Raw genomic sequence first — 72,089 nt, forward strand, 5'->3', positions numbered from 1 at the left:
GAGAGATTTGCAAGACTCTTCCGTGAGACCACAGCCAGATAGTCTGTAAAAGAGTAAATACAGTAAATAATGTAGTTCAATCAGAGGATGATGAATTAAAAGATCTGAACTGCTAATAACAATGTAAAGAAGAGCTAGAAAGGTCTGGAACACACTGATGGTTTTTCAGCCTTTTAATTTTACAAACACAGCAGCATTTCAACACTACTGTGTCTTCATCAAAGACAAAATGGACAAAGACATGACAAATAACATTCATTAGCAACCTAAGACAGGTGACCAAATAATGGATGGTTGGTTCATAAGTCAGTGAATGGCAGTTACCATAATCAGAGTCCAAATATCAAAATATACCACCCCTAACACCATAACAGGAAACAGAACAACATAGATATCATTCAATGTTTCACAAATACAAACACACTAATATACAAACAGAAAATATTGTTGGAAGACATGCAGAGTAGTGTTTATGGAGGAATAAACACTGCGGTATTGATTATGGAGGAATAAACACTGCAGTAGTGATTATGGAGGAATAAACACTGCAGTATTGATTATGTTGGAATGAACAATGCAGTAGTGATTATGGAGGGATAAACACCACTGTATTGATTATTTTAGAATAATCACTGTAGTATTTATTATGGAGAAATAAAGACTGCAGTAGTGACTATGGAATAATGAACACTGCAGTAGTGAATATTAGTGTATGAACACTGCAGTAGTAATGATGGTGGGATGAACACTGCAGTAGTGATTATGGAGGAATGGACAGAATGCAGAGAGCAGAATCTTTTACTAGTGTTTACATTCCTGTGCTCACACTATGAGTCACTGATCATGAAACATTCTCCTCTGCCTTTGCTTTTCCCAGTGAGGTCCTGAGTTCTGTCTGTGTGGTGCACCGAGAATCCTGGAGGCTTAATAGCTGAAGTCAAGGAGCCCATCAATCAGTCAGGTGTGTGTGAGGCAGACCCCATCAGTCAGTCAGGTGTGTATGAGGCAGACCCCATCAGTCAGTCAGGTGTGTGTGAGGCAGACCCCATCAGTCAGTCAGGTGTGTGTTAGGTAGACCCCATCAGTCAGTCAGGTGTGTGTGAGGCAGACCCCATCAGTCAGTCAGGTGTGTGTGAGGCAGACCCCATCAGTCAGTTAAGTGTGTGTGAGGCAACTATCTCATGTCTGCTGTTGACATGAAATGTGTCCCTGGCGTTTGTCCTTCATGGACTGTATGTGTGCAGTAAAATACTGGGGAGAAGAGGACAGTTCACATGTTTCAGTTGGATCAGAACTGACTCACTTCTCCTGCACTGCTTGTGTGAGGACTCAAGCACATCTGACTTTTTGTACAAAAGAACTGATACGGTCAGTTTCACAACTGTGCTTATATGCATTTGAGTAGAGCCAAATACTAACACTTTCTGAAATTCAAGAAAAAACTTTCAACTGTTCACTCAAATTATGCTGATGATATGATTTGTAAAGAAAAGCATTGTATTAAACTTGAGAGAAATGCAAAACAATCATTTTCACTAGTGGTCTGAGATATTGGTCCCACTGTATGTGAGCAACAGCAGTAACCTGCTACAGTTTTAGGTGAGTGACAGTAGTAACAGCATTAGCTTCTGGGAGACTCACTGCATGTTACACTGATCACACAGAGCTGTGAATGTCACTGCATGCTACACTCATCATTTTACATTTATGGCATTTAGCTGACGCTTTTATCCAAAGCATCTTACAATTATGACAACTTGAGCAATTGAGGGTTAAGGGTCTTGCTCAGGGGCCCAACAGTGGCAACTCGGCAGTGGTGGGGCTTGAACCAGCAACCTTCTAATTAAATGTCAAGTACCTCAATCACACAGAGCTGAAGGTATAGTACTGGAATCAGTTGCTGTTAATGATGTTAGTTTATTTTGACTTAAATCTATTTACAACTAGATTATGACAAATTGCCTTGGTAAAATATTTAAACAATGAAAATGTTTCAGATGAAGTCATATTAACACCTATACCTTTATAATGTGCCCAATAACCATCATCGGCTCTAAAGAAAACCTGTGATAAAATTTGAAAACTGCCATCAGTGTGAAATATATATGTGTGTGTGTGTGTGTGCGCGCGCATGTGTATACATTGGTCATGCTCATCCTTGTGCACTTTTCTCTGTATTGGTCAGTAGTGGTTGAACTGTAATGTTAATCAGAAAGCTGAACTGATAGTTCATATTTGAACCGTTTTGTATGTTACACTGGGTGGTGTGGTGTGGTTGGTGTGTGTGTGTGTGTGTGTGTGTGTGTGTGTGTGTGTGTGTGTGTGCGTGCGCGTGTACACACTGATAGTTCGTACTTGAACACTTCTGTATGTTACACTGCAGCACATTTTCTGTCTGTTTCACTAAGAGTGTGAACTATAAACACTGTTGGCCACTGTTTTAAATGTAGGACCATTCTCAACACACAGACACACAACTACCCATGACATCAAATATCATTTAACCATCATTAATACATTTAAACTAATTAATCACTGGACAGTGTTACTACATTCCAATGTTCCACAACTTTATGGTTTAACTTAAGCACCTGGTGTTGGAGCCTTCAATCACCTACATGTGCTTTAATATAGGATCTCTCTATCCTTCTCTGTCTAATGTTCTCTCTCTCCTTTTCATTTTTCATAGAAGACCTTCTGAGTCAAGAACATCCACTGCCTGCTACACCCACTGTTCATCTCTAAATGAAAATACTCACATGGCTTTTCTGGATACTTTGACCACTGGCAGCATTCTCAGCAGACATTCCTCTGATGGGTCATATTTCCTCAGGTCAAACTCATCCAGCTCCTCTTCTGAGTTCAGCAACACAAACACCAGAGCTGACCACTGAGCAGGAGACAGTCTGGCTCCATGGAGACCACTGATACTTCCTCTGCTCAGGTATGTTTGGACTTCCTGCACTAGAGAATGATCATTCAGTTCATTCAGACAGTGGAACAGATTGATGGATTTCTCTGTAGAGGAACTGTCACTGATCTTCTCCTTGATGTACTTGACTGTTTCCTCTTTGCTGGGAGAGCTGCTTCCTGTCTGTGTCAGTAGGTCTCGTAAGAGAGTCTGATTGGACTCCAGTGAGAGACCCAGAAGGAAGCGAAGGAAAAGGTCCAGGTGTCCATTTTGACTCTGTAAGGCCTTGTCCACTGCACTGTTGAGGAAGACAGACATTGGGGTTTTGACCATTTCAGGGTGTTGCTGTTGCAGCACATTGGTGTTGGTGGAGATTAAGGAAATAAACACATATACAGCAGCCAGAAACTCCTGAACACTCAGATGTACAAAGCTAAACACCTTCCCCAGCTGTAGCTCAAACTCCTCTCTGAAGATCTGAGTGCACCTTCCTGAATACACTGATATTTCTCTGACACCAATGCCACAGTTTCTCAGGTCTTCCTCATAGAAGATCAGGTTGCCTTTTTCTAGCTGTTGGAAAGCCAGTTTTCCCAGTGCCAAAACATTTTTTCTCATGTGATGTGGGTGAGTCCTTTTTTGTCCTTTCATACTTCGTCCATACTTTTGGTCTTTGTGTCTGAGTTGAAAGATCAGGAAGTGTGTGAACACCTGAGTCAGAGTCTTGGGGATCTCACCACTCTCTGCTTCACCCAACATTCTCTCTAAAACAGTGGCTGCAATCCAACAGAAGACTGGAATGTGGCACATGATGTAGAGGCTTTTTGACGACTTCATGTGTGTGATGATTCTATTGGCCAGGCTCTGATCACTGATTCTCTTCCTGAAATACTCCTCTTTCTGTGGTTCACTGAACCCTCTTACCTCTGTTACCTGGTCAACACACTCAGGAGGGATCTGATTGGCTGCTGCTGGTCGAGAGGTTATCCAGAGGAGAGCAGAGGGAAGCAGATTCCCCTTGATGAGGTTTGTCAGCAGCACATCCACTGAGGATGACTCTGTTACATCCCTCAATCTCTCATTGTTCTGGAAATCTAGAGGAAGCCTACATTCATCCAGACCATCAAAGATGAACAGAATTTTGTTGTTTGTATAATGTTTAGGTTTTAATTCACATATTTCTGGGAAAAAGCAATGAAGAAGCTCCACCAGACTGAACTTTTTTTCCTTCAGCAAATTCAGCTCCCTAAAAGGAAGTGGGAATATTAAGAGAACATCCTGAATTATGTTTCCTTCAGACCAGTCTAGTATGAACTTCTGCACAGAGACTGTTTTGCCAATTCCAGCCACTCCTTTAGTCAGCACAGTTCTGATGGCTTTGTCTTGTCCTGGTAAGGGTCTAAAGATGTCACTGCATTTGATGGGTGTCTCCTGTGTTGCTGTTCTCCTGGATGCTGCCTCAATCTGTCTCACCTCATGCTCATTATTGACCTCTCCACTCCCTCCCTCTGTGATGTAGAGCTCTGTGTAGATCTCATTCAGAAGTGCTGTGGTTCCCTGCTGTGAGATTCCTTCATGAATCTTCTGACATCTGTCCCTCAGTTTGGATTTGAGCTTTCTGTGGCAAGCAGGGGCCAGTTCTGATAAAAGAGGAAGACAACAGAACACATGCTAATCTCTTTTAGATTCAGATTCATTCATAAAAGACTCATTACAGGAGTTACAGGAAAAGAGATAAACAGATTGTTATAAATAGATTGTTTATTCCTGCTAGATTGGGCATGAAACTTCCAGTGGTAAATCTTAGTCAATTCAAGGACTGACAGCCTTAGATTTCAAGATTAACAGACATTGTATTATACATTATTTTATTGATAATATTTATTGGTCATCAATAACACCAAATGGTCAGTAGTTTAAAACCAGTTGAGGTTCCACCACACACACTGGTAACCATCACCTGACTGAGGAGATCTACAACCCAGACTGGACAAGGGGGGGGGGGGGACAACCTGTGATCTGTGAGATAGGACCTGTGTTCTAATGTGATCTGTGAGATAGGACCTGTGTTCTAATGTGATCTGTGAGATAGGACCTGTGTTCTAATGTGATCTGTGAGGTAGGACCTGTGTTCTAATGTGATCTGTGAGATAGGACCTGTGTTCTAATGTGATCTGTGAGACAGGACCTGTGTTCTAATGTGATCTGTGAGATAGGACCTGTGTTCTAATGTGATCTGTGAGATAGGAACTGTGTTCTAATGTGATCTGTGAAATAGGACCTGTGTTCTAATGTGATCTGTGATCTGTGTTCTAATGTGATCTGTGAGATAGGACCTGTGTTCTAATGTGATCTGTGAGATAGGACCTGTGTTCTAATGTGATCTGTGAGGTAGGACCCGTGTTCTAATGTGATCTGTGATCTGTGTTCTAATGTGATCTGTGAGATAGGACCTGTGTTCTAATGTGATCTGTGAGGTAGGACCTGTTTTCTAATGTGATCTGTGAGATAGGACCTGTGTTCTAATATGATCTGTGAGGTAGGACCTGTGTTCTAATGTGATCTGTGAGGTAGGACCTGTGTTCTAATGTGATCTGTGAGGTAGGACCTGTGTTCTAATGTGATCTGTGAGATAGGACCTGTGTTCTAATGTGATCTGTGAGATAGGACCTGTGTTCTAATCTGATCTGTGAGATAGGACCTGTGTTCTAATCTGATCTGTGAGATAGGACCTGTGTACTAATGTGATCTGTGAGATAGGACCTGTGTTCTAATGTGATCTGTGAGATAGGAACTGTGTTCTAATGTGATCTGTGAAATAGGACCTGTGTTCTAATGTGATCTGCGATCTGTGTTCTAATGTGATCTGTGAGATAGGACCTGTGTTCTAATGTGATCTGTGAGATAGGACCTGTGTTCTAATGTGATCTGTGAGGTAGAACCTGTGTTCTAATGTGATCTGTGAGATAGGACCTGTGTTCTAATGTGATCTGTGAGGTAGGACCTGTGTTCTAATGTGATCTGTGAGGTAGGACCTGTGTTCTAATGTGATCTGTGATCTGTGTTCTAATGTGATCTGTGAGATAGGACCTGTGTTCTAAGGTGATCTGTGAGGTAGAACCTGTGTTCTAATGTGATCTGTGAGATAGGACCTGTGTTCTAATGTGATCTGTGAGATAGGAACTGTGTTCTAATGTGATCTGTGAAATAGGACCTGTGTTCTAATGTGATCTGTGATCTGTGTTCTAATGTGATCTGTGAGATAGGACCTGTGTTCTAATGTGATCTGTGAGATAGGACCTGTGTTCTAATGTGATCTGTGAGGTAGAACCTGTGTTCTAATGTGATCTGTGAGATAGGACCTGTGTTCTAATGTGATCTGTGAGGTAGGACCTGTGTTCTAATGTGATCTGTGAGATAGGACCTGTGTTCCAATGTGATCTGTGAGATAGGACCTGTGTTCCAATGTGATCTGTGAGATAGGACCTGTGTTCTAATGTAATCTGTGAGGTAGGACCTGTGTTCTAATGTGATCTGTGAGATAGGACCTGTGTTCTAATGTGATCTGTGAGGTAGGACCTGTGTTCCATTGTGATCTGTGAGGTAGGACCTTTGTTGTAATGTGATCTGTGAGGTAGGACCTGTGTTCTAATGTGATCTGTGAGGTAGGACCTGTGTTCTAATGTGATCTGTGAGGTAGGACCTGTGTTCTAATGTGATCTGTGAGATAGGACCTGTGTTCTAATATGATCTGTGAGATAGGACCTGTGTTCTAATGTGATCTGTGAGGTAGGACCTGTGTTCTAATGTGATCTGTGAGGTAGGACCTGTGTTCTAATGTGATCTGTGAGGTAGGACCTGTGTTCTAATGTGATCTGTGAGGTAGGACCTGTGTTCTAATCTCAGTTCCAAAGAATAAAGTGACACTTTCTTTTAAGTGATGCTTTTAACATTAAATAAACGCTCACAAGACCCTCAGTAATACATCAGTGATGTAACAGAAGTGAAGCATCTGAAGACATTCAGTAGATTAATTAATTCAGTAGTGTTTTAATTAACTCTTTAAATAAAATCTGTTTATAATCTGATGAATTCAGCATCTTTTCACTTTATTTGGAGTATCAAAGCTCATATCTGCAGGTGTGAACTTGAGAACATATAGCAAGAATAATACATCCTCAACAAGATGTCATAGACATGAAGTTGACAGCTGGATTTTAACTGGATTTTGGATAGGGTTTGAGTCAGGATTAGGGTCAGGGTGAGAGTTAGGATTAGGTTTTGGTTTGAGTTTATGGTTAGATGGGCTGGTTTGAGGTCTGATCACTGGTGTATGACCACTTGAACTATTCCACTTGTGAGTAAACTTGATGGTGATTACTCTGATACTCTGATACTCGGGGGGGGGGGGGGGGGGTGTATGTGGACATAGAAAGAAAGACTATCAACATCTACCAGTGATTTGTGCTCAAATCTCATTGGTCAAACTAAATCTCAGCCCTAAAGAATAACAATGTATCCTCAAAACAGCATTCTGCAAACACATGACACATAGTCCAGCAGTTAATGTGCTGTACTAACAATCAGAAGGTTGTCAGTTCAAGCCCCACCACTACAAAGTTGCCACTGTTGCCACTGCCTTAACCCTCAAATGCTTGAATTGTACTCACAATTTTTTTTTCTTCAATAAAAGCACCTGCTAAATGTAATAATGTCATGACCCAGAGCTCTTACTGGTCAGTAGTGTGTTTAGTGTGTTAGCGAGGTCTGTCTGGTTCATCTTCCTCAGGACGTGCAGTGTGATCTCCAGCGCCCCCTCTCTGACACTGCTCTGATCCTCCTCATCCTCCACCTGTCTCTCAGTGCATGCTGGGTAATCTGAGCTCAGTAGATTCTTAAATCTCTTCAGCTCATTCTTCACCAGAGAGATGATTTTGTCCTCCAGCTCCTGAATAAACAGCATCAGTAAAACTAGTGTCATATACAGATGATTTTAACACAGGATGATCCATTAAACATGAGAGGGCTGAACTGGGGATTGGATGGTCATGTGCACAATATGGTTTATAAAAGAACATAAGCATCACATTAACTGGGCTGTATCTTAAAGTTTAAATATTAGTTAATTTTATAAAGTTATAATAGTTTGTGAAGTTTGAGTTTTGTTCATTATCAGTTAAATTACAAAAAGCCATTAAAGTAAAGCATGAACCAGTAAACCACAGAGTCTCATCATGATCTGTGATCTAAACACACTCCAACGATAAAGACCCTTCCCCCTCACACACACACACACACACACACACACACACACACACACACACACACACACACACACACACACACACATATACACACACATATACACACACACACACACACACACACACACACACACACACTTACACACCTTGAACACTGACTCCAGCTTTTCTTTAGAAATGTTTACAGGCTTCTTCTGGTCACTGTGGACAAACAAAACAAAGACTTTAATGGATAATCTACAGTTTATAAACATTAATCCAAGTTAAATTCATGGTTGTGTACATGATGCTGATGATGATGTGATACATGGCTTCAACCCAAACACTGTACTGACAGTAGAGCAGAATAACCAGAGAAGCTGCCCCTGGCCCTCACTCTGGTGATGAAGAATAATGTTTATGTGAATGGTGCTTCACCAGATACTGGGAAATGAACACAAGAAAATGAACACTGGAACATAAACAATTATATGCACCCCATCCACACAGAGGGCAACAGAACAGAGAGAGAGAGAGAGAGAGGTGTAACAGAGCGGCTGTGGGGCAGCAGGCAGGATAATCAGGGGTGAAGCCTGACAGGCTGTGGACACTATCAGATACAGATACTGGGAAATGAACACAAGAAAATGAACACTGGAACATAAACAATTATATGCACCCCATCCACACAGAGGGCAACAGAACAGAGAGAGAGAGAGAGAGAGAGGTGTAACAGAGCGGCTGTGGGGCAGCAGGCAGGATAATCAGGGGTGAAGCCTGACAGGCTGTGGACACTATCAGATACTGACCAAGAACCAGGGTGAGGGTTAATAAAGAAAGCTGTCTAACAGTTGTGTGTGTGTGTGACATTATTCTACTTTCCAAAGATTGGGTGTATTGTATTTATATTCTGTGTCCCAAACCTGTTATGTAATACTCAGTGTTCATGCTGGAATCCTTCTCTCTGTAATAGATGAGTAAAGTGTTTTCTCTCGTCTAGATGGTGGTGTGATTCTGGAGAGTTTGTCCATCCTGTGACTGAGGGAGATCCTCTGACTCTACACTGTTTACTTCACCCCACTATCACATCACACCTCAGATCTGATTTATATAAAGATGGATCACTCATCCAGACCCAGACTGCAGGAGAAATGACCATCCGTACTGTCTCAAAGTCAGATGAGGGTGTCTACTACTGTAAACACCCAGAGAGAGGAGAGTCACCACACAGCTGGGTCTCAGAGGTCAAAAAACAGTGAATTTAAATGTTTCTTAACAACCAATTTAAAAGAGGGAATGGATCAAACATGTAACAAATAATTTTGTGATTTATGTGCTTTGTTCAGTTCCCATGAGTTCAGATGGTAATTCCTCCTCTCTTGGCCTGGTTGGTTTGGCTGTGGGACTGAGTTTGGTCCTGTTCCTCATCTTACTGAACCTGCTGTGGTGCTACAAAACCAACACAGTTCTGAGATCAGCTGCGGATCATTTATGAATACTTTAAATGTTATGTGTTTGTATGATACACATCATGAAACCTGTTTACAGTATTAAAACACGTTTAGTTTATTTACATGTTGCTCTGGTGCAGAATCTATGTGCCGCTGTATTGGGAATCAGTCACACATCAGCCAGACATCAGATCAGACCCAGAGAGAGTCAGGAGGTGAGGGGTGTCAGTCACACCACTGCACACTGCTCAGACCATGAACCACTAACAACTTTCCTTACTAACAATTAAAGCTTTAACATTTCTAAGCCAATTTAACTCCTCTTTCATCACTTGTTCCATACTGTGTCCAAAAATCTTTCACTTTGGCATTTACAAAATTAGCTTTTCTTATAAAGCTGAAAACTGCCCACTTATACAACACATCTGTTTGATTTGATCTTTAGAAACCATTTCTCTAAAAACATTTTTTGACTTATTCTTTTGTGATGGTTTTAAGCAGTAGGAGATGGGAAATGATTCTTGCAGATTGTGTCAGGGAGGACTGCACCATCTTTGTGGTTAGAAAGATGAAGGAATGTTCCTTCCCTCTGACATTGTGTGGTATGGCTGGGGGTCTCCAGTACCACAGACTCCACAATAAAAGTGGATGGAGTTAACTGATATGGTAGATGGTACTAGCTAAACTTCCCCTTTCTATAATGTATTTATTACACCAGTCTGTCTGTGACCTGTGTGGTTCTTTATTACCCCAGTCTGTCTGTGTCCTGTGTGGTTCTCTATTACCCCAGTCTGCCTGTGTCCTGTGTGGTTCTTCCTGTTATGACAGTGATTCCTGTGGCCTAATAAATGTCCTCAGCAATTGTATCCTGACGTCTCATCCACCTGCATGTAACAGTTTCTAAAACTAATAACACCAGAACCACCATTATTGCTTTACTATAGTGTCAGTATCACAGAACTGGACTGTTACACCATTACTAATGAGACCAGAACCACCACTATTGCTTTACTATAGTGTCAGTATCACAGAACTGGACTGTCCCACCTGTTCAGGTAAGCAGGACCTCCTAGATGGACCCAAACACATATGAGGTGAAACAGGGAAGGGGACAAAAGAGGTAAAACACAACTGAACAGGAAACCAGCAACTGAGAGGGTTTGACCTGAAGGAGTGGGTGAGCAAGACCACACTGTTCTACCCCCTACACTACTGGGAAGAAGGAGTGAGGAGTGATGGAGTGATGGGAGTGATGGGGAATGAAGGAGTGAAGGAGTGATGGGAGTGATGGGGAGTGATGGGGAGTGAAGGGGAGTGGTGAGAGTGAAGGAGTGAAGGGGAGTGCTTGGTGGAGACATAACAGGTGTTTTTACTGTTTAATAGTACGAGCAAACAAAAGAGTTCAACAGTGAAGGGATGTTTAAGGGCCAGAAAACCCTCAGCCACTTCTGACAACAAACAATTTGCTGCTCTCTCACTCCCCCTCCTGATGTTGAATAGTGAAAATAAATCACATTAGAGAACAACCAATTACACCCACAACATTCTTACCCAATCAACTCCACCTGGTACCTGCACTCACTGGACACTTGATTAGAATCACCTGTCCTCCAGTAACTACACATACACACACACACACACACACACACACACACACCTGTCCTTCAGCAAGTACACAAACATACCACACACACACCCCCACACACACACCACACCTGTCCTTCAGCAACTACACAAACATTACATCTGTCCATCAATAACACACAAACAACAACTGTTCTTCAGCAACTACACAAACATACCACACACACACACACACAACCATACCCACACACACACACACACACACACACACACACACACACACATCACATCACACCTGTCCTTCAGCAACTACACAAACATACCACACAAACACACACACACACACACCTGTCCTTCAGCAACTACACAAACATACCACACACACACACACACACACACACACACACACCTGTCCTTCAGCAAGTACACAAACATACCACACACACACCCCCACACACACCACACCTGTCCTTCAGCAACTACACAAACATTACATCTGTCCATCAATAACACACAAACAACAACTGTTCTTCAGCAACTACACAAACATACCACACACACACACACACACACACACACACACATCACATCACACCTGTCCTTCAGCAACTACACAAACATACCACACAAACACACACACACACACACACACACACACACACACACACACACCTGTCCTTCAGCAACTACACAAACATACCACACACACACACACACACACACACACACACACACACACACACACACACATCACACCTGTCCTTCAGCAACTACACAAACACACACACCTGTCCTTCAGCAACTACACAAACATACCACACACACACACACACACACACATTACACCTGTCCTTCAGCAACTACACACATACCACACACACACACACATCACACCTGTCCTTCAGCAACACAAACATCACACCTGTCCTTCAGCAAGACAAACATACCACATGCGCGCACACACACACACACACACACACACACACACACACACACCTGTCCTTTAGCAAGACAAACGAACAACACACACCCCCACACACACACCACACCTGTCCTTCAGCAACTACACAAACATTACATCTGTCCATCAATAACACACAAACAACAACTGTTCTTCAGCAACTACACAAACATACCACACACACACACACACACACACCTGTCCTTCAGCAACTACACACACACACACATACACACATCACACCTGTCCTTCAGCAAGTACACAAGCATACTACACACACACACACACACACACACACACACACGCACATCACACCTGTCCTTCAGCAACTACACAACCATACCACACACATCACACCTGTCCTTCAGCAAGACAAACGAACCACATACACATATCACACCTGTCCTTCAGCAACACAAACATACCACACACATCACACCTGTCCTTCAGCAAGACAAATGAACAACACACACCCACACAACATCTGTCCTTCAGCAACTACACAAACATTACATCTGTCCTTCAATAACACACAAACAACACCTGTTCTTCAGCAATACAAATATACCACACACACACATCACACCTGTCCTTCAGCAACTAAAAAAACATACCACACACACACACACACACACACACACACACACACACACACACACAACCTGTCCTTCAGCAAAACAAACATACCGCACACACACACACACACACACACACATCACACCTATCCTTCAGCAACAACACACACACACACACACACACACACACACACACACACACACACCACACCTGTCCTTCAGCAACACAAACATACCACACACACACACACACTTCTGTCCGTCGGGAACACAACTATACCACACACATTACAGCTGTCCTTCAATAACACACAAACATACCACACACAAACACACACGCAAACAGAAGCTAGAACAGCACTGATAGTAGAACTTGGTTTAAATATGTAGAGGAAGTGGCAACAGATGAAGGGGAGAATAACTAGAACTTCTAACTAATAAGTGGGAGATGGAGAGCAGGGGAATGACTGAGGATGAGTGACAGGGATTAGTGTGTGTGTGTGTGTGTGTGTGTGTGTGTGTGTGTGTGTGTGTGTGTGTGTGTGTGTGTGTGTGTTTGGCTGGGTAGCTCTCTCACTCCACCTCCTGATGATATTGAATAGTGAAAATAAATCAGCTGGGTGCTGGAGGCTCTGCTCTCTTTACCCTGATGAAGATGAGGAAAGTGTTGAGTAATTACATCCTTCACTACATCTCATTTATCCTGAATATTCCCTCTTCCTGTTTCCTCAGATTAAGTGCTGATGGAAAGCTCCTCACTGTGGGTCAGAGGTTCTTGCTCCACTGCTGGAGTTATGAGGCTCCATCATGGAGTTGTTCCTCTTCACACACACACAGCTGGACACTGGAGATGCTGCTCTCTGCTCCCTGTCAACAGTTCATACACACAGAGTGAATCACACTGAATCAATGCCTGATAAAACTCACATTAACATATTAAAAAATAAAACACATGATATCAAACATGAAGCAAAAAATAATATAAAAATACAGATATATAATATATAGATATATCGATATACAGATATATAAAAATACAGATATATAAAATAAAATAAAGATGTAAGCAACACAACGTGCAATATATGTGTATGAGAACAAGTTATGTTGTATGCTATATATATATATATATATATATATATATATATATATATATATATATATATATATATATATATATATATATAAAATGTGTGTGTGTGTGTTTACATATACTGTAACAGCCCATATATGTGCACTCTGTCTTAAAGCACAGGCAACTTGACCATCAACGGCTAAAGCATCAAATAACCCCACATATCCAGCACAGCCAACTAGTATTTAACACACCCAGTGACAAAGAAATTCAAGTGTAAATTCATCATCATATTGAGAGACCTGTGAGGTATTTATACTAGTGCGTTCATCCATGCAGTCATCTCCAGAACTGTAGGTGGCAGTGCAGAGCCAACCCTAACCCCTGAAAAAGCAGAGAATTACATTCTGACACCCATCACATATGACTGTCCACTAAATTCGAGAGGTGCAAATCGACACGGTCCAACGTGCACAACAGGAAGAGGAGCAACCGCGTCATTTCTAGCACACACACACACACACACACACACACACACACACACACACACTCTCTCTCTCTCTCACACTAGAGACAATGATATAAACCCAGGCTGTGTCTGTAATGGTCCACTCACTCACTCACATTCCCCCACACAGACGGGTCTATATAGAACACTACGTAGGGTACGTTAGTAAGACAACAGACAGAATGTATCAACACTAGTATGTGATGGAAATATAAAACTGTGACATCACAGAAACTATCTGGAACATAAAGTGGTGCAATCACAACACATTGAAGTAAGACACTTTAGTGAGGAAACAGTGGTAGAAGTCCTGTCAACATGTCTGTTATATGCCCGTAATCAGTATACATCAGTTGTTCACTACATTTACAGTACACTATAGGTGGTGGTATCTTTGTCCTTAATCAGTGTACATCAGTAGTTCACTACATTTACAGTACACTATAGGTGTGGTATCTTTGTCCTAAATCAGTGTTCATCAGTAGTTCACTACATTTACAGTACACTATAGGTGGTGGTATCTTTGTCCTTAATCAGTGTACATTAGTAGTTCACTACATTTACAGTACACTATAGGTGGTGGTATCTTTGTCCTTAATCAGTGTACATCAACTGTTCACTACATTTTGTAACATTGAGTTGTAAGGAGGCGGACGCATGTGCGGAGAAGAGCAAGATTTATTAGGGGCAAATCCAAAATCATAGTCGTTAGTGTAGTCCAGGGTCATATTACCAACATGATCAATCAAAACACACAAAAGCAAACAGGGGAAACTCATGGCTAAGAAACACGAAGGCTAGGACACGTGGAGTACAAACTTACGGGGATACAGAGATGGGCTCTCAAAAACATTCAGACATTAAACCAATCAAACACACTGAACCTAACACACGCATTCAAATAAACACAACCATTAAAATAAACAATATATAACCAAGACCAAGGCAACAAGACAGGGTTTAAATGCATGAACTAAACGAGGGACAGGTGTGGAAAATCAAACAAGGGGCCGAGAAAACGAAACTACAGAATAGAACTAAAATACACAAGACGGAAAACACGGAACAGGGAAGCTGGGAGGGACTAATCATGACACATTTACAGTACACTATGGGTGGTGGAGGGAAAGTGAGGCTTTGTGAAAAATTGAGATGTTTGAAGCAGTTGTGTCGAAAATAGTTTCAAGGTTTCAAAAGTGTAGTAAAGACTACTGTAGGGAACTGGGATGACTGGCACAGGTTGGCTTTATACTGTGTTCAACCTGGTGTGTTGGCCAGACCACTTAAAGCCATACTGAGATCAAAGGTGTAATAACAGGCATGAACTTTGATGTTACACAACTGTGAAGTAGAGAATAGGTTACCCAATATTATATGTTGTGAGATCAAATATGTGTCATCATTCTTTGGTCTAAGACACAAATACAGATATTACTTTAAATATCAATGTTGTTTGTAAATCACAACATGCACAATACACAAAAAAGGCTTTTACTGTCGATTGAAATATCTATACTACGATCAATATAACTGGTACTTGGGCCCCATCTAGCGGCAAATCTCTGGAACTGACTCATTGACTTGATAAAGAAATGCAGTGGCCATGACAAACATTGAAATGACTGATTTAACCTCCCAAACTCAAGGACTAATAGACAAAGGAAGTACAGCTGGTATGAAACACAGCATTACCAGAGGATAAATACACTAAAACATGAAAGTGAAACTAAACCTATACAGAAAGGCACAGGGAGTAACTTGCCTGCTTGTTAGTAACTGTCAACTAACATTGTTTTTTCATCACAGAATATCAATATAAAAAGAAGATGCCTGACTTACATTTTATCAGTAACACAGAGTCTCTGGGTTTAACACAGAGTTTTACTGTGTGGGAAACACTCAGCACCGTGATATCTTTAGCCAATGACACAAAGTTTAACTGGATAATCAACCAGTATTTTTAACCAATGGCATAACATTTAACTGGATAAGTATATTATAAGGAACAACAAAAGTAAATAATATTCATGCAAAATTCTTCCAACACTTATGGGCCTTTTGAATAGAAACATTCTGACATGATCTCCACAGTGACCACTTTTGCTAACATCTTGATAATTCTATTCTGTGAAACAACAATGTCTAAACTACTTTGCCTAGATATTATTCTGGTGGGTTATACCAGGTTATTGATACATATGATCAATAAATATTTTAAAGGAACTACTGTTTCTGTTGTGTTCTGTGAGGCATTTCAAATTCTTGGCATTTCAGTTTCATGTGTAAGACATGACATTTAGAAAGATAATCTATTAACAAAATGCCGGTATGTTTACCTGGATAAATAACTACATGGGTTCTGTGGGTTTACATGAACTCTGTAGAATTCTGTGGCTTTGCATGAACTTTGTTGGGTTCTGTGGGTTCACATGAACTCTGTATTCTATAAAGTGCAGACCGATTTAATGAATTGTCTGTATGGAACAGATTTCATAGTAAAATAAAGGAACAATGTCTCAAAATGATATATTTATTGTTATATTTATATTATAACATTTTTGATGTTCTGCTATTTGGGGGGCTTCTTCTCTTCCCAAATTACCTCCTCAGTCTTGGAAAAGATTCATTCACATAGAACACATGTTGCTGGCATGCACAGGTGTTTTTACCATTATATAAATGTGTGGATATACAGCACATCACTCCTGTCAGTAAACCAGAGGATCTCTCTCTACATACACTTTCTATATATTAATGTCACTATATATATCCTACCTACTGCTCACTGGATGTCTCTCACTAGCCTATCAGTCAATATGTCCTATCAATAACCTTCTATCTAGACAACACTGAATCTCTCCGTCTCTCAAATTCTCTATTCTCACAAAATCCTGAAAGTTTTGGTGTGTTTTCTTGACTTATAAGCATTCATAGAGTTTGTGACTGAGACAGATGTGTGATCAGGTTTGTTTCAGACACTGTCAGTCAAAGACAGGAGCGGCAGGTTCTGTATCACACCTCTAAAAACACAAGCTTCGTTTAGCCGTGGTCACGTGATATGGCCGTTTTGCCTTTGTACAAGTGTTTCAAAATTCGAAACATGCGTAGAAACGTCAGTGTCGACCGTCCGATCCCTACCTATAATTAATAATACAGATAATTAACTATACAGGGAATCTGAACTGTCCACTGAGGATTTGGACAACACTGAAAAATGGCTGAAACTGAACAGGAAACTAACTGTACAAAGACGTTACAGCAGCAACCTTACTAACTACGATTTAGAATCGAGATTTACAATACCTGACAACGTATATCTGAGCCAGTTTAATAGTTTTAAAAATATAACTGCGATCGTACTGGGCCATTTTAGTGTCCGTCATTTTAGATGCGTACCGTTAACTTCACCAGGACTTTAATCTTTACATTTAATCCACTTTTGGGTGAACCGACGATTTAAACACAGAACTATGTACGTACAAAACACGCTGTTTAAACTGCACCGACATCGCATTTTAACAAATAGGATGAATTTACCGTGAAATATTTTAAACACGCGTATTTCCAATCCGCCCAACTTTCAATAACGGCAACAGTTCAGAAAATACTTTCGTTTTCTTGCGAAGGGAGGGACTACAGGAACACTAGTGAGCGTAAGTAGAGCGCATGTCAATCATTTTCGTATGAAGCCAATTACACAACCGATTTCTTATTCCAGTCATTTTTGTTAAGACAATCATCAGCCAAAGTTAGCTGGCCATCATTTTGCTGCAGCCAATCATAGACTATACAGTCTATACAGCCAATGGATTCACAGTCCCGCCTACACGGACTTGTTTTGCGGCTGTGTGTGTGTGTGTGTGTGTGTGCGTGTGTGTGTGTGTGTGTGTGTGTGTGTGTGTGTGTGTGTGTGTGTGTGTGTGTGTGTGTGTGTGTGAGTGTGTGTGTGTGTTTATTCAAATATTGTGGAAAAATAATTTGTTAGTTTACCTGTATTTGGTATATCAGAAAACTGCATGATGTACTTAATACTACTACTACTACTACTACTACTACTACTACTACTACTACTACTAATAATAATAATAATAATAACAATAATGATAACAACAACAACAACAACAACAATAATAATAATAATAACAACACATTTAGATTCATGCAAATTATAAAAATGATAAAATTAATCAGATTAGATTAGATTCCCTATAACATTATTACATAATATTCTGCATTGTAAGACAAATTTAGGAGTCCTAAATAAGCAGATTATTTTGTATAATAAACACAGAATACAGAACACAGAACACACAGAACACACAGAACACATAGAACACACAGAACACATAGAACACAGAACATAAAGAACACACAGAACACAGAGAACACCTAGAACATAGAACATGGAACACATAGAACACAGAACACAGAGCACACAGAACACAGTCTAACAATAAAAGAATAGCAGTAAATGTGTATTAGCATTGCTGGTTACCTAAAAGTTGATAATTTACATTTTATATTAAATAAATGCCATGCAGAGGAGATAAAGATACAAGACAACAGTAAGAATAAATAACAGCTGGATCACTGGCAGTGCTCTTCTGTTAGAAGAAGGAACCAAACATGTTCCTCATCATATGTAAACTGTATTCAACTATTAAGTGAGCTATCTATGAGTGAGCTATCTAGGTGTCCTTTATAGCAGTACACAACCAGATTCCATTGAGAACTTCCAGCCTCACTACAGAGTGTAATTAATGACTAGTCAGATGTCATAAATGTGCATATGACATAATTATTAATTACTCAATGTTACCTTTTAGCACACAGATCTCTATATAACAATAGAAAAGAGAAGAGAAAAATGGACATAACAAACCTATTCTGATCTTATTCCTTTCATAAACCTAAAATTCCCCACCCAACAAAATCCCACAGAATCATACTAATTACACCAGAACACAAAAATAAAATACATGGCAGGCCTGATTCAAACACAATGGCCACTTTACTCTAATGAGCACAAAAATGACAAAAAATACCCTCCCATGGTCAGACCTCTTGGTACAAATGTGAATCTCTCCTCAATCTGAGATGGTGTCGTTTCTGTAACACGCTATCCCTCGATGGGCTAGTAACACTCACTCTGAGCCCCTGAGAGACCCAGGACCCAGAGACCCTTAAATGTCTAGTGACACACACACTCACACTCTCTCTCTCTCTCTCTCTCTCTCTCTCTCTCTCTGGATGGATGATATAGTAAATGATAAAGTAACAGTCTTGACAACTGCAGAATAAGCAGGTTATCTTCTTCCATTTGGGATGTTATAACTCGTAGCCTACTAGTCTAATACGCTACTTCAGTACACTAAGTGAAAAGAAAATAAAACTTCACTCAGTGTCACGATTGGCCACCCTCCTTGTGTCCCCGTTTCCATGGTTTCCCTGTCGCCTCTTTGTTTTCCTTTACTTCCTTGTTATTATTCCATTCCTTAGTTTCGTTTTTTCCGCCCCTCATGATTTACACCTGTGTCTGGTTTAGCGTCCATTAGATCATGTATTTAAGCCCTGTGTTTTGTTTCCCACATTGTTGGTTATTTTGGTTCATCTAGTTGGTTGTAGGTTTGGTGAACCATGTCTGTTTGGTGTGTCCTTCGATTCGGTCAATATGTGAGGTTCTTGCTGTTTTGTGCCCTAACCTTCATTATCTTTATTATCCTGGTTCAACTATGTTTATTTATGTTTGTTTGTTAATAAACTCTCTCTGCACTTACATCCGTCCCCTCGCCTCGCCTCGATTTCTGCTTACCCGCTAATGTTATGCTTAGACACTTCTCACAACACACTAATAAGCGATTGTTGGCCACAAAAGAGAGTTATGCAAGGATTCTTGATCTGAATACCCAAATCACAACTGTACTCTAGTAAATGTAGTAGTAAGTGGCAACTTGGCAGTGGTGGGGCCACAGTGGTTGAACGAGCAAACTTCCGATTACAAATACAAGTCAAGTACCTTAACCACTGAGCTACCACTGCCACAGATCTCCAGGAGCAGGGGGTGGGGCTAAACTGCTGGGAGACAGATCTCCAGGAGCAGGGGGTGGGACTAAACTGCTGGGAGACAGATCTCCAGGAGCAGGGGGTGGGGCTAAACTGCTGGGAGACAGATCTCCAGGAGCAAGGGGTGGGGCTAAACTGCTGGGAGACAGATCTCCAGGAGCAGGGTTGATGTGCACTGGTCTACACAGGTCCATTTCAGAGTCTTTGTCCTGCTCCTCTGTTCAGTCCCTGTGTGTCCCTCACTCAGTGCTGACCTGCTGTCTGTCCCTCCCTCTCTGCTTCTTGCTCTGTGGCTGTTGAGCTTTGGCCTTTTTAACAGGAGGCGGAGTCTGTGTTTCCTCTCCTCCTCTTTTCTTTTCCTCCTTCTTCTTCCCCCCTTCCACCCCTCCCCTTGCAATTGCTGGGGTGACTGTAGTGTTTTTGTCCTCCAGTATGGTGAGCTTCTTGCGTTTTTTGCGTTTCTTGCTCTCAGGAAGGAACCCTTTCTTCTTCAGCATTGGAGCCTCCTGCTCCATCTGCTCTGCTGCTGCTTTCTTCACATTCTCCACTTGGGGCTTCCTGAGGAGACCACGAGACAAAGATCAGACACAACAAACCTGTGGAGATCAGGAGATAATGATCAGACACAGCAAACCTGAGGAGACAAGGAGACAAAGATCATTTACATTTATGGCATTTAGCAGATGCTCTTATCCAGATTGACTTACAAAATGCTTTGTCATTTACTCATAAAATACATCCCAGCCAGTAGAGTAGGTTAGAATCCAATATACCAATGAGCTAGAACACTGTAGAAATACAGGGATCCCTGCTGATGCCTAGACGTACAAGATACATAAAGTCTATCTTAAACAATGACAAGTGTAATAAACAATAAGTACTAGTTTGTTAGACAACATCAGTGTTATAAACAATACCTTACAATAAGTACTAGTTTAGTTAGTCAATATAGGAGCGGGGTCAGTGGTCATTTAAATATTCCACAAATAGTTGGGTCTTGAAGACTGCAAGGGACTCTGCTGTCCGAACAGCAAGTGAAAGTTCATTCCACCATCTGGGAGGCAGGACAGAGAATAGTCTCGATGCTTGTCTTCCATGAGACTTGAAGCATGGTATTTCAAGCTTTGACCACTGACCTCATGTATGGAGTATGAACTTCAGAAGATTGAAGACCAGTCGTACTGCTGCATTCTGGACAAGTTGTAGAGGTCTGATGGCTCTTAGAGGAATACCAGCAAGTAACGAGCTGCAGAAGTGGTGCTTTGAGATCACAAGAGACTGCACAAGTACATGGGCAGCTTCCTGCAAGAGAAAGTGCTGAATCCTTCATATGTTACAAAACATGTTGAAACATGAGAATGACAACAGGTTGTCCAAAGTTATGCCCAGGCTACAGGCAGCTTCAGCTAGTGATAACAGGGAGTTCTCAAAGGAAACTGTGAGGTCATGGTAAGGGTTGGGAGTACCTGGGATGTATAGAAGCTCGGTTTTACTGTGATTGAGCTTCAAGTGGTGGGCTGTCATTCATGATGCAATGTCAGTCAAGCATGCTGAGATACATCTGTAGACCTGTGTTTCAGAGGGTGGAAAAGAAAGATGTAATTGAGTGTCATCAGCATAGCAGTAATAGGAGAAATCATGAGAGATTTTACTTTTCCAAGAGAATGATTTTCAAAGAGAAGAGAAGGGGGCCCAATACTGAGCCCTGTGGAGAGTCTACATGATTTGGATGTGGATCCTCTCCACGTCACCTGATAAGACCGTTCCTCCAGATAGGACTGAAACCATTTCCATGCAGAGCCAGTCACACCAAGCCTGGAGAGAACAGAGAGGAGAATGTTGTGGATTACTGTGGCAAAGGCTGCTGAAAGGTCTAGAAGAATCAAAACAGATGACAGTTTGGCAACTTTAGCAGCATGAAGTTTCTCCATCACTGCTAAGAGGGCTGTTTCTGTAGAATGTGCCGATTTGTAGCCAGACTGATTGGGATCATGCAACTGGTTCTGGATGAGGAAAAGAGACAATTGATTGTAAACTTCTTGTTCGAAGGCTTTTGAAAGGAAAGAGAGAAGTGATACTGGTCTGTAATTGGTAGCATTGGAGCCATCGAGTGTGGCCTTCTTGAGGATTGGTACTACCCTGGTGGTTTTGAATACAGTTGGCACATGTCCAAAAGATAAGGAGTTGTTGATGATGACACAGATGAAAGGAAGCAGATTGTCTGGAACAGAGTGGAAGGAATTGGATGAAGAAGAATGTAGAAATGAAAGTATTTGTAACTGTATCCTGTCACGGTTAGTCCCTCCCGCTTCCATGTTCCACGTTTTCTCTGTCTTGTGTATTTTAGTTCCATGCCGTAGTTTTGTTTTCTCCACCCCTTGTTTGACTGCTCACTCCTGTCCCTCATTCTTACCTTGTTAAATTCATGTATTTAAACCATATCTGATTCCCTGTGTCATTGCTATTCATTGCATGCATATGTTTCCATGCATTGCATGGAATATATTGAATGTTTGAATGTATTGGATGTATATAAGCCTGACTTTGTTTCTAAGCCTCTGTGTCTGTTAGCCTGTTTGATTCTAGCCATTTTGTTTTTCCTTACATCCGTATGTTACTTCTTAGTTTCTGTTATAGCCTGCTTTCCCTGTTTGCCTTTGTGTGCTTTTGGATTGTCATTACTTCCCTTTGTTTATCCTAGCCCTAGGTTTATTTATCATGTATTCTCTGTAGTGGTAATATGACCTGGACTACCCTAATGACTACGACTTTGGATATGCCCCTAATAAATCTCACTCTTCTCTGCACGTATCTGCCTCCTTATTAATGGGGCCGGGATATGAATAAAAGAACACAGCTTTTTCAGTTAATCAAATTTAAAGGAAGTGACGTAGATCTTGCTCAAGAAACTCATAGTGATAGGCAGAATGAAGCAGACTGGCTGAGAGATTGAGAAAGTAACGCTTTCTTTAGTCACAACAGCACCACATCTGGGGGTGTAGCTATGTCATGTCTGGGGGCATGGCTGTGCTCTTTCCCAGCAGCTGCATTCCTCAATTTGTAGTGGAGGATAATGAGGCTCTTAAAGTAAAAACTGTGCCACTAGCCAACCTGCTTGGGGTAAAGTCACAGGGGGCCCTGGTCTGTTCTCATTTTCAGAGTGTGACACAAATGGAACCTCCATGTTTTTCTTTAGTTTAGAGCATAAAAATGGAAAGAGGAGATGGATATGTGCCTTGAAGTCTAGTACTGCACTTTCAGATCCTGTGGAGATTCCTAGAAGAGTAGCACAGTTTTACAATAGGCTATATATCAGTGAATATAAATCACACCAAGAGTTGGAAAATATTTTCTTAGATGGTCCTCCTCAGATAGAAGAAGAGGCCGTTTTGGGTCTTGAGGGGCCACTGTCCCTGGTGGAGTTGCAGGATGCCCTTCAGAGCATGGAAGATGGTATTGATGGTATTGACGGACTGCCAGTGGAGTTTTACAAATCCTTCTGGTGTGTGGTTGTAGAGGATGTACTGGAGGTTATGAATGACAGTCTCACAAAAGGGAGCACTCTTCATTTGTGGGTATAATTACACACAGAAGAAGAAAGAACAATGTCAACTTTTGAATTTCATTTTAGGGCAGTCTAAGATGGCAGTATTGTAAATGTGTTTAAAAGATTGGTGAAGAGTTATATAGTGTTAGATATTAAGTTTTATTCTGCTATGAATGATATGACTACTTTTGAAAATATTTGGGGCTACAATGATGTTTTGTGCTCTGTGAAAGATGAGGGAGTGTTTTTTGGTGTTTTTTTTAATTAAAATTTTCCTTTTTGAAATTGTATGTTGTGTTTGAATGTGTATCAATATCATAATTGATTATTAAACTTTATTGAGAAATCTCAAACTCTCTTTCTGTCCTTCTCCATCTGGGTCCCTGTGGAGCTCTCTCTCACTCTCTCCCCTTCTTCATCTTGAGTTCAGGTCCCCAAGGGGCTCACTATCTCTCTCTCTCTCCCTCACCCTCTGCAGATGGAGGGAGAGAGATAAGAGAAATAGTGGGAGAAAGAGAAAGGGTGAGCCACATGGGGACCCAGACTTCAGATGGAAAGAGAGAGAGAGAGAGAGAGAGAAAGAGAGAGAGAGAGAGAGAGAAAGAAAGAAAGAGAGAGAGAGTATAATAATGTAAGTCTCTGTGTCTCTAGTATCTGACATGGTCACTCACTGTCCCTCAGACTGTGGCAGGAGTGAACGTCCAGCACTGCCAGTGTGCTGAACTCTTTATTTTCACAAACAACATATGTTCACCTCCCTCATCAGGGAGGTTTTTAAACTCAGGGAATATGTGGCTAATTTTCTTAAAGAATTTAGTTCTAATCTGTCTAAATTTTGTACATTCATTCAGAAAGTGCAGCTCTGTCTGGATCTTATAGTCCTGGCACTGCTGACACAGTCTCTGCTCTTCAGGTAAACAGGACTGTTTATGTCTGCTGGTCTCTAATGGCCAGGCGGTGGTCACTGAGTCTGTACTTGGTCAGGGTGGACCTCAGTTTTGGATCAGACAGTGTGCTTAGGTACTTTCAATTTAGGGCCAAATAACATTCCATTTTATGCTGTGATTTTGATTGAGTGATGCAGTTTTGTTTGAGTTGTTTTGTAATTCTGGTGATTCTGATTGGGTTTGCTGTTATTTTCTGGCCCTCAGCATGAGTAGTGTTAGTGTATCTAAGTGTAGTGTTAGTGTGTGTTAATGCTAAAATGTATTTCCAGATCAGCTGAGTGAGGTGACTGTTCTCTTTGCTCAGCTCTTGGTACTCCAGACCTTTAGAATGATATAAGTTTGAGTCGCTGTCTTGTAAATGTGTACAGAATTTAATTGCCCCTTTTTCTATCTTTATTATTAATAGAGATCTGCCCAATTCTGCCTTGCATGCATTGTTTGTGATGTTCCTGTGCACTTTAAAATAGTTTTACTGAACTCTACTTGCAGGGTCTCAATTGGATGTTTGTCCCATTTGTTGAATTCCTGATTTGTAAGTGGGTGGAGCCTCACAGCCATACAGGGCAATTGGTTCAATTACAGATTGAAATATTTTTATCCAAATTGTGATTGATATTTCTACTTATATGTATTTTTTTTAAGCCCTATGTCCATTTTCTTTAACTTCATTCACTCCCAACTTAAAATGTCCAGTAGAACTTGTTTTGACCCTTAAATAATTGTAATTGTTTGAAAGTTCAATATTGTTCGTATCTAATGTAAATGTGTGTTTTGATCCCTGGAATTCCATTCTGGAATATCATGACATTGCCGTGCAAGATGGCAATGGCAATACTTCACAAAGAGAGTGTGAGGGAGGCTTAAATAGGAGGGTAGTAATGTGGAGAATATTCATCAGGTGTGTAATTAGGACTCCGGTGAACCGCATCACAGATGTCGGAGGAACGAGGTAGGCGTGGCAGTGCGGGGATGAGTGTGGTTCCTGGCGTTCGGAACACTGCCAGATTAACTCCTTCTTTACTGTGAGCATATGTGGTGTTGTGAAAGGTGTCTAAAAGTGTTTTAATTTCAACAGTACTGGTTGCTTTCTGGAATTCTTCTGTGCTGTTTTGGGCCCATCTGTATGGCCTCCAAATGTTGTCCAGCTTACTGGGCTGGGTGTCAGTCTCTGTACTATTAATGAACACAGTGATTTGGCTGTGATCAGAGAGAGGGGTTAGTGGTTTAACAGTGAATGCACTGAGAGAGAAAGAGTCTAAATCTGTTACTACATAATCTACTCACCACGGACTGCTCCGCCCCCTTAAATCACGTGGTACGGCCCGCCGCATGCGGGATCCACGTGTGTATTGTTTGTGTTGTAGCCACAGCCCCCCGGGATTGCACACACGTGTACAGGATTATGTTAATGTCTCACATCTAATTAAACCCCTGTCCCTGTGTGCTCCCATCGCTGGTCACTACGTGTGTTTACATCTGTGTAGTGGTAACGTTGGTTTGTGTAGTTTCTGTTAAATGTATTATGTTTATCGTGAGCGTTGTATGTGAGTGCCACCTCTGTTTCTTGTGTCTAGTGTCAATAAATATTTTGCACGAAGGAGGAAGTCAGTGCGTCCTGCTCCACGCCCATCGGCACTCGGGCCAGATACAACAGAGTACACTACCGTACTATTCCCAAGAGGTGAGCACAGCGTGTATCTTCCTAAGGAGTCCCCTCATGTCCTACCATTGACGACGTACAGACCCAGACTTTGACAGAGCTCATTCTGCAACTCAGACCAAACGGGTTGTTGGAAATGAAGTTCGTTGATGATGATAAATTAATGTGTCGCTACTGAATAAAGCAATTAGTGTGATATGTGTGAAATGAAAGTGTTTGCATTACATTACCACAAGAGGGAGCCAAATTCACATGTACGGACATAAACCTTCCATCCAAAGAAGAATTGATTTGGCTATTAGTTTGTACATTATGAGCATTACAAAATTACTCTTTGCGTCACATCTTTCTTCTAGAAAAAAACGTGCCTTCACAGGAGTGGGTCTAAAAACAGAAAAAGTACATGTAAATATTATAAGATACATACACGTGTGAGTATGTAATGTTCTTTATATTTGAGAATGAACTGCTGTGAATTGCTTTTTATAAAAAAAAAATACATTATGCATAAGCATACTTAAATTTTATTTTTATGTTTTTTTAAATTGAATTCATTTTTTAAATAAACAAATGTGCTTAAATGTACTTAAACGTAAACACGTCGTTAAATAAATTTGGTAGGGTGAAAAGTACGATAAAGCACTTTTTAAATGCAGAAACAAGATGCTACTCTCTGTATGACTTCAGCAAAGGGCTACTGGACTCTGCAACATACTACCCATACATACTAAACGCACACACCCAGAGCGGAAAATCGCACCCAGCAGGCCTGTGTGTGTCTGCCTGTGAGATACAGTATAACCAGTGAATGGTTTTTAGACCAGTCCGATTATCCAGTCTGCCCTCCATATTCCCAGTGCTGCTGACTCACTCTCACCGACATCTTAGCGTGCTGTGACTCGGCTGCAGGACTACAGTACCCCAGTAGCTGATCACCCGCACCCATCCTGGTTTGTTTATTTGTTACTATACTTTTTGTGAAGAAATGTGTTGACAAAGATGACAAAAAAAATGCTCGCTAGCCTAACAATGTGTTTCTCCCTGGAAATGGCGCATTTTTCCGGCTGGTTTAAGAGCCAGTTCATGCTGGCCTGGTCAGTGAGGGTCTTGCTGTCTCTGCTTGAAGGCATAACCAGGGTTCGCTCTCAGTGCCATTTATTACGAACACACAGGCTTCTGCTATCTGGCTTGAGCCGGACACACAATAAGCCCAAACCTTTGGGCATGGTGGGACGAAAACACAACAGACCTGGAACGGGGAGTACGGCAGGACAGAAAATGCAAATGTATTATATTAAGAGGCAAGTTCGGAAAACAGCATACAGAGCAGAGAAATTCTCTGTTCCTGACACGGGTAGCACAGTAAAAGACAGATAAATAAATAAACAAGACAGGTGTGATATCTAGGGGTTTTCACATTCAGATGACTGAGAAGTTCAGCTCTTCCTCGGCGTTGTTAGCTTCTGCTCTGCAGGGACTTTGGCCTTTGCTGCACCCCCTGGCACGAGGAGCCAAACACAGCCAGGCCTCGCGATCCTCGCGCGTCACAGCGTCACGGGCATCACCGTCTCCGTCATTATTGCCGACTGTGGGAACCGTTTTACCACGTTTCAATTTCATGGCCCCTTGCCAAAGAAAAAGATATGTAATAAATAGGGAAATTTAAAAAATAAATAAAAGTCCCCCCAAACATCTCACTGTCCGGTATATTTTTCAATTCTCACAAGTTTATCCAACTTTAAACTATTCTGTTTGGCTGACAGGCAGCCAAACCAAACCCCAGGAGAGATATTGCATCTTTCTATCCCGGTTTTTCATTAAAAACAGCATACGTTTTCTTCAACACTGAGATGCTGTAAATTTAAATCGAAAAATATCAAGCCGTAAAATCAGTAAAATCGCTTGTCCATCGCTAGATCCAGTGAAAAGTTGTTGTTTTTTCTGCTGTTGTGTGAAGTTTTAGAGGTGGCGCATTCTAAAGTATTACCAGGATGCCGTTATTTTGATAGCGCTTTATGGATTTCTGGTTTAATACGCTACAACCAAACAAAGCAGCTTCCATTAGCACCTTCAGTGGGATACGCGTTTACTCGTACCGCTTAAACATCCCGATCGCGGCTGTAATTAAAGCCCACTCTGCAAGAACGCGCGGTGGCATTCGCTCCAGGTTTTTAGGTCAGTGCACTGCAATGAACAGGCATGAAATCTCTTTTATATGACCACAGAACCATCACAAAGAGCACTGCACACGCGGACACCGGTTTAAAGAGAGTTATTAGACATCAAATATTGTTTTATTAAGGATTCCTGTCTTAGCGTTCACAGTCTAGCGGTCAGCCTCATCACTATTCAATAATGGTCAGTATTTGTCCACAGGATAGCTGATGTTTGGATATTATTTGGTTGGTGGGTCATTCAACACAGCATTAGCAGTGACATTGTATATTTGTGGCTGTTAAGCTGGTACAAGTTCGTCAGGCCAGCCAAAGCCCAGTGTCACTGGAGCTTTACAGTGCCAGTGCTGAAAGTGTGATCCAGCCAAACAGCAGGTAAGCCACGTCACATTTATCCATATAATGCTTCAAACAACACACTTTGTCAAGCTGAAGTGCTAAAGTTATTATTATTATTATTATTATTATTATTGTTGTTGTTGTTATTGTTATTGTTATTATTGTTATCATTATTGTTGTTGTCGTTGTTGTTGTTGTTGTTGTTGTTATTGTTATTATTATTATTTTCTCCCTATAGCTTAAAGTGTAAATATTTAAATGATGAATGACTAGAAGATGACTAACTGTGTAACCTGGAGCGATTGTAAGGCGGACGCATACGCTGAAAGGAGCGAGATTTATTAAGGGCAAATCCATAATCAGATTCGTAGTCACAGTCCAGGGTCAATTTACCAACATGAGGAGTCTAGGAATACATCTCAACAAACAAACAAAAGCACACAACGATAAACAGGGGATGCAGGCTGTAACACAGAGGCTAGGAATCACAAAGAGCAGCTAGATTTAACAATGAGCAGCAAAACACAGGCAAAAAGGCAGGGTTTACATACACAAGGTAATGAGGACTTAACTAGACACAGGTGCAACTCATGAGGGGTGGAGAAAATGAAACTTAGGAATAGAACCACAACAAGGAAGTAAAGCAAAACAAAAGACACAAGACAGGGAAACCATAGAGACAAGGACACTAGGAAGTGCCACTAACACTAACAAAAGTTGTATATAGCAAAAGATGGGTTATTATCTCTAACAGTGTTAACCAAATAGCACATGATTTAAAACAAACAAAAAGGTGACCTCAGTGACCTTGGCAGGCCAGCAATCACAAGCTGCTTCATTGGAGGTTCTTTATGTAAACTGCGCCATCTGGCTTTCAACACTATGGCTGACTAAACACCACCACAGAAAAACTGGGCCCAAACACAGGCACAGCCAGACTGAATCAGTAATTGAGTCAACATACACTAAGTGTTCCAAGTGCTGAAGAATGACAGAGCAGGACCTTCAGAGCAGACCTTCAGAGCAGGACATTCAAAGCAGGACCTTCAGAGCAGGACCTTCAGGGGAGGACCATCAAAGTAGGACATTCAGAGCAGGACCTTCAGAGCAGAACCTTCAGAGCAGGTCCTTCTCAGTGGTCTTTCTGCTTGGTCATCCACTGAGGAGTGAGGGCTCATTGCAAGGTGAACAGCACCAGGAAATATGTTTGTGTTTCCAGGCCTCCTGGTACATGTTGCTTGAAACTGTATTCATTTAATAATTTCCATGAAACCAAATTAGCTAATTAAGTATTTTATATTTATGTGGTTTTTTTTAAGGTTTCTCTGTGGAACCTCATGGCCATTGCTAATTGTTCCTTTTTAGATGTGAAACACCTTGTGGGCCTGGCTTGTAGCGCACTTACACACTGCTCACACGTTTAAAAATAAAACTTGCTATAAGGGGGCGCTGTTACTATTGATATACTAACATCTTTGTACACATCAATGACACTGTGTCCTTGTTTTAATCAAAATGAAACGGCAATGAGTCAGACAAGAAGCAGAAACAGTGTGGAGAAGCTGTTGGCCTGTTACGTGCAACTCAGCCCCACAGCCTGGCACAGCGCCTCCTGCTGGGCGGTAACTGACTCTCACTGGTTTCACAGTTGTAGCAGTCATGCCCAGGATTACATGAGATCACTTGGTTTTCCCTGGGGAACAGTAGCCTGGCATGCTCTCTCTTTACACACCCACAGTTTTCCTCTCTCTCTTTCCTCTGTGTCTGAGGGGGTTGGTTGTGCATGGTGGTGGGGGTGGGGATGGAGGAAGAGTGATGCATCAGGAAGGAGTTGTCATATCACTGTGGGTCACCTTGAGCTTCCTGTCAGCTTCAGCCTTATTGGAGTCAGTGTGTATGCCTTTGCAAGCGATTATGTGTGTGTGTGTGTGTGTGTGTGTGTGTGCGCGCGCGCGTGTGTGTGTGTGAGTGTGTGTGCGTGCGTATGTGTGTGTGTGTGTGCGCGTGCGTGTGTGTGTGTGTGTGCATGCGCATGTGCGTGTGTGTGTGTGTGTGTGTGTGTGCGTGCGTGTGTGTGTGTGTGTGTGTATGCCCTTGGGTTTCCTTCATGTGGTCTCCACTCAGATTCACCTCTGCCTTTCTCCCTGATGGAAGGGTGTGTGTGTTCACAATCTGAGCACTGATGAAGCAGTAGAGGATGACCTGTGCTTGCCAAAATATGGGGTTTAGCATCTACTGATATTTATAACAGCAACCAGATACCTCAACTACTTACAGTAAAAATTGTGAGTAAAGACAAGCCAGAAAAGCTTGGGATTAATAGTCAGATCTGAAAGACCACCCCCAGGGAGAGAAAACATTGGGTCACTATGACACACTATGACAAGCACTCATCCTATAGCACTGCTTGAATCTGACTTCATCTTAGGGAGGAAGTGTACTATGCTAAATAAGTGGCTATGAAAGTTGTTAGGCTTCATGTTTAAACCCCCAACTCTCAGTCTACTAAGTAAATAATATTTTACAGCCTGTGTTGGCCTTGATGCTGTATATTGCCAGATTTAATGTAGCCTGACGTCATATAGAAGGAATATTCATGCAATGTATGCCATATCATTTGCTTAACCAAGGCCTAACTGCTTCTGATCTGTCATAGCCTTAGCTGTAGTAATAAAAATGCACCTCCAATCTGACTAACACCATTGTAAAAATAGACGGTTTTGACCATCACACTTTAGCAGTAGCCAATAACTCATTTAGCCCATTCCGCTTTCTGGCATACCCGCGTAGTTCCAGTGCAGAGTGATTGATGTAGATTGATCACTTGTGTGATTTATAGAGACCTTGTGAGGAGATGAGGCCATCAGGCAGTGAAATAACAGTGATACTGCAGCTGACCGCATGATGTATTTACCCACAGTGCCCAGGGAGAGTGCCGGAGTGTTTTCCCCACAGCCAACCATAGGCAACAGAGCAGACCAGTATGACAGAGTAAGGAATCCAGGGGGAACATTCTGTCCAGATGTTCAACTGCCTTACCAAATGGTTGTTCGTGACATTCAGGAGAACATGAACCTGAACTCTTCCTGAAGAGTTCAGCTCCATCCCTAACTCTACCTCACCTCACCCAATCCTAACACACCCCACCTCACCCAACACATTTCACCCTGCTTTTTCAAAGACATGACTGGCTGGATCAGGTGTTGGATACATTCAGGAAATGAACTCTGAAGAATGGTACATCACCGGGGTTGATGATCACACTGCATTATAATATTTACCCCCCACCCCATTTTTTTTTTTGTAAAAAATTTTTTGTAAACCATCAAACCATCATTAATATTTTTATAGCATCCAAGGGCTGCATGGGGTGCAGATATGAAAATGTGATGACGTATGTAGTGTGAAAGGAGTTCTGGTGTAATTTGTAGTAATAAAAAAATTTATATTTTCATGCATTGTCAGGACAAAACCAAATGTACTGCACACATTTGCACAAAACCCAAAAAACTTTCAAAATCAGACCTCTGCAGTACCACTCTGTCCTCTGCTGGAAGGACCTTTTTTTAAAACAGGTGTCACTCAGTTTCTCCCTGACGTTACTGAGCCGTTTGCCAGTGACAGCATGACAGCTGAGTTTCAGGGGGAAAGCCTGCACACTCAGTCCCCCTGATCTGGGATCAGTGACACTTATGAATCTCCTGTCATGCTGTCACATGCTCAGTGGCACCTCACAGCTCCTTTGCTTGATGGTGGCTGAGTAAGTTTCTGGCAGCCTGATTCTACTGTGATGCGCTGACTCAGAAATTTCTCGGGGGCGGAATATTTTGGTGAGATTCTGGACTGGGGGCATGATTCACCCTGCCATTAGTGACTATGCTCAAAAAGAGATCAAAGTGTGAGGTTCCAGAATGAAGCTAAAAATAGCATGTGTTTAGTTCTCAATGGATGTGTCTGACAATACATGACGTTGTGGTGACAGCTGCAGCTGATGCTGCTATTGTATAGTAATGCAATATATTTGTTTCAGTTACATTTATTGTGCTAGCAGATGCATAAAACGAGATAGGGGAGAGAGAGAGATTTCCCTGTCCAGTTATCGCTCGTCTTTATTTATGAAACCAGTGACATACTCTTATTTGTGTACAGCACCTTGGACAGCGCCACAGTGTGCGACAAGGAATACTGGAGACTCGATGTCATCTGGTATTTTCAATGTTTACCTTTGTACTGGCTGATCTGGTTAGGTCGGAATGTAGGTAGCCCTCGTCCATTGTAACTTACAGTACTGAATTCTGTAAACGCGTCCGTTTCAGACAGATTTCTTCCATTAACGACTCTGCAACTCTCAGTTGTCTGCAGCTAGCATACGTAACTCTACAATTGTTTTGCCCTGCATACCTGAATACAAACGCTTTCATGCTACCTGACTGCCTATTGAGCTACTACGCATGGTGGGGTGAACACTACAGTCTGCTGGCCAATGAGACGTCAGCGGGGCGGAGAACCGTCTGCGATAGAACCGCACCGCAGGCAGCTGCGCGAGCGTCTTCAATTTTACACGTGCGCCCTGGTCGTCTAGTCAATGGATTACACGGTTTCCCTGCAAGTGCAGCACCAGCTCACAGTGTTCCCGACGCATTTACACCAGGCCTACAAATTAGAGCTACAGGTACGTCTCGAACCTTTGGCGCAAAGCAAACGCGACATTTGCTTATCGCGACCGCGTCCTCTGCCAGACTAAGCTCTCCTCATCGACACGCCACAGAGCATAACTGGTTGCATGTTATGGGGTATGGTGCTACGCTGTAGACTTTTATCCTAGAAACGCGCTGTCGTTTGTGCACTTTGCGAGCCTCTTAGCGACTGTTGATGCGCTCGTGTGAGCGTTGCACGGTGCGATGATGTTTACAAGAAAGGGCGACAGTATCCGGCTCTAATAAGTGATAATTATGCGTGATATTATCATCATTTTGGTTCAAAGTTTGGTTTTTATAGCTGCTGCGGTCTTGCGGTTCTTTGTGTGCCTTGCAGCAAAGCGGCAACTTCCCTTTGGTTACTTACTTTTCTTGTATACCTGTTCCAACATTTGAGCATGGTTGCTCACCCAGTAGGCTGGCAGCGTCGTCAGCTAGCTGACCTGAGTTTGAGCCCACCTTACAATATCTAAAGGCAATATGGGGTTAAAGGAGTGTAAACACAAGACATATTGACAGGACAAAGACATGTGGGCAGTGGCACCATGTAGTGTTACCATTTATTTTTATAAAATGTTTTATAACATTTTTATAATACATTAGACTATAGAATATAATAACACTAAAGTTTAAAATAAATTTCATGTTTTATAGTGCTAATTAAAAAATCATTACAATCTGAAGAAATATGATACATATAATGTACAACAAGCAATTGCCCTTGTTTGTGACTTTTGTTTCTTTTAAGTATGGGGTGTTTTTATTAAGACTTTCTTGGTATGAACTCTGATCTCACTTTCAGTTGAATAATAACTGTGGAGCAGAGTCAATAAAAGTATCTCACCATTTTATATGTTTGGTTTACTCCTTTGTCAGTACGTTATTGAATGGATGAAAGATTGTTGTGGGTTTTTTTTATTTTTATTTTTTTACATTGTCTTTTGTTTCAGCAGGAAGCTGTAGATGTCACAGAAAAGCCCACCAAAAACAGAACAGAGCATGTACGGTTGCACTGTGTACTTCCTTATTCAAGTATTAAGGGTACGTAGGAAGAGTCTGAATGAGTACTGCACAAACTACTAGTGGTCTCCGTTGACTGCGGTGAAGCTATCCGCGCGTTAGCGATTCACGGTCAAGTCCCCGAGATTCAAATTGGAATGCGCCTATATGCACGATATTGCGGTATTTCGTTGCTCAAACTAACGCTCCCTAAACAGAGAGAAACGGAGACTAAGTTTTTTTTGAAGAGTTTTAGATTAGATTAGATTTTACGACTTTTAGGACAAAATTAAGCACTGCTCAAAATGATTTTCCTATATAGTGTTTCTCAGAGGTTTATCATACAGCTTGACTGCCAGCTAAAACAGGACTTACCACTAGTGCAATATTGCACATATGCAGGCCAAGGGGATCTCCAGTACTGAAAAATCACACTAAAAAAAAACTGAGTGGTGGCACTTGGCTATCAGATCAAATTTGAAAAAACTCTGCTGTGCCAGTTTTTAAAAATATATTTATATTGAAGTCATTCTACTTTTAATGGGGTTTCAATGCTCACTCATACAGAGAAGGTATGATTACTATGTCTATGAATTTTCCCATAATGCCAAATCAGTTCTCCTACCACCAAAGAGTGACAACCTTTGACTTTCACAACTGCAAGACTGGGCAATTTCTACTGTACTATTTATTTATTTATTCAAAAATCAGTATTAAAGTACTAATGTGGTTAATGGGGCTTAGAGACAGTTATCTATTACTTACTTATTTTCTTATGGTTTTACTCACTGTAAGTAATATGGTCATTTACATAATTTGATCTGTAGGTTTATGCAGTCTTTAAAATCAGCTTTGGTTACTTATGTTTGGGGTCATTTGTGACTGTGTAAAACATAAAACATTCAGATATGTAATGAGTTTCTTTCCCTGATTACCAGCAGAAGAGAACTGGTGTTTTCTGAATCAGGAAAGACCAAGAGTCAGAAGTGGAACTTTGTGCTTTAAGTCAAAGTAAATGTAATGTGTGTTGTATTTGTCCAGTAGAAAGAAAAGAACACAAGTATGTGTATGTTGGAGAGGAAGCAGTTGTGAAGAAAGACAACAAACATACCCCCATTTTTACATTTGCACTGGAGGTTCTCTCTTTAGTCATCCTACAGGAAACGGAGACACACTCAAGAGGATTGAAATGGAAATATCACAGACCAACATCTCTGCATACATTTAAAACTACATTTAATTAAAGATTTTTCTCAGGAAGTAATATGCACGAGTGTCAGGAATGCCGGATGTCAGACAATATCAGATTGGAGAACAAGTTTGCAAACATGGCCCTGAAGGTTTCTATTGCTTACAGAGGCTGTAAGGCAACTGACCGTGGTCATCTGCAGAGCAGGTGAAGTCCATTCATTTCACATGTGCAGGTGCTGAGACACAACAGACAAATAAAACAAATCTGAACAGGACTATTGCCTAAAATGACTGTTTCTTCACTACTTATGAAATATAAGCTTAATTTAGGAGTTTTATATGTAATCTCTTTAGTACATTCTTGTTTCTCTTGCTGTGGTTTTCGTTACAGACTCCATTCTCAAATATCCTTAGAGGTGCCATCGTTTAATTCATTTTCTAGTTTATCTGATGAAATGAACCTAATAGAAAATTAACTCAATTCTCTAGTATTCTAGGGTGAAGTAAATGTCAGAAGTAATTTTTTTAACCCATTGATCCAAGGTCTCCTGTCTGTTGTCCCACCTTGTTAACAACAGAGAGAAATAAACCTTCACAACAGATGTGTCTTTGGCTCCAGGGGGATTAGAGGCAGTCTGGCCAGCCTGGCACTTGTCCTGACTCTTTGTTTTTTTCCTCAGTCTTGCACACCTGGGGCACACGGTTGCACTGCAGCACCAGGGAGGGGGCAGGTGGAGCTGGACACACAGCTCTGCTCTCTACCTTATGTAAGGTCGCCCTCCTGATGAGCAGCGGTGTGTGGCAGCTCAGGTCATGCTGGTGGTGTCGGCTAACTTTGACCTTGGAGTCACACTGGCAGCATTTTGATAATATATTATTTGAAGTTTATCAATTGACATCCCACAATGCATATTAATACACATTCTCTGAGATTAAACTATACAGCATTCTCCTTATCCAGGCTTAATCTGAACTGAAGAATTCCAGGCTGTGGGGAAAAACAATTAGAAACTTCAATGTAATATACAACTGATTTGACCATGTATCCTCAGAACTGTAAATCTAACAGACATTTAAACATTACATACAAGCTCCTTCTGTTTTCCCCACATATTTGATGTTTGTGAAGTTTTCTATGTTCTACCTTATTTACTCCATATAAATAAAGTTCTGTCTACATTAATAATGGTTTAGTAACAATAACTAGGTAAACCATCGAGGACACTTACCCTCTATCTGTAGACTCACATCACAGATGTCTTTACCACTACAGGTGCAGGTGTACAAGGTCCTCTTAGTGTAATCAGCATCAGTGATGCTGAGGGAGAGATCTCCCTTCAGGTACTGATCATGGGACATGTGAAATCCCTCCTCTGACTGGCAGGATGTCTGGTTACACTGAGCCAGTATGTCATGTGGGTTACGATATAAAGTCCATGTGACCAGACCAGAACACAGCTGAGTGCAGGGGAGAGTAGCAGCATTATGAAGATTCACCTTTACTGAAGGAAAAGAGCCTGAAAGACACATTAAGAAAAGAGAGTTTAAAACGTTAGTGGTGCTTGAAAGTTTAGGAACTCTTTAGAAGTTTCTATATTTCTACATATATATTAACTAAAACTTCATCATATTGTCAAACAAGTCCTGAAAGTAGAAAAAAAAACAAATCAAACTAATTAAACCAAATATTAGACCCAATATTAGTCTATAATAATATTATTTATAGAGGAAAATGACCCAATGTTTCATATCAAGGCAATAAATATTGTTTACAAGTTGATATTTATTATTTAGAATGTTATTTATTTTATCTGTCATATCCATGCATGATACAGCATATATAATACATCCCACACAAAAAATAATTCCCTACACAACTGAACCACAGTGGCTTTTAATGAAAAAATATCAGATTGGTATTGATATCAGACGACATTCAAATGCAAGACATCAGTATCAGATGTCTATCAACTGGTATCATGCTCTCTCTATAAATACAGTAAAACTAAAAATATCAACCATTCACTCAGGCTACTTAAATATTCTTGCTTACTCAAAGATGCATTTCTAAGTAAGAGCAGAACTGACTGATACTGCTCATTAGTATGGCTGCAGGGACATCTGTGCCTTCTATGTCTGTCTACATGACCATTCTGGTAATCTTTTAATTAAAGGGTTCTGAAATGCAAATCTATTAGCAAAGTGACAGGAAATCTGACCAATGAAATTTATTAATTTTATGTTTCTCACTCCGGGGGCAGGCCTATAGCAGCCTGAACCTTCTCAGTGTTCTGAAGAAAGGCTTACGACATTATTAGTAAAGCATCACTGTGTTCATGCTACCTTAGCCAGCTGACTATGAATGGGGTCTATGAGTGAGACAGACACTGTAGTTATACAGTAGGTACGACGAGCTGAGCATCCACAGTGAGTTATACAGTACAGTTCTCATGAATAGCAGCAATGCAATAAATATGTTTACAATCCTTTTAAATGTTAAAAAAATGGATGATATTGTTTATGCTGTGCAGCGCAAAATGAATTATTAAAAACAACCATCAGGATTTATAAATGTAATTAATTTGAATAATAATTGTATTAAATATAAAGAAGATTAAATAAAGATAAAGGTCAAGCCGGTACAATAGTCCGGTTAACACACCAAAGTCAAGGATGAAATTCTGATGACCTGAGAGAACCTGTTCTATCCACTTACCAGCTATGACTGTCAGCAGCTGTAACAGCAGAACACAGTGACTCCTGCTGCAGGACAGCATGACTGAGGAGACAAAAGAGAACCCAGTCAGTACTGTACAGAGGAGACAGGAGGACCCAGTCAGTACTGTACAGAGGAGACAGGAGGACCCAGTCAGTACTGTACAGAGGAGACAGGAGGACCCAGTCAGTACTGTACAGAGGAGACAGGAGAACCCAGTCAGTACTGTACAGAGGAGACAGGAGAACCCAGTCAGTACTCTGCAGGTAGGAGCAGCTGAGTAAATCTCACGGTGTTCACTACTAGGAAAAAAAGTCAGTCAGTCATTTACATTAACGTAATTATACCACCTGCCATAAAAGAAACAGGACTAAACTACTAAACAATATTAGAAACAGGACTAAAGCACCATCTATCCCACAGTAGAAACAGGACTAAACCCCACTACACATCAGCAGCACAGTAATCCTCTTTTACCAGAGGGGGTTAGTTCAGGGTCCAGAACATCACAGTCCTGCCTGCCAGTACGTTGTGTCACTGTTCAGCTCCCTTATTCCCAGCAGTCATGCTGTGTTTGATATTTCTGGCAACACTAAAGTGCTAATCAGACGGGACTCATGTTCCAGTCGTGTACGTAAAGCAACTTTACCACAAGACCTCTAGAGTGTATGACAGACTCGCACACAGGATCAGAAACCTCGGGATAAATTACAGACGTCAGTGGCTACTGGATTTACGTATTACTGTCTCACAGAAATATCCACGTGATGCGTAGCTTTCGTTGAAAGAAACCACAGAATATTTTTCACACATCTGCACAGAATTCTGTTATTTAATGAAACCACATAGTAATAATGACTTGGGTTTGAATATTAGCTGGTTACATACATGTAGGGGAATTTACTTAAAACTTCTGAGAAGTCATTTGCCTCCTCGAGCACTTCCGTGATTGGAGACAAAAGCGCCCAAACTCTGATATGTGAACCCTGGATATTCGCCCGGGATTTAAAAACCCCTGAGATTACAGCAAACGGACGTTTATACCAGGAAAAAGGTGCAAGAATTCTTGCTGACGCTGCAGTAGGTAAAATGACTGACATGGCGAGAGTAAAATCACTGAGGAACGAGGGAAATAATTACATTACCACACCTCGCCATGTCAAATGAATCCTGTCCGAAAGGTTTTAACACATGAGGTTCTGAACCTTGGTTCTGGGGACCCACCGCCCTTCACAGTTTCCCATCTGATCCAGCTCATGAAAGACTTGATGACCCAGAAAACCTGAAACTGTCCGCCAGCGGATGCACTGTTACCAGTCTTAAATCTACATGACAAGCACGGAAATAAACCTGAAACAGTTTTTCTTTGGGCTGATAAGATGTTCCTAGTAACATGCAGAATCAATTAGTCTGTAATGCACCTATAAAACAGGAGTATTGTAACGGTCAGTAATTTGCGGACTGTCCCCTTAAGTTACGTTTACGTAAAAGGCGTGTGCACGTAGGCCACGCGGAAGAGTTGGTTTTGTACTGTGCGTGACGGACGTTGCTGGACCCAGATCTTCATTTATCGTTATTTACTTCTTTAGTAACGCGTTATGAGCTGTGGATGTTTTTACAACTCATGTATGAGCTGTCTACAATACTCCAGGAGCGAGCCTGTGTCACGTGGTGAATAAACCAGGAAGTTACTACTAAACTGAGTGAGTCTGGTCCGCATCTCCTCCACGTGCTTCACAGGCTTCTCTCTACCAGTTCCAAAGATCTGTTAATCTGGGTTGGAGTATAATTTAAACAGGACTAACTCCAAGCGTTACAGTATGTACTAAAGTAGACAGTTACTGTATGTGCAAGGCAGGTGTTCTTAATAAAGTGACCGGTGAGTTTATGTAGAAACATTCGTACTTTTGGTCAATATAGCACGTGGATGTTCAGAAGCGTTTGTGTTAACTCGTTGGCGCACAAGTGGAGAATGAAGCGTCTGAGACACACGGGGCTGGTTGTTTCGATACTCACAAGTCCATGACTCATATGAGGAGCCGAAGCGCCACAACAAGCAGCTACTCGCGTCTCCTCTCAGCTTCTCACACAAGCGCGATAATGTTTGTTAAGACTCTGGTCTGGTGCACGAGCTAAAGTCCCTAAATGAACACATGAACTCGTTCAGCAGTCCGCGAGAACAATCAGAGTTCTTATCAGACATGCAAACTTTAAAACAGCTGCACTAAACATTACATATTAACTTATTATCTATGCAGTTGCCTAGTTGCGTTCATAAATCAGACCTTCTGGCAGCCAGCGCGCATATTTGGACGGTAATCAGAAGTACATCGACATATAAACACTTTTAAACTCACCGCTAAATGTCGAACTTGAACCTGAAACACGTAATGTTTCATGTTTTCCTAACTATCAAAAAAAGGTTCATCACTCGAAGCTTCATGATGCAGCGCACAATACAGAGCGAGTCGTTCTACAATGATCACGTGACCACAGAGCCGGAAATAGTGAGAAAAAGCGTTCTGAATTTTCAACACTTTTAACTTTTGCCATCAAATAAGGTAGAGTATTTTATAAGCACACTATAATAATAATAATAATAATAATAATAATAATAATAATGTATTCTTTAATTTATAAAGTCATAAATTGATGGCATTTTATCAGTTTTATTTAGTGATAAGCTGTTCACAATTTAGAACTTAAATTTAAAATATATAAAATTGTTTTGCTCTTAAATGTGACTTAGTAAGATGTGTTCTGGATGCATTCTAAATATATTCTGAATATATTACTGTTTTATGTATTGTAATAGAATACATCACATTATTCAGCCATCAAAGTATTCTGCCAAACCCTGGATGTATGTACCCACATCAGCAATGAGATTTTGAAGACATGCACAAGTTTTAAAAGCTGGAAATAAATACATAGATAACTAACTAACTACCTAAATAAATAAAGATCCCTTGCCAACCAGATGCACAAAGCACTTTGAGGTTTTGACCACCAGATGCCGCTATTGTGCACTGTATCATGAAGCTACGAGTAATGAACCTTTTTTTGATACAGTTAGGAAGAAAGCGCCAGTGCGTTTGCCATCACTACTTACCACGCTGTGCCAAGCAGCGTTCCTGGGTCCAGCAAAAATCTTCTAAAGCAAATATCTTGTATACCATGTTAGTAATACTAGTATTATTATAATTTTAAATCACTATGAGATAATGAGACATTATGAAATACATGTACATCTGCTCTGCTCCTAACCAGAGACATTATAATACAATAAAGACTTTGTCCTCCCTCACTGTCTGTGCAATTAAACACACTAGCTAACTTTCTCCCACTACCTACAAATTTAGAATCATCAGAACCTGGATGTAATCTAATAACCAATCAAATCATATGTGTTCTCTAGTCTGGCTGCATGTCTGTTTTTGAGGCCTGGGTTAATAGTATGACTAGATAAACACTGACTACTAAAACAAGAAATACTCTGTGGTGTTATTTTAAAGGGACCTTGGTTATCTTTGTGTCTGACAGGACATGTGGACCAGCTGCCCACAGGGTGTTAGAGGTGTGCTGATCACATGGGACTTTAACATCTGCTTCTGTTCTGTTTTTTAATTGTTTACTGGGTAGAAAGTAATTGTTTACTTTGTACACTTGGTCATGAGTATCTTTAAATGTATTACAAACATCCCTGGAGACTATCCACACTCCCAGGAGCCTAACCATTGACTACTTGTTCAAGTGCTTGCTTATACAACTATACAGTAATTTTAGAAACCATGTATATTTATTTGAAAAAGGCATTTCTTTGGCTTTGACTAGAGAAAGAAAGAATCCCTATTTGTGAATTTGGCATAGTGCTGACCTGTTATTGGTACTGTACTGATCTAGTTCTGACCTAATACCTGCATAGTAGTGGCACAGTACTGACCTGGTACTGACATAGTACTGACCTGGTACTATCTTGGTTGTGGGTCTTGTGCTTGTACAAGTTTTTGTTGCTGGATTTGTTATGTGTCAGTATCACCGCTGAGTTGAAAATATCCAGCCAGGCATCATCCTGAGGTGAGAAACTGAGCACTGCTGAAGAGATACAGGATGAGGTCTGTACTACATATGTAATGATGAGATACAGGATGAGGTCTGTACTACATATGTAATGATGAGATACAGGATGAGGTCTGTACTACATTTGTAATGATGAGATACAGGATGAGGTCTGTACTACATATGTAATGATGAGATACAGGATGAGGTCTGTACTACATATGTAATGATGAGATACAGGATGAGGTCTGTACTACATATGTAATGATGATGAGATACAGGATGAGGTCTGTACTACATATGTAATGATGAGATACAGGATGAGGTCTGTACTACATATGTAATGATTGAGATACAGGATGAGGTCTGTAGTACATATGTAACGATGATGAGATACAGTATGAGGTCTGTACTACATATGTAATGATGATGAGATACAGGATGAGGTCTGTACTACATATGTAATGATGAGATACAGGATGAGGCCTGTACTACATATGTAATGATGAGATACAGGATGAGGTCTGTACTACATATGTAATGATGAGATACAGGATGAGGTCTGTACTACATATGTAATGATGAGATACAGGATGAGGTCTGTACTACATATGTAATGATGAGATACAGGATGAGGTCTGTACTACATATGTAATGATGAGATACAGGATGAGGTCTGTACTACATATGTAATGATGAGATACAGGATGAGGTCTGTACTACATATGTAAGCTGCATCACATCCCAGTGTGCTTCAACGAGGGTGAAAAGACTGATGATGATGATGGTGATGATGGAATATTGGAGCACTGTGTTGTAGAGTAAATGTCTTTCAACAAACATTTTAGGTATAAACGTCAGTGCCTTCAGTGTCCTACTTTGGAACACTCTTCCTATATGACTGAATAATTATATGTTCCTGTAGGCCTGAGTAACTTTTACTCTGTATGTTCCTGCATGTTTGAGTAATTATTATTGCACTGTATATTCCTGCATATCTGAGTAATTATTATTATTATTATTACTCTGCATTGTCACGGTTGTCCCCTCCCTGTCATCTCGGTCACTTTAGCAATCCTGTCAAGCTCTGTTTTGGCTTTCCAACTTGGTTTTCTTTCCATGAGCTTCTTTGTTTTGATTTTTCTGTTACTCCCCCTTGTCTGGTTGTTCTGCCTGTTTTCTCCTGTTTCTAGTTGTTCCTTGTTAATTCGTGTATATGTTCCTTGTTAACTCGTGTGTATATTCCTTGTTAACTTGTGTATATATTTCTAGTGTCTCTCCAGTCTTGTCGCTGGTTATTGTTCACTCAGCCTGTGTTTATTGTACTAAGCCTCCATTTATACTAAGGTCCTTCTTCATTTCATGTTGTTGCCTTGTAACCTGTTCCCAGTTGTGTTTCTGTCAGTGTATTGGTTCTATCGTGTTTAGCTTTCATTTTCTTTATCTTTTGTGGGTCTGTCCGTCTCAATATGTTGACTCATTCCACTGACCCTGATTTTCTGTTCCAGTATGTTCCAGAGAGCTTGCGTCCTCTCATTGGCCTGTTCCAATATTCTCCAAAACGCCGCAGAGCACCATTGGTCTGTTCCAACGTGCTTCTCCAATTTTTATTGGCTCTCCCGTTGCTGTCCCAGCATCCTGCCACACTTCTGACTTAAAGCATTCGGTAAGTGAAGCCAGGCTCCCTTTTTTACATTTTCCCTTCAATTTGTTGCGCTCAATTTATTTCTATGGCTTTTATTCCCCATCTCGGTACGTCCAGACTTTACTGTAAAAGTGAGATTTAATGGGCAAAGTTAGTGGCCAGACCAACAGACCGAGCTAACTAGCTGCTCGTTAACCTGTCTGTGTCGGACACAGTGCAAGTTTTCTCTCAGACATCTTGGTTATCAGTTGTGGGTGAATGAATGAATGAAGTTAATGAAGTCCTTTCCACTTCATCTGAAGTTAACATTTGCGGTACAATGACCTGTGCTACTGAAAATGACTGATTGTTATTTCAAACAACAATTAAATAGCACTTAAGCTTCACTAGCTGGGGATACAGAGTTATCTGGTTAACTGCAAAGAAGCTCCTTTTATCAAAGTCCATTTTCAAACACATGTTATTAACATAGTCCTGAGTAATGTACATTAATGCTGATTTAAAAAATGTTTAGGCATCAATTTTAGCATTAATTTTGGTTTGTTTCTCTTGATCCCTTAGAATGTTTTCCAAACTGGCATCTCCATATTCCAGGCCAGCACCTGTGAGGGTGAGGTGAGTGGCTACATATACAGCTGAGAGAGCAGAGACATACAAATTAGTGGAGGTTGTGGTGGTTAAGTCCACCAAGAGGGTTGATACTTGTGCTCGCTCTGACGGGGAGCATTTTGTAGTGGCCCATTTAAAAAAAAAAATTATGATAGTCATCGAATTGGTTGTCTTATTTCAATAGTTACAATTTATCAGAAAAATATGGTAGCTCTAAAATGTATTTCAATCCATCCACAGGAGTGTTTATAACAGATGAGGTCACAGTATCTTCAGATCTGGAAGTATAATGCCGCAATGCTGTCTGTCCTCCCTCCCCAACCTATAAAGACCTTCCTGACTGGAAAGCAGACTAGTGTGCACTCTCAGGGAGGGTTGTCAGTGTAAGTATTATTTGTAAAAATATTAGCCTAATTAAATATATGCTATGACCCTTAGTGTCATAAGAGATAAATTTAACTTTAATCTTAATCTGCACATCTTATACCGACCATAACAAACCATTACTGAAATGACAAACATGACACTTGTTTTTAAACTCTAAACTCGATTGACTGTTTAGATCTTGTCCATTGGTGTCCTCACAATAGCAGAGTGTAAATGAATTTTATATATTGTATCTAAGAACATTTATATAAATACTGTCTATGAAATCATTTCCAAATAGCATATGGCTAACAATACACTTTCTTACATAAACTGTGAGTCAGTGAAAGCACCACAGCAAATGTTGATTTTGCCTTTTAATACAATGGCATCTTCAGTATTTGAGAATGTAATTGGATGTGGTCTATCAATTATTTATTAATGCAATTAATGTTATGTTAAATAGCCTCGTCTTATTAATTTGTTTTTTAAAGTTGACTACCATAAAACTCCAAAAGATGGGGCCGTTTCAGCCCGACCACTTGGGCTGCTTTCAGGAAAAAAGCACGCATGAAGTGTCTCTCTGGAGAGAAGTTGCACTACACAAAATCAGCCTGTCGGATGACCAGGAAATCAGCCACCTCTATATTAGAAAAAACAAAGAAGACATTCAGTTTAGTTCCACTACCTATACAGCTGTGAAGGTAAATCATTTTTTTCTCTCTTTTTTCCTAAATTGTAGTTTGTAAAGGTGCAGGTGGAAAAGGATTAAGAAACTAAAGATTTTAATGGGCTGGCCAAAATAAACTTACAAGGTATAGCAGCAGCTGTACCTTTGGGACAAGTCCAAATTGACTCAGGAATGTGCTATCAATCATTTTATGTCTACACAACTATAATTTACTTATTCCATGTGCCAATGCAAAGCAATATGATAGATATTTAAATGAGACCCAATTGGCTACTGGCTGAATCATAAGAGAGTATTCCACAAAATTGCTTGTTTTTGCAAGTTACGCTGCCCAACCAGCAAAAATCTATACACTCTCCAGCCACCTTAATAGAAACACCTACCTTGTAGATACAGCTTGTAGATGTTCAGTTAAAGACTATATCCTGTCTGTTTCCATACACCGTTTAGGTTAACCATCGTCTAGTACATTATGACTCATCCATTTCTGATCCCAGGTCAGCATTTTTCTTAACCTACCAATGACACTGGCACATATGAAACCCCGGCAACACTACTGTTACTGATGTTTCACAGCCATGCCACTGCCATGACGGTGCTAACACTTTGTTGAAAATGATTTATAACCTAAACAAATGCCTGGTTAGCAGTGTTCAGAAACTGACCATTGATGATCTGAACTCTGTAAAATGCACATTCAAAATGCAGTTATAAGACTGGACTTTGTATAGTGTCTGCTGGGTAGATGAAATGTAGTTACCTAATGAAACTGCAAGTGAGTGTATATTATTATTAGGCTATTGAGCACAGAGAGCTAAGCAAGGTAGTCACCTGACACCTGGTCATGTGTGATTGCAAACGTCTGATGCATTTTAGTTAGTTGTTTCATTCTAAAAATGTTGATACACGACATTCAAGATTTCAACAGCTTTCCCCATCATCATTGTAATCCTGCTGTTTAGACACACTGCATTCCCCCAAATCACTGTAAACCTGCTGCCTAGACACACTGCATTCCATCTCATCACTGCTAGTTTGTTAAACAACAAACAATACCCTACAATAAATACTAATTTAGTCAGTCAATATGGGAGCAGTGTCAGATGTCCTTTAAATATTCTGCAAACAGATGGGTCTTCAGTCTGCGTTTGAAGGCTGCAAGGGACTCTGCTGTCCAGACAGCAAATGGGAGTTCATTCCACCATCTTGGAGCCAGGACAGAAATGCTTGTCGTCTCGATGTTCGTCATCCATGAGACCTGAAGAAAGGTATTTCAAGCCGAGCCATACTTGAGGTTCAAAGTACTCGATGTACATATCGGGCTCTGACCTCAGACCTCATGTATGAAGGGGCTGGTCCATTTTTGGCTTTGTAGGCAAGCATCAAGGTTTTAAATCTGATGTATGCAGCTACAGGGAGCCAATGAAGGGAGTGCAGCAGTGGAGTAATGTGTGAACTTTGGAAGATTGAAGACTAGTTGTGCTGCTTCAGGTGCAACCTGCTTAACCTTCATCCTTTAGGAGGCCTGGAAGACAAGCATCAAGACTCCTTGTTGTAGCCCTGCAGGTGGTGAAGTTTCTCTGGTTGTCTGAACACTAGATTCCCTCATTGTCATCACATGCTGACTGAAAATGCACTTACCTTAACATTAGTTTTGTACTTATTAAAATGTTTTAACTGCATTTATGAAATATGCTATTGTGTTACAAACAACAGTCATTCTGGATGAGTGTCTGCTAAATGCCTTAAATCTTAATGTAAATATGTATGTTACTATTTCAGAATTAATTATTGGTGAACAATTCAGGAATTCACAAGATTTGCACCTTTAGTTAATATATTGGTAAAATCACAGCTTTACTAATCTTACTGGCTTCTAAGTCTTTGTGAACCCCAGTTAAAATAATTTAAAAGTGTAGCCATACAAATTATTTATAAACTACAGCTGCTGTTTGTTACAGTTTAACAAATTCTCTGTAGCATTTTTGTAACCACTAAAGTGGAAACTATTCAATATGCACGAATATCCACAAATGTACATCTACATTTACAAATGGAACACGTTCCAGTAAACTTATCATTTCACATTTGTCTGTTAAGAATGTATTACCTTGACTAGTAAACATACTTTACGTCTCTTACCATATATTTAGTAAACGGATACTTCATGTTTCTTACCATATATATTTTGTAAACAGATACATCATGTCTCTAACTATAACGGAATGCTTGCCTCTCATGAATCATGTGGTTTGGCCTGCTGCATGCAGCGGGAGGGTTTTGTTTGTCTGTAACCACATCTGCACAAACCTGTACCTTGTTTGTGTGTATTTAAACCCTTGTCATAGTGTGCAGGACTGTTGGTCATTGTTGATGTTAATGTTAGAATCGTCCTTGTATGCTTGTTCTTATCGTCGTTGTTAAATGTATTCATGTTCATTACTTTTGTTTAATGTTAACTGTTTCAAGTTCAAGTTTGGTTTATTCGTCACATACATAGTCATACACAGTATAACTCGCAGTGAAATGGTGGAGAGTGCTCTGTCCAAACTGAGGAAAAGAAAACAGTGGTGCATAGAGAAATATAGATATTCTCTATATGTGAAATATATATATGCAAGATAAATATATATATTCTGTGTATGTATTCTATATATGTATGTTTCGTGTTCATGTTCATCGTTGGTATTATATGTGAGTGCCATTGTCTTTGTGTATTAATAAATGTTTGTCCGCGCATCCTGCCCCTTGCCCTGCAGCACTTGGGCAAGTCCGCCCAGTTCCACACATACTGCTCCCCCGAATGGTCCTCCTCTCCTTCACTGCTCTTGGAGAGCCCCAAAGACCAATTACCTCCGAGGCTTTGGGCAGACCCCTCCAGTCTTGCTGGCGAGTCCACAGAAGGGAAGGGACTCTGGCACCAGCCCTGCACCAGCCCAGAGATCCCGTTGGCTCCACCCAACTGCCCTCTTTATGGTCCTTGTGGGGCACATTGGTACTCTTCGGCCAAGGCTCGGTGGGCACGTTTGTGTGTGTGTGTGTGTGTGTGTGTGTATACACAAGAGAGCAAAATCATTTATCATCTCTCAGACTTTTTCATGGGAGATACCCTCTGCTCTTCATCTGAGTGGTTTAGTCCATTCGTATTAACTCCTCTATTATGATGGTAACTGTTCCATTCACTGTACTTCCTTTCTGGAGCTGCTGAATTTTTTTTCTTCAGCTGCACAATCACCAGCCCTCCTGCCACAAGCCCCGCCCCCGTCAGAGCCAGGAGCACCATCAACACCGTCACTGTTGAGCTCTGATCTGGACATGGCTGGACTTCTGCAAAAAATACATGCACACACACACAGATATAATCATATGTGCATGTACTAGAGTGAACATGACAGGATCGAGAGGGATTGTGGGATTGGGGCAGTTCAGCTCCAATTCCTGACAAAAAGGATCACAACAGCATCACTGTACAAGATCTTAACAATTAGGTAGGTATTTTTCACCAATTACCATAGTAACCACTTCTACAGATTTGTGTGTGTTCTCTGGTGAGCTCAGCAACTCCCACCTCCATATCAGGAAGTAACTATTACAGCGATGGGGAACTGTTTAGAAATCAAACTAAAACAAATCTGGATCTTGTAGAGAGATATTGTAAATGTAGAATAGAAACATACTCAGAGTTCAAAGTGAATGAACCAGTGGAGAGAATGAGCTACACAAAGGGGGGGGGGGTGTCCACAACAACAACAACAACAACAACAACAACAACAACCACCACCACCACCACCTCTGCTCACAGTCATAACTATGAACACTGCTGAAGCTCCAGTCTAACAGCATAATTACTACACTGAACAGTGTTATTGGGGGTGAAGTATTTGTAGATTTATTGAGGGTCATATGTAGAGGGATTGAGCTTCAGGAACAGACAAGGCCAAACTTTAAAAAAAAAAAAAAAAAAGCCACACTAGAAATAAAAATTATTATTAGTTGGTTACATTTATTTAGTGCCTTTCTCAAACTCAAGGATGCTTTGCAGGCAGAGATCAGCTTTAACATGGAAACTCCACCCAGAGAGGGACTCGGAGGCTGAGAGGCAAACATGCCAACCACCAGGCCCTGCTACCCAAAACAACCAACTGTCCCAACTGAACACAAACAAAATTAAATACAATAACCCTCCCTAACTCCCAAAAACAAATAAACACAGGAAAAGAACAGAACAGAAGTCCCCACTTCCCAACTACAATTCACGCAGGACTACTACAATACACTATACAAAGAATAATATTTACAACAGAAAACATGTCCACAAAAGGGGGAAGTGATGAGTCAGAATGATTTAACAAGCAGAGGCCCAAAAACACAACAATCTGCAAACAATGTTCACTGAACAAACAAAACCAGCCAGAGCAACAGTGGAGATGAATCTCTGTCTGTTGCTTCTTCCCAGTCTTCCTCTTATGCGCAGGGTAGAATGAGACAGCCAATCAAGACAACACAGCAGCCCAAGACAATTCCAACAGAGGACAGAAGACTTGATCAGGTGGAGGAGGAGCATCAAGAAGGGGACGTAAACAAACACAAAACCCTACCCATAACACAAACAAGGTTGTAACACCTTCAAATACAAACACTTTAATTTTTCCCCACTCAATCATTCATGATTGTTTTGGTATCCGTAAAACATCAGTGGCTGGATCCAAGAGTGTCCATGTGAGAATCCACCTCAAAGAGTCCAGTGAAAATCAACCAGATCCACATGCTCTATTGGGGATATGCTTAGATAAACAGGACCTCAACTAAGACCAAGACCTCAAACTATGACACTCAGTCCATGCTGTTTACATGATCCTAGCATTCATAGTGCATGTAAACAGTTACTGACACCATGCACACCCCCCTCCCCAACATAGTAATTCTTGTCAAAATTAAAATCACAGTAACCACACTTACCTTCCACAGTAACTGTGTATGTCTGAATAATCTCTTCATTCTTAGTGTCTCTGATGATGTAAACTCCACTATCAGACGGTGCAGTTCCCCTCAGCTCAACAGCAGATATGAGCGACACTCTCCGAGCGTATTCTGGTTCACACTTCAGTGAGTGTCCATCCACTGTACAGATCTGTCCACTAGAGGGAGCAGCTGCACCTGTGCTGTTATAAATCAACTCCACTGACTCTGATATGAGCAAATCCAGCACCAGAGGTTCACCAGGGTTAATCTGTACTGAAGAATTCCAGGCTGTGGAAAAAAATTAGAAACTTCAGTGTAATATACAACTGATTTGACCATGTAGCCTCAGAACTGCAAATCTGATATAAACATTTAAACATTACATACAAGCTCCTTCTGTTTTTCCCCCACATATCTGATGTTTGTGAAGGTTTCTGTTCTACTTTATTTACCCCAGATAAATAAAGTTCTATCTGTCTACATTAATAATGGTTTAGTAACAATAACTAGATAATCCACGAGGACACTTACCCTCTATCCGTAGACTCACATCACAGATGTCTTTCCCATTACAAGCGCAGGTGTACCAGGTGCTCTTAGTGTAATCAGCATCAGTGATGGTGAGGGAGAGATCTCCCTTCAGGTACTGATCATGGGACATGTGAAACCCCTCCTCTGACTGGCAGGATGTCTGGTTACATTGAGCCAGAATGTCAAGTTGTTTATAGGACACAGTCCATGTGAGCAGACCAGAACACGTCTGAGTGCAAGGGAGAGTAGCAGCATCATGAAGATTCACCTTTACTGAAGGAAAAGAGCCTGAAAGACACATTAAGAAAAGATAGTTTAAAAACATTACAGTGGTGCTTGAAAGTTTGTGAACCCTTTAGAAGTTTCTATATTTCTGCAAATATATGAACTAAAACTTCATCAGATTGTCAAACAAGTCCTAAAAGATAAAGAGAAACAAATGAAACAAATGAGACCAAATATTAGACTGTCATTTATTTATAGAGGAAAATGACCCAATATTACATATCAGGGCAATAAATATCAACTTGTAAACAATATTTATTATTTAGAATGTTATTTATTTTGTCATATCCATGCATGATACAGCGCATGTATCTATATATAATATATAATTATACATATATAAAATACATCCCACACTAAATAATCCCCTACACAATTGAACCACAGTGGCTTTTAATGAAAAAATATCAGATTGGTATTGATATCAGGCGACAATTAAATGCAAGACATCAGTATCAGATCAGTAGAGAAAAACTGGTATCGTGCTCTCTCTATAAATACAGTAAAACTAAAAATAATCAACTCATTCACTTATCTACTTAAATATTCTTGGTTACTCAAAGATGCATTTCTAAGTAAGAGCAGAACTGACTGATACTGCTCATTAGTACGGTTGCAGGGACATCTGTGCCTTCTATGTCTGTGTCTACATGACCATTCTGGTGATCTTTTAATTAAAGGGTTCTGAAATGCAAGTCTATTAGCAAAGTGACAGGAAATCTGTCCAATGAAATGTATTAATTTTATGTTTCTCACTCCGGGGGCAGGCCTATAGCAGCCTGAACCTTCTCAGTGTTCTGAAAAAAAGGTTATGACATTATTAGTAAAGTATCACTGTGTTCATGTTACCTTAGCCAGCTGACTATGAATGGGGTATATGAGTGAGACAGACACTGTAGTTATACAGTAGGTACAAGGAGCCACATATCCACAGTGAGTTATACAGTACAGTTCTCATGAATAGCAGCAATGCAGAAAACGTGTTTATCCATTTAAATGTTATAAAAATGGACGGCATCCTTTACGCTGTGCAACGCAAAATGAATTATTAAAAACAACCATCAGAATTTCTTAATTAATTTTATAAGAATTTTATTAAATATAAAGAAGATTAAATAAAGATAAAGGTCAAGCCGGTACAATAGTCTGGTTAACACACCAAAGTCATGGATGAAATTCTGATGACCTGAGAGAACCTGTTTTGTCCACTTACCAGCTATGACTGTCAGCAGCTGTAACAGCAGAACACAGTGACACCTGCTCAGCATGACTGCGGAGACAAAAGAGACACCAGTCAGTACTGTACAGAGGAGATAGGAGGACCCAGTCAGTACTGTACAGAGGAGACAGGAGGACCCAGTCAGTACTGTACAGGTAGGAGCAGCTAAGTAAATCTCAGAGTGATCACTATTAGGAAAAAAGTCACTTATTTACAGTACCCTGATTATACCACCTGCCATAAAAGAAACGGGACTAAAGCACCATCTATCCCACAGTAGAAACGGGACTAAACCCCACTACACCTCAGCAGCACAGTAATCCTCCTTTACCAGAGGGGGTTAGTCCAGGGTCCAGAACATCACAGTCCTGCCTGCCAGTACGTTGTGTCACTGTTCAGTTCCCTTATTCCCAGCAGTCATGCTGTGCTTGATATTTCTGGCAACACTAAAGTACTAATCAGACAGGACTCATTTTCCAGTCATGTGTACGTATAGCAACTTTAGCACAAGACCTCTAGAGTGTATGACAGACTCACACACAGGATCAGAAATCTCAGGATAAATTACAGACATGTCAGTGGCTACTGGATTTACGTATTACCGTCTCACAGAAATATCCACATGTGATGCGTAGCTTTCGTTGAAAGAAACCACAGAATATTTCTCACACATCTGCACAGAATTCTGTTATTTAATGAAACCACTTATAGTAATAATGACTTGGGTTTGAATATTAGCAGGTTACATATGTGTAGGGGAATTTACTTAAAACTTCTGAGAAGTCATTTGCCTCCTCGAGCACTTCCGTGATTGGAGATAAAAGCACCCAAACTCTGATATGTGAACCCTGGATATTCACCCGGGATTAACAAAAACCCCTGAGATTACAGCAAACGGACGTTTATACCAGGAAAAAGGTGCAAGAATTCTTGCTGACGCTGAAGTAGGTAAAATGACTGACATGGCGAGAGTAAAATCACTGAGGAACGAGGGAAATAATTACATTACCACACCTCGCCATGTCAAATGAATCCTGTCCGAAAGGTTTTAACACATGAAGTTCTGAACCTTGGTTCTGGGGACCCACCGCCCTGCACAGTTTCCCATCTGATCCAGCTCATGAAAGACTTGATGACCCAGAAAACCTGAAGCTGTCCGCCAGTGGATGCAGTGTTACCAGTCTTAAATGTACATGACAAACACAGAAATAAACCTGAAACAGTTTTTCTTTGGGCTGATAACCTGTTCCTGGCAACATGCAGAATCAATTAGTCTGTAATGCACCTATAAAACAGGAGTATTGTAACGGTCAGTAATTTGCGGACTGTCCCCTTAAGTTACGTTTACGTAAAAGGCGTGTGCACGTAGGCCACGCGGAAGAGTTGGTTTTGTACTGTGCGTGACGGACGTTGCTGGACCCAGATCTTCATTTATCGTTATTTACTTCTTTAGTAACGCGTTATGAGCTGTGGATGTTTTTACAACTCATGTATGAGCTGTCTACAATACTCCAGGAGCGAGCCTGTGTCACGTGGTGAATAAACCAGCAAGTTTACTACTAAACTGAATGATTCTGGTCCGCATCTCCTCCACGTGCTTCACACGCTTCTCTCTACCAGTTCCAAAGATCTGCTCATCTGGGTTGGAGTATAATTTAAACAGGACTAACTCCAAGCGTTACAGTATGTACTAAAGTAGACAGTTACTGTATGTGCAAGGCAGGTGTTCTTAATAAAGTGACCGGTGAGCTTATGTAGCAACATTCGTACTTGGGATATTTATCTAACGACCTCGGAAATATTGTTCAGGAGAAAAATGTGGGATAAAAAATAGAAGCAGTGAAACCCACTGGCTAATTACAGAGTGCGACAGTGTTTTTGAATATTATTATTATTATTATTATTATTATTTAATAGCAATAAAGGTTTGTACGCCACATGGACATTATCTCCTACCAAACGCATTTACTCTGAGGTAACTGCACGCAGGAGACACACAGTCCATCTACTGAACTGCAGCATAAGAAGGCAGAACAGCACGCGGAGGGAACAAAGCGCACAGCTACTATCGCTCAGTGCACGAGCTAAAGTCCCTAAATGAACACATGAACCCGTTCAACAGTCCGCGAGAACAATCAGAGTTCTTAGCAGACATGCACACTTTAAAACAGCTGCACTAAATATTACATATTAACTTATTATCTATGCAGTTGCCTAGTTGCGTTCATAAATCAGACTTTCTGACAGCTAGCGCGCATATTTGGACGGTAATCAGAAGTACATCGACATACAAACACTTTTAAACTCACCGCTAAATGTCACACTTGAACCTCGCGCTTCAGAAATGAAACCAATGGATTTGTGCTCGTGCTTGATTCATTCTAGAGTGACCACAGAGCCGGAAATAGAAAAAGCGTTTTGAAGCTTGAACACTTTTAACTTTTACCATCAAATAAGGTAGAGTATTTTATAAAAGCACTATTATAATAATAATTATAATTCTTTAATTTCTAAAGTCATAAATTGATGGCATTTTATCAGTTTTGTTTAATGATAAGCTGTTCACAATTTAGAACTTCAATTTAAAATATATAAAATATTTTTGCTCTTAAATGTGACTTAGTAAGATGTGTTCTGGGTGCATTCTAAATGTATTCTGAATAAATTACTGTTTTATGTATTGTAATAGAATACATCACATTATTCAACCATCAAAGTATTCTGCCAAACCCTGGATGTATGTACCCAAATCAGCAATGAGATTTTAATGACATGCACAACAGTCCATTTGGTTTTATTAGTTGCTTTTATTGAAACAACAAATGTCATGCTTTTCGATGCAACAGAACAGTTTTAAAAGCTGGAAATAAATACATAGATAACTAACAAACTACCTAAATAAATACTACTATATAGTAGTATTAATACGTACTACATATGTAATGATGAGATACAGGATGAGGTCTGTACTACATATGTAATGATGATGAGATACAGGATGAGGTCTGTACTACATACGTAATGATGATGAGATACAGGATGAGGTCTGTACTACATACGTAATGATGAGATACAGGATGAGGTCTGTACTACATACGTAATGATGAGATACAGGATGAGGTCTGTACTACATATATAATGATGAGATACAGGATGAGGTCTGTACTACATATGTAATGATGAGATACAGGATGAGGTCTGTACTACATATGTAATGGTGATGAGATACAGGATGAGGTCTGTACTACATATGTAATGATGAGATACAGGATGAGGTCTGTACTACATATGTAGTGATGATGAGATACAGGATGAGGTCTGTACTACATATGTAATGATGATGAGATACAGGATGAGGTCTGTACTACATATGTAATGATGATGAGATACAGGATGAGGTCTGTACTACATATGTAAGCTGCGTCACATCCCAGTGTGCTTCAACGAGGGTGAAAAGACTGATGATGGTGATGATGATGGAATATTGGAGCACTGTGTTGTAGAGTAAATGTCTTTCAACAAACATTTTAGGTATAAACGTCAGTGCCTTCAGTGTCCTACTTTGAAACACTCTTCCTATATGACTGAATAATTATATGTTCCTGTAGGCCTGAGTAACTTTTACTCTCTATGTTCCTGCATGTTTGAGTAATTATTATTGCACTGTATATTCCTGCATATCTGAGTAATTATTATTATTATTATTACTCTGCATTGTCACGGTTGTCCCCTCCCTGTCATCTCGGTCACTTTAGCAATCCTGTCAAGCTCTGTTTACTTTACAACTTGGTTTTCTTTCCATGAGCTTCTTTGTTTTGATTTTTCTGTTACTCCCCCTTGTCTGGTTGTTCTGCCTGTTTTCTCCTGTTTCTAGTTGTTCCTTGTTAACTCGTGGGTATATTCCTTGTTAATTCGTGTATATATTTCTAGTGTCTCTCCAGTCTTGCCGCTGGTTATTGTTCACTCAGCCTGTGTTCATTGTACTAAGCCTCCATTTATACTAAGGTCCTATCATGTTTGCTGTTCATGTCGCCTGTGTTCTTCATTTCACGTTGTTGCCTTGTAACCTGTTCCCAGTTGTGTTTCTGTCAGTGTGTTGGTTCTATCGTGTTTAGCTTTCATTTTCTTTATCTTTTGTGGGTCTGTCTGTCTCAATATGTTGACTCATTCCACTGACCCTGATTTTCTGTTCCAGTGTGTTCCAGAGAGCTTGCGTCCTCTCATTGGCCTGTTCCAATATTCTCCAAAAGGCCGCAGAGCACCATTGGTCTGTTCCAATGTGCTTCTCCAATTTTTATTGGCTCTCCCGTTGCCATCCCGTTGCTGTCCCAGCATCCTGCCACACTTCTGACTTACAGCATTCGGTAAGTGAAGCCAGGCTCCCTTTTTTACATTTTCCCTTCAATTTGTTGTGCTCAATTTCTTTCTATGGCTTTTATTACCCATCTCGGTATGTCCAGACTTTACTGTAAAAGTGAGATTTAATGGGCAAAGTTAGTGGCCAGACCGACAGACCGAGCTAACTAACTGCTCGTTAACCTGTCTGTGTTGGACACAGTGCAAGTTTTCTCTCAGACATCTTGGTTATCAGTTGTGGGTGAATGAATGAATGAATGAAGTTAATGAAGTCATTTCCACTTCATCTGAAGTTAACATTTGCGGTACAATGACCTGTGCTACTGAAAATGACTGATTGTTATTTCAAACAACAATTAAATAGCACTTAAGCTTCATTAGCTGGGGATACAGAGTTATCTGGTTAACTGCAAAGAAGCTCCTTTTGTCAAAGGAGCTCCATTTTCAAACACATGTTATTGACACAGTCCTGAGTAATGTACATTAATGCTGATTTAAAAAATGTTTAGGCATCAATTTTGGTATTAATTTTGGTTTGTTTCTCTTGATCCCTTAGAATGTTTTCCAAACTGGCATCTCCATATTCCAGGCCAGCGCCTGTGAGGGTGAGGTGAGTGGCTACATATACAGCTGAGAGAGCAGAGACATACAAATTAGTGGAAGGTGTGCTCGCTCTGACGGGGAGCATTTTGTAGTGGCCCATTTAAAAAAAATGATGATTGTCATCGAATTGGTTGTCTTATTTCAATAGGTACAATTTATCAGAAAAAATATGGCAGCTCTAAAATGTATTTCAGTCCATCCACAGTCACAGTATCTTCAGATCTGGAAGTATAATACCGCAGTGCTGTCTGTCCTCCCTCCCCAACCTATAAAGACCTTCCTGACTGGAAAGCAGACTAGTGTGCACTCTCAGGGAGGGTTGTCAGTGTAAGTATTATTTGTAAAAATATTAGCCTAATTAAATATATGCTATGACCCTTAGTGTCATAAGAAATCAATTTAACCTTAATCTTAATCTGCACATATCTTATACCGACCCTAACAAACCATTACTGAAATGACAAACATGATACTTGCACAAATGTTTGTTTTTAAACTCTAAACTCGATTGACTGTTTAAATCTTGTCCATTGGTGTCCTCACAATAGCAGAGTGTAAATGAATTTTATATATTGTATCTAAGAACATTTATATAAATACTGTCTATGAAATCATTTCCAAATAGCATATGGCTAACAATACACTTTCTTACATAAACTGTGAGTCAGGGAAGCACCACAGCAAATGTTGATTTTGCCTTTTAATACAATGGCATCTTCAGTATTTGAGAATGTAATTGGATGTGGTCTATTAATTATGTATTAAAGCAATTAATGTTATGTTAAATAGCCTCGTCTTTTTATTATTAATTTGTTTTTTAAGCCCGACCACTTGGGCTGCTTCCAGGAAAAAAGCACGCATGTGTCTCTCTGGAGAGAAGTTGCACTACACAAAATCAGCCTGTCGTATGACCTGGAAATCAGTCACCTCTATAGTAGAAAAAAACAAAGAAGACATTCAGTTTAGTTCCAGTACCTATACAGCTGTGAAGGTAAATCAGTTTTTTCTCTCTTTTTTCCTAAATTGTAAGTTTGTAAAGGTGCAGGTGGAAAAGGATTAAGAAACTAAGTTTCTGATCACAGGTCAGCAGTATTTTATTTTTCTTAACCTACCAATGACACTGGCACATATGAAACCCCAGCAACACTACTGTTACTGATGTTTCACAGCCATGCCACTGCCATGACAGTGCTAACACTTTGTTGAAAATGGTTTATAACCTAAACAAATGCCTGGTTAGCAGTGTTCAGAAACTGACCATTGATGATCTGAACTCTGTAAAATGCAGTTATAAGCTTGGACAGGTACATAACAGTACGCATACAAAAATATTAACTAGCTAAAGCCTATTTGTATCTGGGTAAATGAGACAATGCCTCAGCCCTTTGTTAATATTATGCTTTTATAATCACTGCGTTAAGATAATGGTGTGTTTCTCTTTCCATAGGTTCACAGATAGCGTTAAACTTCATATTTCCTAATGTGACAGACGGGGGCTAAGCAGGACACCCACACGCACGCAGACTTGAGGGAGGAGGGGCCATACCGGGACAGAGCCCCCCCTCAAGGGCGTGACTCCTGGCGCGTCAGCCTACCGGGCTGCGGCCCCGAGACCAACGCCAAAATGTGACGTTGAAGGACCAGACAACCCGCCACGGGCCAGCGCAAACAGGGCAGTGGGGGAAAGACAGGGACCAAGACGATGACAGACAGGGACGCACACACTAACAGGCACAGACACAAAGAGGAACAAATCGACCGGTACATTTAGTGTAATCGGGACAGACACGATGACAGGCACAGGCACATGAATGACCCCACACAAATTCAAGAGCCCAGGGAAGGGGGGAGGAACTCCAGCCAGTCCCCCAGTCGTCGGCTGGGTCAAAGACTGACCATCCTGGTGGGAAGTGTCCCTCGCCAGCCTAGGTAGCGGCCACTGTCCCAGTTCTGGTACTGGTGCCTCTGCCTTTTTGCCTGTACAAGGCTTCGGCGTAGGTGCATACGCTCTAGAGCTCCTCGCCTCAAGCGGGGGAGTGTCCATATTTGACAACAGTGCCTCCCTGCTAGCCGCCTCTGTTCGCTAGCTCGCACCTGGGCGGCGTGTCCTGGGCGGTGCCTTGGGTGCTGGAGGCTCATTGCTGTGTGAACTTTTGGTGTCGCCGTGGGAGAGAAGATCCCTATGAGGGTACTCTACCTCCATAGAAGTTTCCTCCTCACAATCGGAACAACTTTCCGACTGCAGACAGACGTCGCTGCACTCCTCTGTCTCTCCATAATCTGTGTCTCCCATATGATCGTCCAGGTAGGGATCGTAGGACCCAGCAGACTCCATCTCCCAGTAGCGGTCCTCCTGATCCGGCTGTTCTCCGCAGGACTCTGCACCGTTCGATCCCACACCATACACAGGGCCCCCCCAAAATTGTTCAGCAGGTTCCTCCCTCCCGGTAGTTCCTTGGAGCGAGGCCAGGATGAGGGAAGGCCTCTCCGCTGGACAGTATGAGTCCACAGAGTCCGACTCCGAGTACTGGAAGGCGTTGTACTAGTCCAGGTCCCCCGCCAGGGGTTCCGTACACCGCCCCTGCTTCCGTACCTGGATCTGCACCTGGAATCAGGAGGGTGCCCAGGACCACGGGAGACCTCGCTACACGTGCTGTGGGAGGGCATTGACTTCCCTTCTTTCCCTTATTCTTTTTGCCTTTCCCAGGCATCCTTGGTAGGTCGGTGTTTCTGTGACGGACGAGGATAAAGCAGGATGCGGGGACGAGGCACGTCGAACATAAGCATACGTTTTATTTACACATTAAACATACACGTATTAACACTTGGATCAAACACCGACAACTTTGACGATACGAAACGATGACAACTACACACAACAAGGGTCAGGTGCACAACACAAGAGGGCGTGGCAATACGAACACACAGACACACACACGCACGCAGACTTGAGGGGGGAGGGGCCGTACCGTGACACCTAAAAGTAAGATGAAGCTTTCATATTAATCTGTGACTGTTATAGTATTTAGCTATAGCTGTTAGTAGTGATATTGTAGCCTGTTAAGGTAACTTTTTGTTAAATTTCTTATTTTGTTTGTCTTTTGTTACACTGTTTGCAGGTTTAACAGCTGGTGAGACACTTGACGGTTTGTGTAAGTGCAATTTGATACAAATTCATAATTCATAACATTGACATGTGGGCCTAATTATGTACTGTATGGAGTGACCTTAGTATGACATGAAGGAAATGAATGTGTTTCTGTTCTGATGCTTGTTTGCAGGTTGCCATTACACCTGCAGTCAGTAGATCAAGATGTAATAAATTAACTTATAGGTGTATATGGAAGCATCAGATAGCTCACTCGTTCTTTCAGTAACTGTTCAAAATGCACTCTTCATATAAAGCAGGGTCATATGAGTTGAAAGAAATCACATAAAATGTTTACAAGCATTTAGTATCATTTAGTTAATAGACATTGTTTGCAAGATAAAACGTATTGTTTTAGACATTTCATAAGTTTAAATATTTCTCTTTTGTGTTTGTATGTCCATAGGTCTGCCAGTTCCATTAAAAGTGAGTAGAAAGTTTCTGCATAACTGGGGTTCCATTTCTGCATAACTAGGGTGGTTCTGAAGTTACTGAGATTGTTCATTATATGAAAATATCAGTGTACTTGAACATGTAAATTAACAATACATATATGAAATTTAAATGCTTTTATCATATGAGCATTGTTGTGCACAGACCAATGAATCTTGACCTGTACTCAGTGCAAGACATGTTGGTTAGTCACCTAACTTCAGAATGCATAGTCAGTTAACTTCAGAATGCAGTCTTTTTACAACTGGTCATATGTCATATTGGATTCTGTTTAAACACATGTAATGCAAGGGATCCCTAATGCATATGTATACTCAGGGTATTTGCTGCTAATAAAAGGGTAAACACGCTAAGAACATATTAATTCATAACGGATAATACATAACATAATTCTGAAATTTTGGTCCACAGTCAAGTTCCCCTCTATGCTGGACTTTAGCCTGAGTATTATTGACACTTACCTCTCTATTTTCACCTGAGCATCTGTATTTGATAGAGACTACAAAGCACTTCTGTAAGTCATCAAATGCTGTAAATGTACACTGATGTCCAAATTTATATTTCTGTAGTTTCAGATTACCTCACGTCATCTCAGTGTCAAGAATTAAATTTGTGGCTTGGCCTTTTTTTCCATCTTAAACACTTCATAAAACTGTCATGACTTTTTACCATCTAAATGTACATGTGCAGGGATAATGCAAAACCTTCAGTATTCAGCCACCAGAGCAACTGTGGCCAGTCTGAATGTAAGATGAATTAAATGAAGTAATTTGACTCAAGCATTTCTGTGAAGAATTTTGGCTCTTATACAATGATGACATAATGTGGGGAAATTATTTGGCTCTTACACAGTGACATTAGAAAAAAGACAAATGACAAGTATAGAAACACTGGGGGTAACTGCTAACTGTCATGGAACGCTCGCCTCCGCGAGTCACGTGGTTTGGCCCGCCACGTGCAGCGGGAGGATCTGTGTTTATGGCCATGCCTGCACACACCTGCACCTCGTCTTGTCTAAATGTATATAAACCCGTGTCAAAGTGTGCAGTGTGTTGGTCATTGTTGATGTAGTGTGTTGATGTTTGTTTGTTAGCGTCCAAATGTGATATTAGTAACCTTGTTTGACTAGCTTGTGTTAATGTTAAAGTCATTAGTGTTAAGTGTGTCTATGTTGGTTGTTAATGTTATTTGTGAGTGCCACCATCGTCTTTATGTTTTGTGTCATTAAATGTTTCACAAGCCGTGAGAAGTCTGTGCGTCCTGCTCCACGCCCTTCCATGACGTTACAGTAATGAAAGGGGGCAACTTGGTGACATTAGATTTAAAGCTGACTACAATATGTCTCAACAGCTAAAACATCATGTTTAAACAGCATTTATGTAGGGTAGATTTAAAAATCAGTTTATTATTTTTATATGACCTAAATCATGGACTATCTATTAGTATAATAAATGTGGTTGCTAAGGTGTTACCAATTTGCTTCTATGGTCTTGATAGGTGGTTGCTATGGAGTCCCTAGATGGTTGTTTTGGATGTTGCCAAGATGTTGCTATGGAGTTGCTAGGGTAAATGTTGTGGGATATTTTGTTGTGGGGGTAAATTTGGTTGAGGGTTAAATGGCTGAGTGGTAGTTGAGGATGAGGGGTTGTTTAGTGTTTTTTTAATGTTGATACTGTGAAATATCAAATGCAGTTTACATATAAAATGAAATCCTGAAATACTGTTGAGCCATTCCCAGGTAGTTGCTATGTGGTTGCTGTGGAGTCCCAAGTGGTTGCTATTGTCTTGCTAGGTGGTTGCTATAGATCTTGATAGGTGTTTCCTATGGTATCCCAGGTGGTTGTTAGGGTATTACAGAGTGGTTGATATGGTCTCACTAGGTTGTTGCTGTGGTATCTCAGGTCACTGCTATGGGTTCCCAATTGGTTGCTATGGTCTTGCTAGGTGGTTACGATGGAGTGTCAAGTGGTTGCTAGTGTGTTGCTATGGCTGTGGGGTGGTTGAGGATGAGTGGGTATTTACCTGTTGGGGTAGTTGTGATTGAGGGCTATTAGTGTAATGGTGTAACTGTTGTTGAGGGGTTTTTAAGCTGTGGGGGAATTTGTTGAGGGCAATTTGGCTGATTTGGTTGTTAATGAGGGACTGTGGGGTAATTTGTGGTGATGGCTAATTGGCTGTGGCGAACTTGAGGCTGAGGGGTTATTTAGCTGTTGGATAGTTGTTTTTGGTTTATTTATCTGTGGAGGTACCAGTTTCAGCAGTGTGTGCTGTTTTGTTGTTATGGTATGAGATTTTGAGTGTTGACAGTATTTTATTGTAAAAATCCTTTAGGTATTACACTCATACTGTGTACAACATCTGCACCTGTATCAGTCCAGCACACAGAAAACAAAATGAAAAACCTTTCACAGTTTCCAAAGAGTTCCATGTTTAATGTGTAGATTTGTACAGCGAGTTTAACACAGTGAGGTTATGATTGCATTGTGTGTGTGTGTGTGTGTGTGTGTGTGTGTGTGTGTGTGTGTGTGTGTGTGTGTGTGTGTGTTCGTGAGGTAGTGTATACTGCGAGAGATGTAACGTGTGTGTGTGTGTGTGTGGGTATGTGTTTTATACTCAGCAAGCATGTGTGTATTATGATGTTCACCAGTTGTGTGTGTAGAGGAGTGTGTGTTTCCCTGCAGACTCTGGTGTTGCTCCAGGACACAGGAGGCTATCCTAGCTCTCTCACACACACTGAGGAATGAGACCACCAAAATCTAATCCCTGCATAGAGGGACTCAGTGAATGTGGGGTGGAATGTGTGTAAGTGTGTGAGAGGAGGCACTGTAAAACGACAGAGTGCTGGCAGGCCAGTCCAGATACACTCCTACTCTGTTGAAGCTGGAGGTGGGAGCAGAGATGTCAGTTCTCTTCTTATTGTGCCAGACAGTGTAACTGTTGTCATAGCAGTACAGACTCCAGGACTTTACATTGAATCCAAACACACAGTCATCTGTGACTCCTTTCCTGCTGATTCCTTTATATGTCACTGCTATACCAGCATCTTCACTCCACTCCACCTCCCAGTAACAGCATCTATATACTGGTCTATGGTCTATATACTGGGACCAGATGAACAGTGTGGTGGTCACATACAGCCAGTGAGGGTTCCTGGATGCTCTATTGGCATTTTTATAGACGCATGACCATGGTCCAGGATTTTATTTCCTCTTGTAGGGCAGGTAATGTACTGCTGGACATCTTTGAGAGTCTCTCTCATATTACAATGATTAAAATCTCCCATTATGAAGTTTGGGGTGCCAGGAGAGAGAGTCTGAAACTTGTGTATGACTCTGTAGATCATATCAGCAGTGTGTTTCATGTTGGCTTTTGGATGTTGTCACGTATGTCCACCCTCCTGGCGTCACTGTCTCCGTGGTTTCCCGATCGTGTCTGTTTTCTTTTACTTCCTAGTTGTTCCATTTCTTGGTTTCATTTTCTCTGCCCCTCATCTGTTTTCCACACCTGTTCCTTGTTTCTAGTCTTGTTAAGTTCCTGATTTAAACCGTCTTACTCTCTGTGTCTTGGCTGTTTATTAAATGTGGTTGTATTGGATGTTTGAATGTTTGGATATTTTTGAAAGCCCATATCTGTATCTGTAAGTTTGTACTCTGTGTATCCTAGTCTGACTGTTTGTCTTAGCCTTCGTGTTTCCAAGCCTCTGTTACTGCCTGCTTCCCTTGTTTGCCTTCATGTGTTTTGGTTTATAATGTATCCCTGTAAATCTCCGTGTTGGCTCTATGACCCTGGACTATCCTAATGACTACGACTCTGGATTTGCCCTTAATAAAGCTTGCTCTTCTCCGCACATGCGTCTGCCTCCTTACCACTCACCGTTACAGATGTACACAAACAGTTAAAATATTTGAGGAAGCACACAGAAAAAATTAAATGGACACACCAACGCAGGTAGATGTTCAATGTGTGCAGTGTATATGGGAATGGAAAGCTGGTTCTCTCTCTCTGTGCCACCAAGACGGTTTTACGTGGTCGAGCGCCAGTGAGTCGTGAGAACAGGCATTTCCCTTTTTATGTTACCGGTTGTAACTTTAGTAACTTTTTTGTTTATACATCAGATTAGATTAGTTAACTCTTTCCTCTCACCTGTGATACAACCTCCTCACTCCTAGAATTAGTTCCCCCTTCAGCTGCTTGGTTTCCCCTTTTCCCCCTGACACATCTATTACACTTCACTCGTGTTCTCTCACCACGACTCTTGTTTGATTAATACGTTTAATTCGTTGGTCTTGTTTGGTTGATTAGATAGTAGTAGATTGCTGGTTGGGCATTCCCACAGGTTGCTTAACACAGTTTCACTTTTCTTTTTTCGTTATTAGCCTAGTTAGCTACTTTTATTCACCACAAATCATCAGTGATCATTTTCACATGGTTATGATAGTTATAGTGAGTCTAGTGAACTAGACACTCCTGGTCATTAATAGAATCCTAGTCAATGATTGTTTTTCTTATCTCTGCTTATTCAATAAACATACTTTGGTTATAACGTCTGCGAGCCCAGAGTGATATTATAATGTTTGGTAGACGCCCGCAATAATGACATATCAGATTGGCGACTCTCGTGATTCGAGACTGAATTATTAATCACTAATAAACTATTTAAAATTCATAAAAAAATGTCCCTGTTAATCAGGGTCGTGCCCCAATTAACCTTATCAACTGTTACTGACAATTTATTAAAATGTTTAACAGGTACACTTTCGTACACACACACACACACACACACACACACACACACACACACACATTGACACACTCTACACCTTTCGCTTTCTCTCACACAAATACTCTTACACACACTACATTTCTCTTTCTCACACATACACGCTACACATCTCTCTCTGTCACACACTCTATATCTCTCACTTTGTCTCGCGCACACAACACTCACATGAACACACCTCTTTCACACACAAACACACACACACAATCCACCTCTCTCTTTCTCTCTCACAAACACACACACAAACATGCACTGTACACCTCTCTTTCACATACACACCTCTTTCACACACGCAACCTCTCACACACTCTTTCTTCATTCCCACACACAATACACCTGTCTCTCTCTCTCTCTCTCTCTCTCTCTGTCTCTCTCTCTCTCTCTCTCTCTCTCTCTCTCTGACACTCACACACAGTATAAATGACAATCTGTAAACCAGCCCTCTGATGCTCCAACAAAGGACACCACACACACACACACACACACACACACACACACACACACACACACACACACACACACACACACACACACATATGCACACAACACACAATAAATGATGCTCCAATAAAGGACTGAGCTGCAATTGATTTCTGTACATATGTCATAAATACTGTTCTACAACTTACACATGCTGTGGAATCATAACCTCACTGTGTTAAACTCTGTACAAATCTACAGAAATCTTTCCAATCAGGTGGAAATCTTTGGAAACTGTGAAAGGTTTCTCATTCTGTTTTCTGAGTGTTGGAGTGACAGAGATACAGATGTTGTACACAGTATGAGTGTAAAGTCTTGTGACAGTTACCCTCCACCACAGTGTGTACATATGGACTGTGTTGGAGATACACATGTGCTGTGTGTGTATATATGTGTGCATGTAAATTAATACACAGGAATTGTTTGGTAAAACTTTGTTGATGATGTGATTTATTAAGTGATGGTTAACATGGAAATAGTGTTATTTAGTGAGGACCTGCAGAGGAAGAGAAATATGTGTAAGTATTTGAGATTAAATATTGTTCTTATAATATATTACTAGAGCTTAAGTATAATGTTTATCTGGCCAGGAACGTTTGTATATTTTAATGAAGTAAGTAAAACAGGTTAAGAGAAAAATTACTTACCTGTGAATTTTTTTTTGTGGAGAAGCTTCCATGTTGTTTTGGAGGGAAAAATAATTTCCTGTTTTTCCTTATATAGGTTTCTAAGGGAAATTCAGTTGAGTGTTTTGAAGTTGTTTGGGGTTGGAGAATTTATGATTGCTGCATTTTTTTACTTGAACTTACATTTTCTTACTTATTCTCTCTCTCTCTTTCTCTCTCTCTTTCCATCTGGAGTTTGGGTCCCCATGCGGCTCACCCTCTTTCTCTCTCTCCCTCTATTTCTCTCTCTCACTCCATCTGGAGTCTTGGTCGCCATGCGGCCCTCCATCTCTCTCTCCCTCCATTTTTCTCTTTCCATCCGGAGTCTGGGTGCCTGTGCGCCCATCCCTCTCTCTGTTCCACTGTCTCTCCCTCAATCTGGAGTCTGGGTCGCCTCCCTCTCTCTCTCTCTCTCTCTCTCTCTCTCTCTCTCTCTCTCTCTCTCTCTCTCCCTCTCCGAGACCTTGACTCCAGATGGGAGAGAGAGAGAGAGAGAGAGAGAGAGAGAGAGAGAGAGAGAGAGAGAGAGCGCGAGCGCCCTACAGGGACCCAGACGGAGAAGGACAGAGAGACATTCTCAGATTTCTCAATAAAGTTTAATAATCAATTATGATATTCGTACACATTCAAACACAGCATACAATTTCAAAAAGGAAAAAGAACATTTAAATTAAAAAAACACCAAAACCCACTTCCTCATCTGTCACAGAGCACAAAACATCATTGTAACCCCAAATATTTCCAAAAGTAGTCATATCATTCATAGCAGAATAAAACTTAAAATCTAACACTATACGACTCTTCACCAATCTTTTAAACACATTTACAATACTACTTTCTCTCTGAGCCTCAATTAAACACTTCCTACTGATCCACACTGCCATCTTAGATTGCCATAAAATGAAATTCAGAAGTTGACATTGTGCTTTCTTCTTCTGTGTGTAATTATACCCACAAATAATGAGTGCTCCCTTTTGTGAGACTGTCGTTCATAACCTCCAGCACATCCTCTCAAACCACACACCACACCACTGAGTGGTAGCTCAGTGGTTAAGGTACTTGACTTGTATTTGTAATCGGAAGGCTGCTCGACCAACCACTGTGGCCCCACCTCTGCCAAGTTGCCACTTATTACTAAATGTACTAGAGTACAGTGGTGATTTGGGTTTTCAGATCAAGAATCATAATTCTTTTCAGATCAAGTATGCATAATACTCTTTTGTGTCTAACTGGCTTATGGGTGTGTTGTGAGAAGTGTCTAAGCATAACGGTAAAGCATGAAGTGAGGCGAGGGGATGGACGCAAGTGCAGAGGGAGTTTATTAACAAACAAACATAAATAAACATAGTTGAACCAGGATAATAAAGATAATGAAGGTTAGGGCACAAAACAGCAAGAACCTCACATACTGAATGAATCGAAGGACACACCAGACAGACATGGTTCACCAAACCTACAACCAACTAGATGAACCAAAATAACCGACAACGTGGGAAACAAAACACAGGGCTTAAATACATGATCTAATGGACGCTAAACAAGACACAGGTGTAAATCATGAGGGGCGGAGAAAACGAAACTAAGGAATGGAATAACAACAAGGAAGTAAAGGAAAACAAAGAGACGACAGGGAAACCATGGAAACGGGGACGCCAGGAGGGTGGCCAATCGTGACACTAAGTGAAGCTTTATTTTCTTTTCACTTAGTGTACTAAAGTAGCGTATTAGACTAGTAGGCTACAAGTTATAACATCCCAAATGGAAGAAGATAACCTGCTTATACTGCAGTTGTCAAGACTGTTACTTTATCATTTACTATATCATCCATCCAGAGAGAGAGAGAGAGAGAGAGAGAGAGAGATAGTGAGTGAGTGAGTGTCATTTGGCATTTAAGATGGATAACGTCCTGGGTCTCTGAGGGGCTCAGAGTGAGTGTTACTAGCCCGCCGAGGGATAGCATGTTACAGATACTACACTATCTCAGATTGAGGAGAGATTCACGTTTGTACCAAAAGGACTGACCATGGGAGGGAAAATCTTTGTCATTTTTTGTGCTCATTAGAGTGAAGTGGCCATTGTGTTTGAATCAGGCCTGACATGTATTTTATTTTTGTGTTCTGGTGTAATTAGTATGATTATGTGGGATTTTGTTGGTTTGGGAATTTTAGGTTTATGAAAGGAATAAGCTGAGAATAAGTTTGTTATATCCATTTTTATCTTCTCTTTTCTATTGTTATATAGAGATCTGTGTGCTAAAAGGTAATATCGAATAATTAATAAATATGTCATATGCAAATTTATGAAATCCCACTAGTCATTAATTACACTCTGTAGTGAGGTTAGAAGTTCTCAATGGAATCTGGCTGTGGACTGCTATAAAGGACACCTAGATAGCTTACTCATAGATAGCTCACTTAATAGTTGAATACAGTTTTCATATGATGAGGAACCTGTGTTTGGTTCCTTCTTCTAACAGAGGAACACTACCACTGATCCAGCTGTTATTTATTCTTACTGTCTTGCATCTTTATCTCCTCTGCATGGCATTTATTTAATATAAAATGTAAATTATCAACTGTTATGTAACCAGCAATGCTAATACACATTTACTGCTATTCTTTTACTCTTAGACTGTGTTCTGTGTTCTGTGTTCTGTGTTCTATGTTCTGTGTGCTCTGTGTGTTCTGTGTACTGTGTTCTATGTGTTCTGTTTGTTCTGTGTTCTATGTGTTCTGTGTTCTATGTTCTGTGCTCTGTGTGTTCTGTGTTCTATGTTCTATGTGTTCTGTGTTCTATGTTTTGTGTTCTATGTTCTGTGCTCTGTGTGTTCTGTGTTCTATGTTCTATGTGTTCTGTGTTCTATGTGTTCTGTGTTCTATGTTCTGTGTGCTCTGTGTGTTCTGTGTTCTATGTGTTCTGTGTGCTCTGTGTGTTCTGTGTTCTATGTGTTCTGTGTGTTCTATGTTCTGTGTTCTCTGTGTTTTATGTGTTCTATGTGTTGTGTCTTCTTTATGTTCTGTGTTCTATGTATTCTGTGTGTTCTATGTATTCTGTATTCGGTGTTTATTATACAAAATAATCTTCTTATTTAGGACTCCTAAATTTGTCTTACAATGTAGAATATTATGTGTTAATGTTATATGGAGTTATCTATTGTGATTGTATCTAATGTGATTTAATAAGAAGTTTGATTCTCTGAAAAAATCCACACCAAATGTAAAACCTCAAACTGGTAGTTATGTTTCGCATGAATTTAATTGTGTTATTATTATTATTATTATTATTATTATTATTATTATTAAGTACGTCATGTAGTTTTCTGATGTACCAAATACTTTTCCACAATACTTGAAATAAGAACACACACGCGCGCCCGCGCGCGCACACACACACACACACACACACACACACACACACGCCCAGCGTTCAGCCATTAAGAAGATTCTTTATTTGTCATATGCACAACATGGTATGAATGTCCACACACTTACAGGCTTATTGTGAAGCTGATTATCTAAATTACAATCATTCGTAAGTTAGATCTACAAACAAAATGGTTTGTTAAGTTCCGAAATGTTTCAACGTGCCGACATAGTGGAGATTTACTCTCAACCTAGCCGCAAAACAAGTCCGTGTAGGCGGGACTGTGAAGCCATTGGCTGCAGTAAAATGATGGACAGCTAACTTTGGCTGATGATTGTCTTAACAAAAAATGACTAGAATAAGAAATGTGTGATTGGCTTCATACGAAAATGATTGACATGTGCTCTACTTACGCCCACTGATGTTCCTGTAGTTAGTTCCTTCTCAAGAAAACGGAACTATTTTTCTGAACTGTCACCATTATTGAAAGTTGGGCAGATTGGAGATATTTAAAATATTTAAATAGTTTAAAATATTTCACGGTATGTTCATCCTATTTGTTAAAATGCGATGTCGGTGCAGTTTAAACAGCGTGTCTTGTAAGTACATAGTTGTGTGTTTAAATCGTAGGTCCACACAAACGTGGATTAAATGAAAAGATTAAAGTCCTGGTGAAGTTAACGGTGCGCATCTAAAATGACGGACACTAAAATGGTCCAGTACAATCACACAGTTATATTTTTAAAAATATTTAACTGGCTCAGATATACGTTGTCAGTTATTGTAAATCTCGATTTTAAGTCGTAGTTAGTCAGTAATCTTTCCAAATGCTCCCAGTTGTTTTTTACAGTTAGTTTCCTGTTCAGTTTCAGTCATTTGTAGTGTTGTCCAAATCCTCAGTGGACAGGTCAGATTCCCTGTATAGTTAATTATCTGTATTATTAACTATAGTTTGGGATCGGACGGTCAACACTGACGTTTCTACGCTTGTTTCGAGTTTCTGAAGCGCAGCGCTTTGAATCACTGATCCGAAGTGTTGCGCAAAACGGCCATGTCACGTGACCACGGCTAAACGAAGCTTGTGTTTCTACAGGTGTGATACAGAACCTGCCGCTCCTGTCTTTGACTGACAGTGTCTGAAACAAACCTGATCACACATCTGTCTCAGTCACAAAGTCTATGAATGCTTATAAGTCAAGACACTTCCCAACTTAAAGGGTTTTTGTGAGAATA

General features: G+C 40.6%; 2 protein-coding genes and 3 long non-coding RNA genes across 6 annotated transcripts in view; 3 read left to right on the top strand and 2 right to left on the bottom strand.

Annotated features, from left to right (window-relative positions):
* LOC145657111 (NLR family CARD domain-containing protein 3-like) overlaps positions 1-17,898 on the bottom strand; it is a 33,179-nt gene extending 15,281 nt beyond the window's left edge. Inside the window, exons 1-6 of one of the 2 annotated variants that reach the window (XM_081711693.1) lie at positions 17,846-17,898; positions 13,485-13,592; positions 8,322-8,376; positions 7,646-7,859; positions 2,760-4,551; positions 1-43 (exon numbers count right to left, since the gene is read on the bottom strand). The exon at positions 1-43 is cut by the window's left edge and continues 128 nt beyond it. In XM_081711693.1, coding sequence (XP_081567819.1) covers positions 1-43; positions 2,760-4,551; positions 7,646-7,859; positions 8,322-8,376; positions 13,485-13,534 — 2,154 coding nt within the window. In that variant the 5' untranslated portion in view covers positions 13,535-13,592; positions 17,846-17,898. Of the gene's footprint in view, positions 44-2,759; positions 4,552-7,645; positions 7,860-8,321; positions 8,377-13,484; positions 13,593-14,102; positions 14,326-17,845 lie in introns of those variants that run through there. The other variant, XM_081711695.1, reaches the window with a different exon arrangement.
* Positions 17,899-35,806: 17,908 nt separating this feature from the next.
* LOC145657118 (uncharacterized) lies at positions 35,807-41,101 on the bottom strand. Its single transcript, XM_081711697.1, has 4 exons — positions 40,999-41,101; positions 38,642-38,704; positions 37,155-37,442; positions 35,807-36,913 (listed from the first exon to the last, which is right to left on the bottom strand). The coding sequence occupies exons 2-4, from the start codon at positions 38,700-38,702 to the stop codon at positions 36,879-36,881; spliced, it is 384 nt and encodes a 127-aa protein (XP_081567823.1). The 5' UTR covers positions 38,703-38,704; positions 40,999-41,101; the 3' UTR covers positions 35,807-36,878.
* On the top strand, positions 40,018-48,096 carry LOC145657121 (uncharacterized). The gene is made up of 7 exons (XR_014122972.1): positions 40,018-40,344; positions 44,209-44,366; positions 44,907-44,960; positions 45,195-45,337; positions 45,815-46,024; positions 46,462-46,508; positions 47,141-48,096. It is a non-coding gene; the product is annotated as an uncharacterized LOC145657121 (long non-coding RNA).
* Positions 48,097-54,840: 6,744 nt separating this feature from the next.
* LOC145660010 (uncharacterized) lies at positions 54,841-58,475 on the top strand. The gene is made up of 4 exons (XR_014126231.1): positions 54,841-55,465; positions 57,204-57,372; positions 57,921-57,974; positions 58,242-58,475. It is a non-coding gene; the product is annotated as an uncharacterized LOC145660010 (long non-coding RNA).
* Positions 58,476-60,921: 2,446 nt separating this feature from the next.
* Positions 60,922-64,153, top strand: LOC145657122 (uncharacterized). The gene is made up of 3 exons (XR_014122973.1): positions 60,922-61,119; positions 61,522-61,541; positions 62,138-64,153. It is a non-coding gene; the product is annotated as an uncharacterized LOC145657122 (long non-coding RNA).
* The last annotated feature ends 7,936 nt before the right edge of the window (positions 64,154-72,089 follow it).

The sequence above is a fragment of the Electrophorus electricus genome, chromosome 1 (assembly GCF_041902795.1).
Source record: "Electrophorus electricus isolate QZ-2024a chromosome 1, ASM4190279v1, whole genome shotgun sequence".
Lineage (NCBI taxonomy): Eukaryota > Metazoa > Chordata > Actinopteri > Gymnotiformes > Gymnotidae > Electrophorus > Electrophorus electricus.

What these genes read in the sequence shown, in the direction of transcription:
- LOC145657118 (XM_081711697.1), bottom strand. Translation starts at nt 38,702, where the DNA reads ATGCTGTCCTGCAGCAGGAGTCACTGTGTTCTGCTGTTACAGCTGCTG. An exon ending in GCTGCTGACAGTCATAGCTG is followed by an intron (nt 37,443 to 38,641) that starts GTAAGTGGATAG and finishes TGTGTCTTTCAG; the next exon opens with GCTCTTTTCCTTCAGTAAAG. An exon ending in TGTGAGTCTACAGATAGAGG is followed by an intron (nt 36,914 to 37,154) that starts GTAAGTGTCCTC and finishes TTTTCCCCACAG; the next exon opens with CCTGGAATTCTTCAGTTCAG.